General features: G+C 50.3%; 3 protein-coding genes across 3 annotated transcripts in view; all 3 read right to left on the minus strand.

The window, feature by feature from the left end:
- Positions 1-4,422: 4,422 nt before the first annotated feature.
- On the minus strand, positions 4,423-45,440 carry UBOX5 (U-box domain containing 5). Its single transcript, XM_060247196.1, has 5 exons — positions 45,315-45,440; positions 20,321-20,427; positions 15,134-16,316; positions 11,098-11,241; positions 4,423-4,866 (listed from the first exon to the last, which is right to left on the minus strand). The coding sequence occupies exons 2-5, from the start codon at positions 20,372-20,374 to the stop codon at positions 4,658-4,660; spliced, it is 1,590 nt and encodes a 529-aa protein (XP_060103179.1). The 5' UTR covers positions 20,375-20,427; positions 45,315-45,440; the 3' UTR covers positions 4,423-4,657.
- Positions 25,924-45,396, minus strand: FASTKD5 (FAST kinase domains 5). The gene is made up of 2 exons (XM_060247195.1): positions 45,315-45,396; positions 25,924-29,127 (listed from the first exon to the last, which is right to left on the minus strand). Exon 2 carries the CDS (start codon positions 29,090-29,092, stop codon positions 26,618-26,620), a length of 2,475 nt encoding a protein of 824 aa, XP_060103178.1. The 5' UTR covers positions 29,093-29,127; positions 45,315-45,396; the 3' UTR covers positions 25,924-26,617.
- A 19,452-nt stretch (positions 45,441-64,892) lies between the features above and the next one.
- Positions 64,893-70,369, minus strand: part of LZTS3 (leucine zipper tumor suppressor family member 3) — a 17,155-nt gene continuing 11,678 nt past the window's right edge. The window contains 6 exon segments of the mRNA XM_060247192.1: positions 64,893-65,189; positions 65,192-65,568; positions 65,571-65,613; positions 67,780-67,958; positions 67,961-68,173; positions 68,176-68,611. Coding sequence (XP_060103175.1) covers positions 64,893-65,189; positions 65,192-65,568; positions 65,571-65,613; positions 67,780-67,958; positions 67,961-68,173; positions 68,176-68,611 — 1,545 coding nt within the window.

Consider the following 70,369-nt stretch of genomic DNA (forward strand, 5'->3'; position numbering starts at 1 on the left):
TTAATTCTTGAAAATAACCTGTGCCTCGGCTAGCCCAAATCTGGGACATGCTACTGCCTTCGCTGGTTTGGGATCAACGCTCTGAGACATCAGAAACCTACAGTGGCACAGTATTTCTTCAACAAATGCCAGAGGTAGTAAGTGCCAATCAAGTCGTCACGGTGGAATCTTCCGGTTGCTTTTTTTTATCCTCCTCCTCAGCCCTATCCTGCACTTTTGGCTTCTGAGCTGTTCCGTCGGCTGATTCCATTAAGCGATTCCACGCCGGCTGCGTGAAGCCTCCCCGGCTCGCAAAACAAGTCATTAACCTTCGCCGCCTTGAAAGAGCGTAATTGCATTTTAATCGGATACGCCCGCATTATCATTCCAGACACAGAGTGGTTGGAGGGTGGCTAATTCCTGCTAATGTAATTTTAAGATACAGTAATCCAGAGAGAGGCACGGCCTCTGAGCAGTCTTGTTCAATTTGGAGATGACATTTTGGGGTGGTGGCAGCCTGGGGGTTACACAAAAAACAAAGTTCTCAGTTTTCACTTTGTGATTTGACTGATCCCAGTAGAAGCCAGGAGTATCATGCTTGGCAACATTAAACCCCTCTGAGTCTTCAAAGATAGGCAGGCCTCAGGCGGAAATTGGTCTAGAAGGTAAACAAGCCCATTCCATCTCTAGGATTTCCTCTGTGCCCTGTTGTTGGCCTGCTAGAGGAGTGGGATGGACTAGATGGATCACTGGCCTGATCCAGCAAGGTCTTCTGATATTCAGGAGAAGGCCTCGCCCTCCATGCCCTATTGTTGGCCCTACAGAGGAACTGGTTGGCCCCTGTGTGAGACAGGAGCATAGAATTGGAAGGGACCTCTAGGGTCATCTAGTCCAACCCCCTGCACGATGCAGGAAACTCACAAACATCTCCCCCTAAATTCACAGGATCTTCATTGCTGTCAGACGGCCATCTAGCCTCTGTTTAAAAACCTCCAAGGAAGGAGAGCCCACCACCTCCCAAGAAAGCCTGTTCCACTGAGGAATCGCTCTAACGGTCAGGAAGTTCTTCCTAATGTTGAGCCGGAAACTCATTTCAACCCATTGGTTCTGGTCCTACCTTCCTGGGCCACAGAAAACAATTCCACACCATCCTCTATATGACAGCCCTTCAAGTACTTAAAGATGGCGATTATATTACCTCTCAGCCGCCTCCTCAGGATAATGGACGCTCATTGTTCTAACCCAGCAAGGCTCTTCTGATGTTCTTCTCAGGGGAAGGCCTCAGCCTCTCTGCCCTGTTGTTGGCCCTCCAGAGGAACTGGTTGGCCACTGTGTGAGAAAGGATAATGGACGAGATGGACCCTCATTGGCCTGACCCAGCAGGGTTCTTCTGATAGTCTAATGAAGGCCTCAGCATTCTACCCTGTTGTTGGCCCTCCAGAGGAGCTGGCTGCCCATTGTGTGAAACAGGATGTAGAATATGACAAACTGTAAGTCTGATCCAGCAAGGCTCTTATGTTCCAAGCCATGAATGGCAGCAGGTTCCTACTGTATAACCTTCTTCCTATAATATATGTTTCCTTCTCTATTTCCATATGGGTCTTGCGTGAATCAATCCTGAAGGCCTGATGCAGAAGTGGACCTCTTTATGGTACTTGGTTGGGTTTTGCCACTGTGTGACACAGTGTATTGGACTGGATGGGCCATTGGCCTGATCCAATATGGCTTCTCTTATGTTCTTATCACAGTAGCAGAATCCAGGGCCAGTGGCTATTAGCCACAAGGTATAGATGGAACTTTCTGTCTGGGGTCCGTGATGCTCTGTATTCTTGGTCCTTGGGGGGCAGCAGTGGGAGGGCTTCTAGTGTCCTGGGCCCACTGGTAGACCTCCTGATGGCCCCTGGTTTTTGGCCACTGTGTGGCACAGTGTTGGACTGGATGGGCCACCGGCCTGACCAGCATGGCTTCTAAACATATGAAGCTGCCTTCTACTGAATCAGACCCTCAGTCCATCAAAGTCAGTATTGTCTACACAGACTGGCAGCAGCTCTCCAGGGTCTGAAGCTGAGGTTTTTCATGCCTATTCGCCTGGGCCCTTTTTAGTTGGAGATGTTGGGGATTGAACCTGGGACCTCCTGCTTACCTAGCAGATGCTCTACCACTGAGCCACCCTCCCTCCCTCCCCACCCTCCCTTCTCTTATGTTTTTAGCAGCAACATACTTTTTCCTGCTCCAAAAACAGAAATAAAACAAATCCACAGCCTGGGAAAGCCCGCAAAGATCAGCAGTTTCTGACCGTAACTTTATTAAGGCTTAAATTTTCATCAGCTGGACGGGAGGCAAGCCGAGCCCCGCCCACCCCCACGCTCCCGAGTCGCACAACAGGAACCGAGAGGGATGACACGTATTGTGCGTACGTAATACGTTGACTTGCCCCCCTCCAGATACACACGTAGACTGCACAACTGCACTGTTCAAGGATAGCTGCACCACTACCTTCACCCAGGTAGTCCCCTCGATCTTCAGAACTGGCAACCTGTGTACTTGGTTCTGGAGCGCATTTATTATTGATTTGGGGGTTTTTTTTGCACGGCTGGAGAAAATAAACAGTAGATGAACGACCGCTTCCACTACGTTTTCTCCTTCGTCCTCTTCCTTCCTTTCCAATAACCAACAAAGGTCTCTTTTTATCATTTAGATCAGGGGTGTCAAACATCTGGCATGGGGGTTGAATAAGACCCTGGGGGGGTTCCTATCAGGCCCCTGAGCAACTGGCTGTCATTTGCCTCTTTCTCCCTCTCTCTTGCTCCCTTCTGCATAACAGTTTGCTTTGCAAGGCTCCCTCAGTTGCAGAGGAACTATTTTCTCCATTGGTTGAGGCTCCTCGGGGAGGAAGGGGGAGGAATAGCTTGCTTTGCCAGGCTCTCTCAATCGCACAGCAGAGATACTGAGCCAAGTCTCTCATCCTTCTATTGGCTGAGGCTCCTCCCCCCAGTCCCCTGGGGAAGGAAGGAAAGAGCCAGAGCTTCCTTTGCCCAGTTCCCTGGATCCCATGGGAGAGATACAAAGAAAGCACCTTTAAGACCGACAAGTACTAACGTTTTAAGCATGTTTTAAGTTTTTTAGAAAATATATTTGTGTTTGAGTCCCTTATAAAGCTTGTATCTCTGGAAGCTAATCTTAAATAGGTACACATATGACCCAGTCCGACATGGCCTGGCCCAACAAGGTCTCACTTATATCAGATTTGTCCCTCATAATAAATGAGTTTGACACCCCTGCTCTAAGTGGCTGAGGCTCCTCCCTTGGGGAGGGGGGGGAGGCAGAGCTTGCTTTGCCAGGCTCTCTCAGTTGCACAGCAGAGCTATGGAGCCAAGCCTCTCTTCCTTCTATTGGCTGAGGCTCCTCCCTTGGGGAGGGAGGGGGAGGCAGAGCTTGCTTTGCCAGGCTCTCTCAGTTGCACAGCAGAGCTACGGAGCCAAGCCTCTCTTCCTTCTATTGGCTGAGGCTCCTCCCTTGGGGAGGGGGGAAGGAGGCAGAGCTTGCTTTGCCATGCTCTCTCAGTTGCACAGCAGAGCTATGGAGCCAAGCCTCTCTTCCTTCTATTGGCTGAGGCTCCTCCCCTGGGGAAGGGGAGAGGCAGAGCTTGCTTTGCCAGGCTCTCTCTGTTGCACAGCAGAGCTATGGAGCCAAGCCTCTCTTCCTTCTATTGGCTGAGGCTCCTCCCTTGGGGAGGGGGGGGAGGCAGAGCTTGCTTTGCCAGGCTCTCTCAGTTGCACAGCAGAGCTATGGAGCCAAGCCTCTCTTCCTTCTATTGGCTGAGGCTCCTCCCTTGGGGAGGGGGGGAGGCAGAGCTTGCTTGCACAGTTGCACAGCAGAGCTATGGAGCCAAGCCTCTCTTCCTTCTATTGGCTGAGGCTCCTCCCTTGGGGAGGGGGGAAGGAGGCAAAGCTTGCTTTGCCAGGCTCTCTCAGTTGCACAGCAGAGCTACAGAGCCAAGCCTCTCTTCCTCCTCCCCCTCCTCATCCCAATCCAATATCATAAATCCAATATCATCATCCCCTGGGGAAGGAAGGAGAGAGCCAGAGCTTCCTTTGCCCAGTTCCCTGGATCCCATGGGAGAGATAGCAAGAAAGCACCTTTAAGACCAACGAGTGCTAACGTTTTAAGCATGTTTTAAGATTTTAAAAAAAACCCTTTTAATTGTGTTTGTCAGCGTCCCTTATAAAGTTTATATTTCTGCTATCTAATCTTAAATAGGAACACACATGGCTCAGCCTGATACGGTCCGGCCCGACAAGGTCTCATTTTTGTCAGACCCGTCCCTCACAACAAAATGAGTTTGGCACCCCTGATTTAGATGGTACGGAAGCCGCTCTGAAAGATGGCCAAATGACAGGGTGTATATACATGGATGTCAGTTTTGCACACAAATGCTTTTTCTTTTACGATTAAAGGAAGCGTATGGCTTTATTATCCTTGGATCGCTTTAGCTCCAGCAAAACGCTACGGCCCCATCTATGCATTTTCATGCAACGTCCTCTTCAGAAACGCTCCTTTCCGCAAGGAAGGTCTCGGCTGGCCCAACTCGGTGAGAGGGCTGGGGAGGGAAGAACCGGCTGCTTCGGGGCTCTCCTTCGGCAGCTCGCGAGGTTCCGAACCCCCGTCCCGAAGAGAGTTAGAAGTGAACCCTCATGATGTCGTGCGTGGCAACCGACCTTTTGCAATTCGTACAGAGTATCGAGAGAGACTTCTGTTTTTCGGCCAAGCAGGAACGGCAGACGAGGTGGCTGCAAGGGAGCTGATAAATAGGTTCTGGCTTGAAGTAGGAGGAGAAGGTCTTGCAGCAGGAGGAACAGCCGTGGAGAGCCCCGTTTCTGTTGTGCTCTTGAGCTGGAGGGGAGAGAAAGAAACAGGCATCAGCATCCACAGCATGGGAAGGGGGCCTTGGCTTGGTGGGAGAGCCTCTGCTTGGCACGCAGAAGGTCCCTGGTTCAAGCCCTGGCATCTCCAGTTAAAAGGACCAGGCAGGAGGTGATGGGAAAGACCTCTGCCTGACACCATGGAGACTAATGGAGAAGGGCTGTGGCTCAGTGGTAGAGCATCCACTTGGCACGCAGAAGGTCCCAGGTTCAAGCCCTGGCATCTCCAAGTAAAAAAAGATCAGGGGATGTGAAAGACCTCTGCCAGATCCAAGCCAGGGCAGTTTTCCCTCCCCCCAAAAATACATCAGTAGTAACCCTGCAAATCATATAACTGGTCTACAAATCACTTTCTCTCAGCCCAATGTATTCTGCGATGCTATCATCAGAACTGGAGATGTGATCTCGGATATATCCGAAAATAAACCTTATAGGTTTATATATTTTATTGAAGTTTGTTCTGGTTATATATATTTTATTGAAGTTTTGAAACATGGGAGGGGTGAAGGAATACAGAAGTGGGAAGGGAAAAGGGGTGAAAGTAAAATAGAATCAATATCATTTTTCCCCACATCATTAGATTACGTAAAAATACTCTTAGTCTTAACAAGTTTATAGTCTATAAAAAGGTAAAGGTAGTCCCCTATGCAAGCGCCAGTCGTTTCTGACTCTGGGGTGACGATGCTTTCACAATGTTTTCACGGCAGACTTTTTGCGGGGTGGTTTGCCATTGCCTTCCCCAGTCATCTACACTTTCCCCCCAGCAAGCTGGGGACTCATTTTACTGACCTCGGAAGGATGGAAGGCTGAGTCAACCTCAAGCCGGCTACCTGAACCCAGCTTCCGCTGGGATCTAGTATATATATATATATGAATATATATATATGAAGCTGCCTTCTACTGAATCAGACCCTCGGTCCAGCAAAGTCAGTCTTGCCTACTCAGACTGGCAGCGGCTCTCCAAGGTCTCAAGTTGAGGTTTTTCCCGCCTCCTTGCCTGGACCCTTTTTAGTTGGAGATGCCGGAGATTGAACCTGGGACCTTCTGCTTACCAAGCAGATACTCTACCACTGAGTTTAGTTTAGTTTTTAGTTCAGTTTATCTATGATTTATATCCCGCCCTTCCCACCAAGGTGGCTCAGGGCGGCTCACAACACATAAAATCTAACATTAAAATATTAAATTAAGCGTTTTACACAGTTAAAATTAAGCATTTTACACAGTTAAAAATATTAAAACATAGCAGAAATCTAATGGAACTACACTCAATTTCCTATGCCGGTTAGTTATAGGCCAGCCGGAACAGGGTTGTCTTACAGGCCCTGCAGAACTGAGCCACCGTCCCTCCCAAACTCAGGTCGTGAGCAGAGAGTTCAGACTGCATTACTGCAGCTTTACCACTCTACGCCACAGGGCTCTTTATAGCCTATAGGTTATGCTAAATAATTTGCTATTATAAATTCAATAGCATCAAAATGAGGAATCCATTGGAAAGTGCAACAGGTTTTTTTCAGGTATTTTCTGGATCCAGAGACATACTAGAGCCAGGGTGTCAAACTATTCGCTATAAAGGACAGATCTGACATAAACGAGACTTTGTCGGGCTGGGCCATACATTTCATAAAATGCAATGACAGATGGCAGACATACAAACTTTGCAAAGGACACAAACACAATTAAAGATTTTTTTTCTAAAAAGCAAGCTGTGACACACAAGGAAGCAGGAGAAAGGCAGAAGGAAGCAGGTGACAGCCAAAAATTGCCTGATAGGAGCCCTCTGGGGGCCCAATCTGGCTCACAGGCTGCACCGTTTGACACACCTGCCGGAATCTCAGTGAAGAAGACTGCAGACTTATACCCCGCCCTTCTCTCTGAATCAGAGACTCAGAGCGGCTTACAATCTCCTATATCTTCTCCCCCCCACAACAAGACACCCTGTGAGGTGGGTGGGGCTGAGAGGACTCTCCCAGAAGCTGCCCTTGCAAGGACAACTCCTATGAGAGCTATGGCTGACCCAAGGCCATCCCAGCAGGTGCAAGTGGAGGAGTGGGGAATGAAACCCGGTTCTCCCAGATAAGAGTCTGCACACTTCACCACTACACCAAACTGGCTCTGGGAGGGAGGGAGGCAGAGAGGGAGGGAGGAAGGAAAATGGAGGGGAGGGAGGGAGAAGATGACTGTAAATTTATACCCCGCCCTTCTCAAACTGGAGAGCCAGTTTGGTGTAATGGTTAAGTGCACGAACTCTTATCTGGGAGAACAGGGTTTGATTCCCCACTCCTCCATTTACACCTGCTGGAATGGCCTTGGGTCAGCCATAGCTCTGGCAGAGGTTGTCCTTGAAAGGGCAGCTGCTGTTAGAGCCCTCTCCAGCCCCACCCACCTCACAGGGTGTCTGTTGTGGGGGAGGAAGGTAAAGGAGATTGTGAGCCGCTTTGAGACTCTTCGGAGTGGAGGGCGAGATATAAATCCAGTATCATCTTCTCTCTGAATCAGAGATTCAGAGCGGCTTACAATCTCCTATATCTTCTCCCCCCACAACAGATACCCTGTGAGGTGGGGTGCTGAGAGAGCTCTTACAGCAGCTGCCTTTCAAGGACAGCTCCTACAAGAGCCATGGCTGACCCAAGGCCATTCCAGCAGCTGCAAGTGGAGGAGTGGGGAATCAAACCCGGTTCTCCCAGATAAGTGAGTACTGGTATCCCGATCTGAAATATTCCCAGAAGTATTCGGGAATATTCAGGGTCAGGATATTAGAGTGCCAAATTGAGAGGGCTTTTTTTTCTTCTTTCTGCAGGTTTCCCAGGGAACAGGAGTGAGGTGGGAGGGAAGCTGTCTCACAGGTAAATGAGATCTCATGTTAGGAGGCGCTTGCCAGGTTGCCTCTTTTGGGATTCTCTGGTTTGACATTTGTTGTGCTGGCCCTGGCTTCTGCGGTTTCCCATTGGGGCTGGTCTCCTTTCCCTCACTTCAGCTGGCCTAGTTCAGATGCTCTGGTTTGACATTGAATGCGCGGAGCTTCCCACATCGGCTCGCGGTTCTGCTGGGATTCTCTGGTTTGACATTAGATCTGTTGGCCTTGTTAGGTTGGGTTTTTTTTGTTTGTTTTTTTGCACACTGGGAGGCTTTGGGCCAGCAGTTGCTTACTCTTGTGAGTTTGACTATACTTTGCCCTGCAGTCAGGAAGGAATCCACCCTGAGCCCATCATGGGAAAGGGCGAAATATAAATCTACTAAAATCAAATAAATATGCCCCTCTCCCCCTCTTAGGAAACAATGGAGGATGGTTGAGGGCACCTTGCTCAAGGCACAGTGGAATCAGACCCCTTGGTCCAATTCACTTGCAACTTGGGGGTTCTTTGGTGGATGGGGAGCATCAGCTCCGCTGTTATTTCGGTGTCATTTGCTCCAAAAAAACCTGCCCTCCAGCCTCCTGGAAAAACTCCCCACAGAGAAGAACGGACCCAAATCATTTCAGAATCCTGGGGGAAAGACCAAATTTGAATACTGAACCACTAGTGAAGACCCAATCCAGAATACCAATAACTACACCCTCTGTTAAAACTGGGTCTGGAAAACAATTTTTTTCCCATGGAGAAAAAAAAACATCGAAGAAGAAGAAGACTGCAGATATACTATACGCTGCTTTTCTCTCTGAATCAGAGACTCAGAGCGGCTTACAATTTCCTATGTCTTCTCCCCCCACAACAGGCACCCTGTGAGGTGGGTGGGGCTGAGAGGACTCTAGAAGAAGGAGGATTGCAGATTTATAACCTGCCTTTCTCTCTGAATCAGAAACTCAGAGCGGCTTACAATTTCCTATGTCTTCTCCCCCCACAACAGACACCCTGTGAGGTGGGTGGGGCTGAGAGGACTCTAGAAGAAGAAGAAGGAGGACTGCAGATTTATAACCTGCCCTTCTCTCTGAATCAGAGACTCAGAGCGGCTTACAATCTCCTATGTCTTCTCCCCCCACAACAGACACCCCTTGAGGTGGGTGGGGCTGAGAGGACTCTAGAAGGAGGACTGCAAATTTATACCCTGCCCTTCTCTCTGAATCAGAGACTCAGAGTGACTTACAATCTCCTATGTCTTCTCCCCCCACAACAAACACCCTGTGAGGTGGGTGGGGCTGAGAGGACTCAAGAAAAAGAAGAATTGCGGATTTATACCCCACTTCTCTCTGAATCAGAGACTCAGAGCAGTTTACAATCTCCTATGTCTTCTCCCCCCACAACAGACACCCTGTGAGGTGGGTGGGGCTGAGAGGGCTCTCACAGCGGCTGCCCTTTCAAGGACAACTCCTGCGAGAGCTCTGGCTGACCCAAGGCCATTCCAGCAAGCGCAAGTGGAGGAGTGGGGAATCAAACCCGGTTCTCCCAGAGAAGAGTCCGCACACTTAACCACTACACCAAACTGGCTCTCTTGAGACTGCGAATCAATGCTCCCTCTAAGCTGTGGAGTCTCTTGAGTAAAAATTCTACTTTGTGAGCTGCTGGCATTAAAAGCGGTGAGCTGCTGCATAAATTTGCTCTGGGGCCCTTTTTCCTGAGCGAAGACAAAAAACATCTGAGCCAGAAGCCAAACCCCACCCCCGCCCCCCACTGCGAGCGAGCTCACGCTTATTCGGCTTAGAGGGAATGTGGCCCTGCTTTGGGTGTGCCAACATTCTATGGGATGAAATCCCAAATGACCCATTTTTGGCATGTCTGGACTGCATCCTTCTGAACCACTCCGCTAATAGCGGCATGTCCCTCTGATGGAAGAATACGGCGGCCACAGGGCTCCTGGTGACAGAGGGATCCGAAGAAGGGATCCGAAGCCCTGCTTAGCAGAAGCCCCACCCGGGCCCGTCCCCCTTCTCAAAACTCTTGGAGCGTGCTGGAAAACGGGTTGGCAGGCACCATGGCACCCACAGGTACAGCACCGGAGACCCTCACATTGTCTATCACAGGCCTCAGAGATGTGAATCACAGGCCCAGGGCCTTTTTTGTAGCAGGAATTCCATTGCATACGGGACCACACACCCGTGATGTAGCCAATCCTCCTGGAGCTTACAGTAGGTCATGTACTAAAAGCCCTGCAAACTCTTGGAGGATTGGCTACATCAGGGGGGGCGTGGCCTAATATGCAAAGAAGAAGATGATATTAGATTTATATCCCGCCCTCCACTCCGAAGTCTCAGAGCAGCTTACAATCTCCTTTGTCTTCCTCCCCACCGCAGCAGACACCCTGTGAGGAGGGTGGGACTGAGAGGGCTCTCACAGTAGCTGCCCTTTCAAGGGCAGACCCTGCGAGAACTATGGCTGACCCAAGGCAATTCCACCAGGAGCAATTGGAAGAGTGGGGAATCCAACCCGGTTCTCCCAGATAAGAGAGCTCTGGCTGACCCAAGGCCATTCCAGCAGGTGCAAGTGGAGGAGTGGGGAATCAAACCCGGTTATCCCAGATAAGAGAGCTCTGGCTGACCCAAGGCAATTCCACCAGGAGCAATTGGAAGAGTGGGGAATCCAACCCGGTTCTCCCAGATAAGAGAGCTCTGGCTGACCCAAGGCCATTCCAGCAGGTGCAAGTGGAGGAGTGGGGAATCAAACCCGGTTATCCCAGATAAGAGAGCTCTGGCTGACCCAAGGCAATTCCACCAGGAGCAATTGGAAGAGTGGGGAATCAAACTCAGTTCTCACAGATAAGAGAGCTCTGGTTGACCCAAGGCCATTCCAGCAGCAGCAAGTGGAGGAGTGGGGAATCAAACCCGGTTCTCTCAGAAAAGAGTCCGCACACTTCACCACGGCACCAAGCTGGCTCTCTGACAACGTGCTATAAAGTTCCTGCTATAAAAAATGTGGCTCCCACATTTTTGTCTTAGCTCAGGAAAAATGGCTCCAGAGCAAATTCGGAGTTCCTGCTCTCTGATCTAGCTCTAAAAAAAAGCCCTGCACAGGCCTAATAGATCCATTTAAGCCAGCCTGAGCAGCATTCCCTAACTGTTGATAGTTCAGTTGGGTGCGACCGATGAGAAGTAGGCCGTTCCTGGGAGGGAGGGAGGGAGGGAGGGAGGGAGGGAGGAAGGAAGGAAGGAAGGAAGGAAGGAAGGAAGGAAGGAAGGAAGGAAGGAAGGAAGGAAGGAAGGAAGGAAGGAAGGAAGGAAGGAAGGAAGGAAGGAAGGAAGGAAGGAAGGAAGGAAGGAAGGCCTTACCATATCCACTGATGGGGTTCAAGGGGCCGCTGGCAGCACTACGTGGAGCTAGCTGGCTTTTCGTCAGGCTAGCCGTGAACAACGGCATGGAGCTCAAGGCGCTGTCCAAGCTCACAGAGAGCCTCTGCTCATGAGAAACGGGATCTGCAAAGAAAAGCACACAGCCTAAAAAGAGACATTGCAGCTAAATGAACTGAGAGGGCAGCCTAACACGTACTGCTGGATTGGGCTGACACGCCATCACACTAGTTTAGAAAGTCAACGTCTGCTTTCCTTCCCCGACTAATTTTTTTCTAGTTTCACTGCGACTGCAGATTGAATGAAGATGATGAAGAAGAAGATTGTAGATTTATACCCCGCCCTTCTCTCTGAATCAGAGACTCCGAGTGGCTTACAATCTCCTATACCTTCTCTCCCCACAACAGACACCCTGTGAGGTGGGTGGGGCCGAAGAAGGCTCTCACAGCAGCTGCCCTTTCAAGGACCCTCTCCCAGAGCTCTGGCTGACCCAAGGCCATTCTGGCAGTTGCAAGTGGAGGTGTGTGGAATCGAACCCGGTTCTCCCAGACAGGAGTCTGCGCACTTAACCACTACACCTAACTGGCTCTCTCCACGGAGTACTCGTTTTCCTGTGACAGACTCAGGGTCTTTCTAATACCGCTGCCAGTTTCTAATTATTTTCATGATTTATTCGTTATTTTCCAGTTTTCTGTGTTGTTGTATAAGTTTCTAATGATGGGCAGAGAGAGACCGCTGGGTAGTTCCCAAGACGGGTAAGAGGATGACGGCTTCCTCTTCAGCAGGGGTCCCCAATGTGGGTGCTGTGGTGCCTGCTGACACCTTTTCTGGCATCCGTCTTTAGGGAAAGCCCTGAATACCTCTCCCACACACACATGCAGTGACGTCTGCTCCATGCCCAAAAGAGGACAAAAACCCCTCCAGGATCCCTGGCTGAGAGCCTCAATACATGGACGTTAGATGTTTGAGAGCTGTGAGACAGGAGGGAGGGAGGGAAGAGGGAAGGAAGGAGGGAGGGAGGGAGGGAAGGAAGGAAGGAAGCAGGGAAGGAAGGGAAGGAAGAAGGAAAGGAAGGAAGGAGGGACGAAGGGAAGGAGGGACGAAGGAAAGGAAAGGAAAGGAAGCAGGGAAGGAAGCAGGGAAGGAAGCAGGGAAGGGAAGAAAGGAAGGAGGAAAGGAAGGAGGAGAGGAAGGAAGGAGCTATGGAGGGAAGGAAGGAGGGAGGGAGGGACAGACGAAAGGAAGGAGGGATGAAGGGAAGGAGGTATGGAGGGAGGGACAGTTGGACGGAAGGAAAGAAGGAGGGACAGAGGGAAGGAAGGAAAAATAGATGAGAGAGAGGTGGAACTAAAGCAACTTTAGAGCCAGTTTGGTATGGTGGTTAAACGCACAGACTCTTATCTGGGAGAACTGGGTTTGATTCCCCACTCCTCCACTTGCAGCTGCTGGCATGGCCTTGGGTCAGCCACAGCTCTATGTAGCAGTTGTGCTTGAAAGGGCAGCCTCTGTGAGAGTTCTCTCAGCCCCACCCTCCTCACAGGGTGTCTGTTGTGTGGTGGGGGGGGAGGTAAGGGAGATTGTGACCTCTCTGAGATTCAGAGTAGAGGGCGGGATATAAATCCAATATCATCATCATCTTCAATATCTTTTAACTTTAAATGCATTCTCCAGGCCACTGGCTGACTTGGCTTGGAAAAGCGATGTGATGAGTCAAATGCCTTCTCCAAGCGAGCTGACGGGGCAGTGGGGACTTTGAGAGCCACACGATATGTGTGGAAGAGCCACATGTGGCTCCTGAGCCACAGTTTGGGCCCCCCTGTTAGAGACCAAGAAGATCCTGGGGGTGTGAGAGTCACAGCTCCCTCCCTCAGAGACACGCAGAGAGCAGCCTCTTAGAGGAACGACAAAGAACACACGCCTTGACGAAATTGCAACAGCACATACATATGGATTCAGCGACTATCTCTGAAAGACGCACGATCGTCATCTTTCAGAGCAGTTCTAAAAATGAACCCAAATAAAGAATAAATTGGAAATGTGTTCTGCTCAGAATTCAAATCATTTTGGCAAAGGTCAGGGTGACATCAGCATCACAGGGCAGAAGAAGATGATGATGATATTGGATGTATATCCCACCCTCAACTCCGAATCTCAGAGTCTCAGAGCGGTTCACAATCTCCTTCCTCCCCCACAACAGACACCCTGTGAGGTAGATGAAGATATTGGATTTATATCCCGCCCTCCACTCCGAAGAGTCTCAGAGCGGCTCACAATCTCCTTTCCCTTCCCCCCCCCACAACAGACACCCTGTGAGGTAGATGAAGATATTGGATTTATATCCTGCCCTCCACTCCGAAGAGTCTCAGAGCGGCTCACAATCTCCTTTACCTTCCTCCCCCACAACAGACACCCTGTGAGGTAGATGAAGATATTGGATTTATATCCCGCCCTCCACTCTGAAGAGTCTCAGAGGGGCTCACAATCTCCTTTCCCTTCCTCCCCCACAACAGACACCCTGTGAGGTAGATGAAGATATTGGATTTATATCCTGCCCTCCACTCCGAAGAGTCTCAGAGCGGCTCACAATCTCCTTTCCCTCCCCCCCCCACAACAGACGCCCTGTGAGGTAGATGAAGATATAGGATTTATATCCCGCCCTTCACTCCGAAGAGTCTCAGAGTGGCTCACAATCTCCTTTACCTTCCTCCCCCACAACAGACACCCTGTGAGGTAGATGAAGATATTGGATTTATATCCCGCCCTTCACTCCGAAGAGTCTCAGAGTGGCTCACAATCTCCTTTCCCTTCCTCCCCCACAACAGACACCCTGTGAGGTAGATGAAGATATTGGATTTATATCCCGCCCTCCACTCTGAAGAGTCTCAGAGGGGCTCACAATCTCCTTTCCCTTCCTCCCCCACAACAGACACCCTGTGAGGTAGATGAAGATATTGGATTTATATCCCGCCCTCCACTCTGAAGAGTCTCAGAGCGGCTCACAATCTCCTTTCCCTCCCCCCCACCACAACAGACACCCTGTGAGGTAGATGAAGATATTGGATTTATATCCCGCCCTTCACTCCGAAGAGTCTCAGAGTGGCTCACAATCTCCTTTACCTTCCTCCCCCACAACAGACACCCTGTGAGGTGCGTGGGGCTGAGAGGGCTCTCACAGCAGCTGCCCTTTCAAGGACAACCTCTGCCAGAGCTATGGCTGACCCAAGGCCATTCCAGCAGGTATAAATGGAGGAGTGGGGAATCAAATCCGGTTCTCCCAGATAAGAGCCCACACACTTAACCGCTACACCAAACTGGTGAGGAAAGAGGTCAGGAAACAAAAGCCCGTTAGCCCACCCTATCAAGGTCACGGTCCCCCTCTTTTCTCTGCAACGACAGCTTGCGGCTGGCTTTTGAATGGGCTTTCGGGAAGCTAAAATCTGAACCCGAATCTAGATGCTGTCTGATGCAGAGTGAACTGCAGGTGAAATATAGCGATAGACAGCTTTTTTTGAGCAGGAACACAGTTCCGGCTGGCTGGTGCCAGGGGGTGTGGCCTAATATGCAAATGTTCCTGCTGGGCTTTTTCTACAAAAAAAGCACTGCGTGAAACAATGACATCAGGGGGTGCGGCCTAATACGCAAATGATTCCCTGCTGGGCTTTTTCCACAAAGAAAGCCCTGGAGAACGGTTACTAAGAATGTTTTAAACAAATATACCGAAGCCCAAATTGGTGAAAGAGACACCAAATAGATAAATGTAGCGAAATGAGGGGCAAGGGAAGGATCCCAAGGGCAGCGAGTCCCGTAAGACGAAGGCTCAAAATGCTACATTCAAACCATCACACAGTGACAAAAGTCAAGCCCTCCCCTGACAGGGACGCGCTCTACAAGGCGCCATGCAGCCAATAATCCGGAGGAAACTTAGAACGAGGGACGACGCGCTTCAAAGCAAAACGGCGGCGTCGCTACCGGCCGCGGCTCAGTGGCACGGATCAAGAGAACAGAGCCGCGGGGCTACCTGTCGAGCAGTCCATCTGGGAGGCGTTCCCCTCGCACTCCATTCTCATTTTTTTCGTGTGGGACTCGGAGGCAGACGTGGCGACCGGGTCCTTGGGCACCAAGCGGGAAGGGTCCAGGTAGCCGTGGCGACCCAGGTTCCGCTCCAGCAGGTCCATTTTCCTTTTCAGAGAAGACCTGGCCACGGAAGAGGCGACGACGGCCCCTGAGGCCTGAGCCCTCCCGAGCAAGTTGGTGCCGGGGATGCTGTGCTGGAGGAGGAAGTGGTCGATCCGGGCTTTCAGGGAGAGGTGGGGAAGAGGCTGGGAGTGCTGGCTGAAAGCTACCCCCGTGAAGGGGTCGCTGGGCACCCGGCCCCAGGAAGCCTCGCTCCTGTTGCACTTCTCCAGGGTCTCCTGGTCGATCACTTTGCCCGAGGGCAGTAGCATGGGGAAGGTCATCACCTCCAGGGTGATGGGGTCCAAGAACTCTTCCGGGACGTCCTGCAGGGCCTCCATCAGCTTCTGCTCCTGGCTGTCCGGGTTGTCGAAGGGCACCACGTCACTCTCCATCGGGGATGGGAGGCTGGACGCCTGCCCGCCGAAGCCCGGCGCCGGGGATTCCGAGGCAATGCGGAGCACGTCGAGCACCACATTGTGAGGGCAGTATCTGGACGGCTGGCCCCAGACCTCCAGTTTCTTAATGCAAGGGAGACCGCCCCCTGCCACATGGGTAATGCAGATTTTCAAGTGGGATACGCCGCTCAGGGAGAAGGGGCCTTTGTTCCACAGGTCCAGCGAGGCGGCGCCGGAGAAGGAAGCGAGAGTGTCCGTCGGATGCTGGAAAGGAGGCCGCGGCTTGAAGCCCCGGTGGCCGAAAGTCACTTTGCTTTGGTTCTTCAGCACGGCTTTGCCCACCAACGTGAAGGCCTCTTTGTCCGACGCGGGTTGACCTGAGAACGGAGACTCCGGGCTGTTCCCGGAGGCTTTGCCGGACGAGGCGGAGGTCCAAACGTCCAGCCCCGTGATGTTCTGACAGCTTCCCGAAGAAATGTCGACGTTAATCCGGCAGACTTCTAGGTTGAAGGGGAAAGAGAGCGTCACCTGGACGGGGGGCTTGATGAAATATTCGCAGCGGAACCCGCGGTTTCTCTTGGCGAGGTCTTCCGAGATGAGATTTTCGACTTCGTAACCGTCAGCGGAGATCTGTGAGAAAAAAAGGGTTTTCAAACCAGTCATGGTGTGAACAAAACAGAGAGGTCCACAGCTTCTATAGTAAGCAAACTTGTGCACGACCTGGGCGTTATTGGGCACTTTATTTCAGATCTCTTGTGGGAACTGTACTTCATTATCTAGCTCAGGGGTCCCCAATCCCCAGGCCATGGACCAGTACCGGTCTGTGGCCTGTTAGCCACCGGGCCATGAGTTGTATAATTATTTAATTATATATTACAATATAGTAATAATAAGAAGACGATGACGACATTGGATTTATATCCTGCCCTCCACTCCAGATCTCAGAGTGGCTCACAAGCTCCTTTATCTGCCTCCTCCACAACAGAAACCCTCTGAGAGGCTGAGAGAGCTCTTACACCAGGTGTCCTTTCAAGGACAACTCCTGCGAGAGCTATGGGTGACCCAAGGCCATTCCAACAGCTGCAAGTGGAGGAGTGGGGAATCAAACCCGGTTCTCCCAGATAAGAGCCTGCACACTTTATCACCGCACCAAAATAAAAGTGCAGAATTGTATCATCCCGAAGCCATTCCCCCTCAGCCCCCCCCCCTCCCCTGGTCCATGGATAAATTGTCTTCCACAGAACTGGTCCCTGGTGCCAAAAAGTCTGGGGACCGCTGCTCTAGCTGAATCACATCCTGATTCAGGGGTGTCAATTTTGCTTCTCCCCCCCTCCTTCCTGGAACCGGAAAGTGAGGGGGAGCGAAGCCTCTTCCAGTGCTCTGTTCAAAGAAGGATCAGATGCCGGCTGCATCGAAGCCGGTAGGGCCGAGCCTGTCGCGGTGTGCTCCTCTGATAGCGCTGGAGGGGCGGAGCTTGCTGCACCGCACTGTGGAAGGGAAATGAGGAGGTGGGTGGTGGGGGTGGGGGGGAGGAGGCAGGCAAACTAGGAGTTTGTCATGGACACCAGGAGGGGGAGAGCCCCATTTGGCATTCCCCCTCCCGGTGCCTTAAGCAACTGCCTAGTTTGCCTAGTGGACGAGCCGGCCCTGCCTGTATCTTACATAAGTACATATCTTACATATGGGAGAGATGGTGGCTCAGTGGTAGAGCATCTGCTTGGTAAGCAGAAGGTCTCAGGTTCAATCCCCAGCATCTCCAACTAAAAAGGGTCCAGGCAAATAGGTGTGAAAAACCTCAGCTGGAGACCCTGGAGAGCCACTAAGGGGGAGGGACGGTGGCTCAGTGGTAGAGCATCTGCTGGGTAAGCAGAATGTCCCAGGCTCAATCCCCAGCATCTCCAACCAAAAAGGGTCCAGGCAAACAGGCGTGAAAAACCTCAGCTTGAGACCGTGGAGAGCCATGAATGGGGCTGTGGCTCAGTGGTAGAGCATCTGCTTGGTAAGCAGAAGGTCCCAGGTTCAATCCCCGGCATCTCCAGCTAAAAAGAGTCCAGGCAAAGAGGCGTGAAAAACCTCAGCTGGAGACCCTGTAGAGCCATGAATGGGGCTGTGGCTCAGTGGCAGAGCATCTGCTTGGGAAGCAGGAGGTCCCAGGTTCAATCCTCAGCATCTCCAACTAAAAAGGGTCCAGGCAAATAGGCGTGAAAAACCTCAGCTGGAGACCCTGGAGAGCCGCTGCCAGTCTGAGTAGACAATACTGACTTTGATGGACCCAAGGTCTGATTCAGTATAAGGCAGCTTCATATGTTCATATGCTCCTTACGGCCAACCTTGACCTGGGTGGCCCAGGCTGGCCTGGTCTTATTTTGTGAATTAATCGTCCGCCCTTTCTCATGATGGGCTCAGGGCGGATTACAACACAATAGAACAGTTAAAACCACACAATAAAACAGTTAAGAACCGGTCTCATCAGATCCCCCAGAAGATAAGCAGGCGAAGATCCGCTTAGTGTTTGGCTGGGAGGCAACTGAGGAAGACCAGGGTCGCTATACTGAGGCAGGCAATGGCAAACCGCTACTGTTAGCATGGGGTCACTGTTAGGTGGCCGCTACTTGATTGCACTTGAAACACTGCTACTCGATAGCGCTGTCGTATAGAAGATGATGCGGAAGTGCTTTCTGTTGCCCCAGAAGGTCCGACCAGAACCAATGGGTTGAAATGAAATCAAAGGAGTTTTCAACTAAACATTAGGAAGAACTTCCTGACAGTTAAGAGCAGTTCCTCATATGGACATATGAAGCTGCCTTGTACTGAATCAGACCCTCGGTCCATCAAAGTCAGGATTGTCTACTCAGACTGGCAGCGGCTCTCCAGGGTCTCAAGCTGAGGTTTTTCATACCTATTTGCCTGGATCCTTTTTTGGAGATGCCAGGGATTGAACCTGGGACCTTCTGCTTACCAAGCAGATGCTCTACCACTGAGCCACTGTCCCTCCCCAGTGACACAGGCTTTCTCGGGAGCTGGTGGGCTCTCCTTCTTTGGAAGTTTTTAAGCAGAAGCTAGATGGCCATCTGACAGCAATGCTGATTCTGCGAATTTAGGCAGGTCATGAGAAGGAGGGCGGGAAGGGTTGCATCAGTGCTTAGTTCTTGTCGCCCTTCCTTACACGCACGGGGAAATGTTGATGGTCACTTTGGGGTCAGTCAGCAATTTTTCTCCAGGCCAGCGATCCTGGAGGTTTCTGCCATCTTCTGGGCATGGCGTCAAACAAAGCCGGGACCACGGAGGTTCAACAATCAGGAAATGATCGAAAAAGTACTCTCCGCGTTACAAAACAATATCAAAATAGAATTATAATACTTCCCGTTGCAACGTTGCGTTACAATACAAAGTCCAGTGACAAGTACAGTCCGATGACGAAATGCCGAGAGATGGGGAAAGGACAGTAGCATTCTAATAATGAAATAAATTAGAGAAAGCCTGGAAAACAGTGAATAGTAAGGCCGGAAATAAGGCACCATCAGACTACTGCATTCAAAATCAATAAGGCGGTCCCAGAGGAAGGATCATAAAGATCCGAAACAAGAAAGGACCAGTTTTGTATCATCGCCGGACTGTATTGTACCGGGAGAGAACTGCCACCCCACATCATTACGCTGTTCAAAGGAAGTCCTTCTTCACCCAAAGGGTGATTAACATGTGGAATTCACTGCCACAGGAGGTGGCGGCGGCTACAAGCATAGCCAGCTTCAAGAGGGGGTTAGATAAAAATATGGAGCAGAGGTCCATCAGTGGTTATTAGCCACAGTGTGTGTGTGTATTTTTGGCCACTGTGTGACACAGTGTTGGACTGGATGGGCTTCTCTTACGTTCTTATGTTACTATGTGATCCCCATCAGAAAGAAAAAGAACTCGCTTACATTGCAGTGGCACAGCACCACGAAACGGTTTCAAATTGTAATTATGTTTTATTAGTTTTAACTTGTAAATATGAACGTTGTCAGCTGCCCTGAGCCCGCTCGCGGAGAGGGCGGGATAGAAATTTAAAGTAATAAATAATAAATAAATAAATACTGAAAGAATTTGATATCATCTTATGGACAGTAGTGGAGTTGCGTGCTTCGGATGGTATTTGTCACTGGAATTTCCATCACGCAACGTTGTAATGGAAAGTACTATAACCCAGGGGATGCCAGCGGTAGCTCTCCAGATTTTTTTTTTTTGCCTACAACTCCCATCAGCCCCAGCCAGCACGGCCAATGGCCGGGGCTGATGGGAGTTGTAGGCAAAAAAACATCTGGAGAGCTACCGTTGGCCACCCCTGCTATAACCGAAAGTACTATCAGTCACACTAATGTGCTTGTGTCGACCCTTGGTTTGTGAGCTGCCCTGAGCCTGCCTTTGGCGGGGAGGGCGCCATATAAATTAAATAAATAAAGATTTTGATATTGTTTTGTAACACGGAGAGTACTTTTTCCGTCATTTCCTGATCTTCTGGGCATGGAGCAGGGATCACTAGGGATATATGTGTGGGGGGAGGAGGTAAGTTCCTGCACTGTGCAGAGGGTTGGACTAGATGACCCTGGAGGTCCCCTTCCGACTCTAGGATTCCATTTTTATGCCCGACGAAATACCTTGTTGCAGTGAATTCTCGGCTTGAACTGCGGCAGGCAGACATTGATCACCATCTTTACCGCTTGACTCCGAGATCAGCTCCCCTGTTTCCGATCGGGATCTGAAACTAAACAACAGGCACAAGCAAAAGAGGTTTCAAAATACTGCAGAAAGAGACCGCAAGGAAGAAACTGATCCCACGGCCTCTGCGTTTTAACCTCTAGAGCAGACTGTGGAGCTACAGCAGTGGCAAATAAATCCATTTCTTGTGACTATCTTCAGCGCGAACCATTCTATAGATAGTATATTTGCCGAGTTACTGAGAGGGGCTGAAGAGGTGGAAGAAAGCAGTTCTGCCCAACTTCTTTTTAAAAGACTAATTTGTACCCCCGGCTCCTAAATTAAGAATGTAAGAGAAGCCATGTTGGATCAGGTCAATGGCCCGTCCAGTGCAACATTCTGTGTCACACAGTGGCCAAAAAACCCAGGTGCCATCAGGAGGTCCATCAGTGGGGCCAAGACACTAGAAGCCCTCCCACTGTTGCCCCTCCCAAGCACCAAGAATACAGAGCATCACTTGCCCCAGAGAGTTCCAAAAATATGCTGTGCCTAACAGCCACTGATGGACCATTGCTCCATATGTTGATCCAATCCCCTCCTGAAGCTGCCTATGCTTGTAGCCGCCGCCACTTCCTGTGGCAGTGAATTCCACATGTTAATCACCCTTGTTGGTGAAAAGGCCACTTTTTTAACACTTGGCCTTTTGTGATTCTGCTGGTTTTGTTTTGGTTTTTTTAAATTACCTCTGGTTGGTGTGGGGGTTGGCGAGGGTGTGTGTGGGCTGGGTCACTTTCTTTCTTTCTTTATTTTTATTTATTTAGAATTTATATCCCGCCCTTCCCACGAATGGCTCTTGTTTTTATAGAGTAGATTGTGTGTTCTGTGGCAGGGAAGCTGGCACCTGGGTGAGAGACCCAGAACCAGCAGGCTTGTTGTGGTTGGCCAGCTCTCTCCGTGTTGTTTGGGGCAGGGCTGGAGAGCTGGCATCTGTAGATTGTGTGTTCTGTGGCAGGGAAGCTGGCACCTGGGTGAGAGACCCAGAACCAGCAGGCTTGTTGTGGTTGGCCAGCTCTCCCCGTGTTGTTTGAGGCAGGGCTGGAGAGCTGGCATCTGGGTTTGCTGCAGCCAGGTCTGCAGAGCAGACCTTGAGCAGATTGTGTTTTGTGTGGCAGTGACGTTGGCAACTGGGTTTATATTGCTTCCAGACCTGCAGGGTTCATAGAGTAGATAGAGGGATGTAGTGCATTTGGGTCCTATAGAGATTCTCTGATGTGGTTAGGTTTGGCTTTGGGTGCCCCAGGAATTGGACCCCCTGGTCCAATTTTTTTTTGGCCTTGTGGGTTTTGTGTGGGACAGTGCCCCGAAGCTGCACAGCAGTTTGGGGGTCTCTCCTCAAAACCCCCTGCTCCCCAGAGCCACTTTTCCCACGACAATTACAGTGAGGAAATGGCTAATTGGACTTTCCTCATCATTGTTGGCAATGGGCGTTTTGGGGAGCCCAAAGACAGGGACCCCCTGGCCCAATCTTTTTGGGACTTGGGGGGGTTGGAGGGGAGAGTCCCCTGCAGGTTCCCGGCAAATTTGGGGGCTCTCCCTCAAACCCCCTGCCCCCCAGTAGCCTCTAATTATGCCCTATGTTGCCATTGATTTCAATGGCCCATAGGGTATAATGATGGAATAGGGGCACCCTCTTTGGGTGCCTCTGGAATGGGATCCCCTGGCCCAATCTTTTTGGGACTTGGGGGGGGGAGGGGAGAGTCCCCTGCAGGTCCCCTGCAAATTTGGGGGCTCTCCCTCAAACCCCCTCCCCTCCATGCGGCTTCAAATATACCCTATTTGCCATTGATTTCAATGGCCCATAGAGTATAATAGGGCCGTATATTCGGTAATAGCCGCGCATCTACCGTATATGCGGCTATTCCGAATGCGGTATTCAGGAGTATACGGGGATTCCAAATTCCCCCCCCCCCCCCGTATACTTTTGAATCCGTGTAAAACCAATTTTTTTTTTTTTTTTGCGCATCCCTAGTGGTGGGCTCTCCTTCCTTGGAGGTTTTGAAACAGAGGCTAGATGGCCATCTGACAGCAATGAGGATCCTGCGAATTTAGGGGGAGGGGTTTGTGAGTTTCCGGCATTGTGCAGGGGGTTGGACTAGATGACCCTGGAGGTCCCTTCCAACTCTTAAGATTCTATTAGGAAAAACCTCCTGACCGTTAGAGCGGTTCCTCAGTGGAACAGGCTTCCTCCTTGGGGGGGGGGGGGCTCTCCTTCCTTGGAGGTTTTGAAGCAGAGGCTAGATGGCCCTCTGACATCAATGAAGATCCTGTGAATTTAGGGGGAAGTGTTTGTGAGTTTCCTTGGGAGGTGGTGGGTTCTCCTTCCTTGGAGGTTTTGAAACAGAGGCTAGATGGCCGTCTGACAGCAATGAGGATCCTGTGAATTTAGGGGGAAGTGTTTGTGATTTTCCTGCATTGTGCAGGGGGTTGGACTAGATGACCCTGGAGGTCCCTTCCAACTCTAGGATTCTATTAGGAAGAACCTCCTGACCATTAGAGCGGTTCCTCAGTGGAACAGGCTTCCTCTTTGGGGGGTGGTGGGCTCTCCTTCCTTGGAGGTTTTGAAACAGAGGCTAGATGGCTGTCTGACAGCAATGAAGATCCTGTGAATTTAGGGGGAGGGGTTTGTGAGTTTCCGGCACTGTGCAGGGGGTTGGACTAGATGACCCTGGAGGTCCCTTCCAACTCTAGGATTCTACGAATAAGAGTGCAATCCTAAAGAGAACTACTCAAGACCAGGGGTGGCCAAGCTGCAGCTCGGGGGCTGCGCATGTGACTCTTCCACACATATTGCGTGGCTCTCTAAGCCCCCACTGTCCCATCAGCCAGCTTGTCGAAGGCATTTGTCTCTTTAAATCACTTCCCCCAGCCAAGCCAACCGGCAGTTTGGAGAATGCATTTAAAGTTGCTTTCTTCCCACCTCTCCCTCCCATCTATTTGCCTTCCTTCCTCCTTCCGACGTTCACGTCTTGCGGCTCTCAGACATCGGATGTTTGTTCTACGTGGCTCCGACGTTAAAGAAGTTTGGTCACATCTGCTCCAGCCTGAGCTCATTCATTTCAATTGATTTATATCTATTCCCATTCTTCAAACGTATAGGCCGCCCTGCCGTTGAGTACTCACAGCTCGGGGCGGTGAACAGCATAATAACAAAAAGAGAAGAGAACAACATGATCCAGAGGAGTTAGCCGGGCTAGTCTGTGGCTGTAGAGTCCAGCAGAGCCTTTAAGACTAAACACATTTTATTGTAGCATAAGCTGCCTCTTTCCCAAGGGAGGGGAAGAGAACAATACGGATCAAAATTTGAAAATGGGCTTAGACCAAAGCAATTCTCCTTAGGACTGCGCTGTCATTAAAACAGGGACTGGATCTTACAAGCTACTTGAGTGGAAGCACAGAAATCACAGGCGACTGGATGGAAAGGAAAGCTTGGGGGCTTCTGCTGCCCTGTTTTTAGGGCACCATGGTGGCTGGGGGAAAGCGGAGAGCATGCTGAGGTGCTCAACTGTGAACATAAAAAGAGCCCAGCCGGATCAGGCCAAGAGGCCAACCGGTCCAGCGTCCTGTCTCACAGAGCAGCCAGGCAGTTCCTCTGGAGGGCCAACAACAGGGCAGAGAGGCTGAGACTTTCCCCTGGTAAGAACATAACAACAGCCCTGCTGGATCAAACCAGCGAGGGTCCGTCTAGTCCAGCCTTCTGTCTCACACAAGGGCCAACCAGCTCCTCTGGTGGGCTACAACAGGGCAGAAAGGCTTAGGCCTTCATGAGAACGTCAGAAGAGCCCTGCTGGATGAGACCAGTGAGGGTCCATCTAGTCCAGCATCCTGTCTCACACATTGGCCAACCAGTTCCTATGGAGGGACAGCAACAGGGCAGAGAGGCTGAGGCCTTCATAAGAATATCAGAAGAGCCCTGCTGGATCAGACTAGTGGTCCATCTAGTCCAGCATCCTTTCTCACACAGAGGCCAGCCAGTTCCTCTGGAGGGACAACTACAGCGCAGAGAGGCCGAGGCCTTCCCCGGGAAGAACATCAGAAGAGCCCTGCTGGATGAGACCAGTGAAGATCCATCTAGTCCAGCATCCTTTCTCACACAGAGGCCAGCCAGTTCCTCTGTAGGGCCAACAACAGGGCAGAGAGACCAAGGCCTTCCCCTGAGAAGAACATCAGAAGGGCCCTGCTGGGTCAGACCAGTGAGGGTCCATCTAGTCCAGCCTCCTGTCTCACACATTGGCCAACCAGTTCCTCTGGAGGTCCAGCAACAGGGCAGAGAGGCTGAGACTTTCCCGATAAGAACATTTTGTAGAAAAAGTGCCAGAGCTCATTAACACACATATGCCACACACCCCCAACATCACTCAATTATATCAACACATATGCCACACACCCCCAACATCACTCAATTATATCAACTCAGCATCTGCCTTAAAAGGCTTCTTGAATTGTAACTGTCATCACAAAACCTTATTCCCATCATACTTTTAAAATTGCTTTCTCCACAGCGGCATGAGAAAGATTTCCATCTGTCTGCTTCATATGTTTTGGTTATTTTCCCTTTTTTTTTTTGTGCGTGTGTGTGTGTGTGGGGGGGGGGATATGAGAAAGTTTGCCAAATCAGCAAAATTCTCAAAGAGGGGTTTGAACAATGGAGCCCAGAAGCAGAATTGTGTCTTGGGTGGGATTATGGGACTGCCCTTGTGCCGAACCCGGAAGTTGCAGTTAGTGCAGAATGCCGCGGCCCGGTTGTTATTGGGGCTCCCAAGATGGGAGCACATTCGGCCAGGGCTCCGGACTGTGCACTGGCTGCCAATAATATACCGAGTTCAGTACAAGGTGCTGGTTATTACCTTTAAAGCCCTATATGGCCTAGGACCTGCCTACCTTAGGGACCGTCTCTCCCCACATGTTCCCCAGAGAGTACTGAGATCCGGATCTCAAAATCTGCTTGTTATCCCCGGGCCAAAGGATGCCCACCTGCAATCCACCAGGGACAGGGCCTTCTCCGTAACGGCTCCTTTCTGGTGGAACCAACTGCCGGAAGAGGCGAGAGCCCTGCGGGACTTTGGTCAGTTCCGCAGGGCCTGTAAGACAGCCCTCTTCCGGCTGGCTTATAATTAACTGGCATTGGAAGCTGAGTGTAGTTCTGATAGACCGCCATTATATGTTTTATTATTCTACTGCTTTAACTGTGCAAGATGTTTTAAATTCAAATTATGTTAGATTTTTGTGCATTGTGAGCCGCCCTGAGCCACTTCGGTGGGAAGGGCGGGATAGAAATAAACCTGAACTTGAATTATACCAATATGAACTACCCAATATTGTTTAAACTGCACTTTTAACACTCCATTCTTTGTTGCTCATCTCCCGCAATTGTGCCGCTACCCAGCCAAACACGTTTCCCATTTTACGGACGAGGAGTTCAGAGAGAGAAAGACAATCCCCTCTAGTGACAGGGTGCATTAGCTAGATTCAGGTGGGTAGCTGAAGGAGCAGAACAAAGTTTGAGTCGGGTAGCATATTTAAGTTTTATTCAAAGCATATGCTCTCATGTGCAAGTATACTTCTTCAGATGCATTAGCATCTTCAGTAGTTAACTGAACTTACAGTCTTTTCAGAGAATTTTTAAAAAAAAAAAAAATATTGCAATATCATTTATTATCCCACTCATCTTAGCTGTAATTACTAACTGCTATATAGACTTAATTGTTCTATATGAACCAGGTTGTCATTAAGTCCAGTAGCATCAGAGACCACTACAACCTTTCAAGAGTCAAAGTTCCCTTTGTTTTAACTGTAATCTTTTGGCGGTTCCTTAATGGACTTTCTATTCCTTCCTCTCTATCTTAATGGGATCACCTGTCCTTTCTGTAACATCGACTTAATTGTTTGTCTCTTCTGCAATAAAGAATAATTAAACAGTTGAAGTACATTGCCTCAATCTACTGGATTTTTGAAAAAAAGCAAATAAATGGCTCCTTCTAATGTAACTTTACGCATAAGACAATCACTGTAAGGTTCATTTAACCATGCCCTGGGCATATTATAATTTCTAAGAATGCTGAACAGGGTCCGTAAAGAAATGCTTTAAGTGAACAAAGAACCTGTTCTAAAAGAGTCAACTGTGTTCCCCACCAAACTTGGATAAGACCCAAGAATCAGGAACCTCCCTTTTACCATTTGGGTTCTCAAACCACGGCACCTTACAGTACAGAATCAAATATTTTATGGTGCAAATAGCTCAGTTTTTCTGACCGGCTATGCCGGAGCAACGGAAACCATTCCCAGAAGGGCAGTTCTACCACCGTATAGCCAATCCGACGGAGCTGCCTTCGTTTCAAATGGTGGAGTCCCAGGAGGTGTTTCGAGTGATAGCTATATTGGTTCCTATTGGACACCTGAACAGCTAATTTCGTGCCCCCGAGACGCTGCCCTTTTGGCTGAGGCTCCAGACCTTCACAAGAGGTCTTTGATTTTGTCAACGCATTCAAGAGGGAACCAGTAAGAGGAACTCCATCAGAAAATGCAAAATGAGCCCAACTGGATAGAGATTGTTCCTCCTGTATTGGTGTTTCCTGGATACCCGTTTCATCCTTGCTTCCGCCGTTCGCCACCAGGGATGGGTTCTGAGACCTCCCCTTCAACAGCTGACGCATTAAGTCTTCTGTGAGGGAGACTCCATTCTCTTTTAATTCCGATTTGACCGCTGCAGCTTCTGAATGAAAAGGCAGCGGCTTTCGGTCTGGGTCTAACTGAATCTCCAAATCGGCTGATCGGGTGTGAGGTAAGATCATGTGGTATTTGATGTACTGGGGACCGCCCAACATGTCTTCCAGAAGAGCGTGTGCTTCCTTGGCTTCCGGCTTTGTGGAGATGTCCTTCCTGACAGAATCCCACAACATCTCAGTCACCTCCTGCTTCAGTTGCAGCGCGAGGCGATTGCCCGCGTAGTCGGGGCATTCAATCTCCACCGTGCCATCGAGGGTGAACAAGTCCTTCTTGAGGTCAAGCTTACCGTCTCCGGTTCGTTTGATAAACTTGGGACTCAGAGCGCAATCGATCAAATCTTTCGGGAACCGCTCGGCAAACGCCAGGGCTAGCAAGGAGGTGAGCAGATGCTCGGGGAATTTTTGAAACTCGTGCATCTTTCTGCGCAACTGCTCTTCGAGGCAGGCGTAAAATTCCTCTCCGTTGGGCGGTTCGTAGTTCAGGCATCCAAACGACCACAAGAGCTTGGCAACATCTTTGCTGCGGCAATAAGCCGCCCTGGAAGGCACCGAAGAGGCGACGGCATCCATAATCCATTCGTTACGGTAATGCAAAGCCGAGCAAGCCAGGGCTATGTGCATGACTCCTTGAGTGCCTATGGAAGGGATCCGCGGAGGAACAAGAATCCCAAGCTGCCTCAGAAATTCAGGATGATCGACGTGAGTGTAACGGTACATCTTGAGCACGTTCACCAAGGCATAATCGCTCATCTCTGCCATCCGGGCAGAGATTTTATCTCCAATCTTCCGCATCGTATGTTCTGAAAGACCATGACTGGACTTGAAGAACCCTAAACAAACGGCGCCCACTTCCTCCAGGTTTAAAGCGTTCAAGTACTTCAAGACCAAGGTGTCGAGTTTCTTCATTAAATCCTCTGGGGCTTTGCGGCCCTCCCCTATGATATAGACTAACTGAACGAGCTGGGGCAAGCTGAGTTCCCGCCAGTGCAGATTAACATAGCTCAACGCGATCTCCAGATACCGAGGGACGCTGCGCCCCATGCAACGCCACAGGTCGGCCACCAGCAGGAGGTGATCCAGGCCCACGTCCCAGGCCCGACGGCAGCATTCCGCTTCGTATATCTTCAGCATGGAATGGTTCGGCGGAATGGCCAAGCGAACAAACGCCTTCAAAACCATAAGCAGCTCAGGAAGATCAAAGAGCTGGACGCTTTCAACGGCGCAGTGGCACAACGTGGCGAAGCGGGCGTCGGATTTCAGGCTTTCGCGTCGTCCTGCCGGCAAGCCGCTCAACCGAAAGAAATGCTCGGCAATAACGTGGGGTTTCAGGCTGCTTTTGAGCATAGCGACGTTCTGCAGGATCAGGCTACCTTCCTCTGCAGAAAGCGGCTGCGGGAGCTTGTATCGATCGTAACTCAGCACTTCATATTCGGGCCTTTGCTTCTGGAACGCCCTGGGATCTTCCTTAGGATCTTGAGCTTCGATATCAGCCACTTCCCTGTCACCTTCTGCAGGATCCGGCTTCCTCGGCTGCGTCGTGTTGGCCTGGGGGGGCAGAAACGTGCCGCTTTCCAAATCCAGCAGTGCGTTCTTTGCGCTGGAGAGCCTCCGTGAGCACGTGATGCTGCAGGTATTCTGGACCTGACTGGCACCAATTCTAGCGTAATCGCTTTCAGGCAAGCTGCCGTCCAAGCCGCAAGCCGAGTCCTCATCGGATACGTGTTTGGCCCCAGCATAGGCTGATGGACAAAAAGACACTTTGTATTGTGGAGGTTTCCATAGTCTGAACTTGACGGCAGGTTTAGAACTCCTCTCTGCCTTCTGGAAGCTTCGGTCCTCTTCCGCTTTCCCAACGAATACCGTCTCGCCTGGCACCTTTGCTGTCGTGCAAAACGCAGCCATCCTGCATGACCGACCCGAAAATCTTCGGCATATTATCCTTGTAGGCATGCTCGCAACTACCCGGTCAGAATGGGTCCCCAGTACTGAAAAAAGGGCAGATGAAGAATGAGTGGCGTTTATCTGTCATGATGAGTTTCTCTTTCTCTTTTGTTAAAAAAACCTTTTAACGTCACAGCAAGACATATTCTAAAACGCAACATTTACTCAAAGCTTCGCACAGATTGCAGCTCAGTGACCGAATGCCTGGTGTGCAGGCAGGAGGTCCCAGGTTCTATCCCCACCATCTCTAGCTCAAAAATAAAGCACGGTAAGCAACTGATGGGCAAAGAATTCTGCTGGAGATTCTGGAGTGCGGTTGCCAATCAAAGTCGGCCATACAGACCTTGGTCTGATGCCATAAAAGGCCGTTTCACCTGTTCGTGTGCAAGGAGGTAGAAAACTCAACGGCTAAGTCCTTCCCTTCCTTTGTGCAAGCCATCCTCCGTTCAGCCAAACCATAGAGGAATGCAAGGTGCATTGCTATGTGAGATCAGACACTCATTACAATGGGCACGTCTTACAAAACTAGTAACGCGCTGTACAGAAAGAATGCATGTGTATGCAGAGTCCGTGATTCAATAAAGAACATTAAAGAAGAGCCCTGCTGGATCAGACCGGTAGTCCATCAAGTCCAGCCTCCTGACTCACACTGGGGTCAACCAGTTCCTCTGCAGCAAGGATGTCAAACATGCAGCCTGGAGGCCGAATCGGGCCCCCGGAGGGCTCCTATCAGGCCCCCGAGCAACTGGCTCTTGTCTGCGTCCTTCTCCCTCCCTCTTGCTTCCTTCTGCATCTCAGCTTGCTTTGCAAGACTTGCTCAATCGCACAGGAGCTACAAAGCAAAACCTCTGTTTTCTCCATTGGTTGAGGCTCCTCCCCCTCCTGCTCCCCTGGGAAGGGAGGGAAAGAGGCAGAGCTTCCTTTGTCCAGTTCCCCGGATCCCATGGGAGAGATACAAAGAAAGCACCTTTAAGACCAACAAGTGCTAACGTTTTAAGCATGTTTTAAATTTCTTTTTTAAAAAACCTTTTACTCATGTTTGTCTGTGTCCTTTAAAAGTTTATATCTCTGCTACCTAATCTTAAATAGGTACACACATGGCCCAGCCCAACATAGCCGGCCCAGCAAGGTCTCATTTATGTCAGATCCGGCCCTCATAACAAATGAGTTCGACACCCCAGCTCTGGAGGGCCAAAAATGGGGCTTAGAGCCCGAGGCCTTCCCTGATGTTCCCTCCTGGCAATTCAGTAGTTTTTGCAAGCTATGGTGGGTGCAGGAAAGGAGTTCGATGGTGAATGTAAGAAGAGCCCTGTTGGATCAGACCAGTGGTCCAGCAACACAGCACAGAGGCTAAGGCAGGGAGGGGGGGGTCAAACTGTGGCTCTTTCATGCATATTATGTGGCTCTCAAAATCCCCACTGCTCCGTTGGGTCAGCTTGGAGAAGGCATTTCTTTCTTTAAACCATGTCGCCAAGCCAAGCCAGCCAGAAGCTTGGAGAATGCATTTGAAGTTGAAGTTAAAAACCTAAGAACATAAGAGAAGCCATGTTGGATCAGGCCAATGGCCCATCCAGTCCAACACTCTGTGTCAAATAAGAACATAAGAGAAGCCATGTTGGATCAGGCCAGTGGCCCTTCCAGTCCAACACTCTGTGTCTCATAAGAACATAAGAGAAGCCATGTTGGATCAGGCCAATGGCCCATCCAGTCCAACACCCTGTGTCACATAAGAACATAAGAGAAGCCATGTTGGATCAGGCCAGTGGCCCATTCAGTCCAACACTCTGTGTCTCATAAGAACATAAGAGAAGCCCTGTTGGATCAGGCCAATGGCCCATCCAGTCCAACACTCTGTGACACAGTGGCCAAAAAAATTACATATATATATATAATATATAAGAGAAGCCATGTTGGATCAGGCCAATGGCCCATCCAGTCCAGCACTCTGTGTCATATAAGAACATAAGAGAAGCCATGTTGGATCAGGCCAATGACCCATCCAGTCCAACACTCTGTGTCAAATAAGAATATAAGAGAAGCCATGTTGCATCAGGCCAATGTCCCATCCAGTCCAACACTCTGTGACACAGTGGCCAAAAAAATTATATATATACACACACACACACACACATATATATACACACTGTGGCTAATAGCCACTGATGGACCTCTGCTCCATATTTTTATCTAACCCCCTCTTGAAGCTGTCTATGCTTGTAGCTGCCACCTCCTCCTGTGGCAGTGAATTCCGCATGTTAATCACCTTTTGGGTAAAGAAGCACTTCCTTTTATCTGTTTTAACCCGTGTGCTCAGCAATTTCATTGAATGCAATGTATTGTGAGAAAGGGAGAAAAGGTCTTCTTTCTCAACTTTCTCCATCCCATGCATTATCTTGTAAATCTCTATCATGTCACCCCGCAGTCGACCTTTCTCCAAGCTAAAGGGCCCCAAGCGTTTTAACCTTTTCATAGGGAAAGTGTTCCAGCCCTTTAATCATTCTAGTTGCCCTTTTCTGGACTTTCTCCAATGCTATAATATCCTTTTTGAGGTGCGGCGGTCAGAACTGCACACAGTACTCCAAATGAGACCGCGCCATCGATTTATACAGGGGCATTATGATACTGGCTGATTTGTTCTCAATCCCCTTCCTAATAATTCCCAGCATGGCGTTGGCCTTTTTTATAGCAATCGCAATCTCAAAGTTGCTTTATTTGCAAAATTTATTGCAATCTCAAAGTTGCTTTATTTCCACCCACCCCCTCCCCTCCCCCCCACCTATTTGCCTCCCTCGTAGTTCTCAAACATCTGACATTTATTCTATGTGGCTCTTACATTAAGCAAGTGTGGCCCCCCCTGGGCTAAGGCCTTCCCCAGATGTTGACTTCTGCCTCTGAGATTCAGCGGCTGACTGCCTCCGAATGGTGCGGTTCCCCTCAGTCACTGGGGCCAGTAGCCATCAACAGACTTATCCTCCGTGAATCTAATTTCCTTTTAAACCTGTTATATTCCTGCAGCCATCACTGTGTCCTCAGGCAGTGAATAATTGTTAAAAGTTTGTGCAAATCTGTCATACGAGCTGGGAAAGGGAAGGGGGTAGAGTGTAATTCCTTCTAATGGCAGAAGGCCTAATTGAAGTCCCCACCCCGCAATGAGATTCCCCAAGGGTATTAGGGCCTCCGTTGGATCCAACCTTTGTCACAACGTGAAACTCCCCGACGTGATCAGCTCCCCACTTTCATGGAAGGCTGAGTCAACCTCGAGCTGGTTACCTGAACCCAGCTTCCACCAGGATCAAACTCAGGTCGTGAGCAGAGCTTAGGACTGCAGTACTGCAGCTTTACCACTCTGCGCCACTGTGGCGCTTAAGAGGAAACACTCCCTCCTCTCCCAATTATGTTTTAAAGGCCAGGTAATGAGGTCCTGATGGCAGAAGGATCTCTGTATTTTTCAACCAGCCCCCTGGGAACAGCCCCCACTTCCCAGAAGGGAAGCCGTTAGTGATACTCTTTTGCATTTCCTCCAGCTCCCCAGGAAGAGTCCTTCGTTATCTCAAAATAAGTCAGGCCTGCAGACATGGCTCAGTGGCAAAGCATTTCCTTAGCATGCAGAAGGGCTAAGCTTCCATCCCCATCACCTCTGCTTAAATGGATCAAGATGGTGTGAAAGACCTCTTTCTGGGACCCTGGAGAGCTGATGCCAGCCAGAGAAGATAATACTGACCTTGTCAGATCAAAGTGCTATGGAGGGATGGTGGCTCGATGGTAGAGCATCTGCTTGGCAAGCAGGAGGTCCCAGGTTCAATCCCCGGCATCTCCAACTAAAAAGGGTCCAGGCAAGCAGGCGTGAAAAACCTCAGCTGGAGACCCTGGAGAGCCGCTGCCAGTCTGAGTAGACAAGACTCACTTTGATGCACCGAGGGTCTGATTCAGTAGAAGGCAGCTTCATATGTTCACCATTTCACTTTATGAAATAGCCTAAAAGGTGGCAACAATATATGAAGCAATGCAATTAAGTTCCATGGTGGTCCTTAAAGCAGCCCAAACAACTCACTTCAGCCTGAGCTTGTCAGAACTTGAGCACTAATCAGGGTTAGCCACAGTCAGTAGTTGGATGGGCACCCGCCAAGGAAGACTGGGGTTGCTACCTGGGTGTGCTGTGGCTCAGTGGAAGAGCCTCTGCTTTGCATGCAGAAGTTCCCCGGTTCAATCCCCGGCATCTCCAGCCAAAAGGACCAGGCAGCAGGTGATGGGAAACATCTTAGCATGAGACCCTGGAGACTAATGGAGAAGGGCTGTGGCTCAGTGGAAGAACCTCTGCTTTCCATGCAGAAGGCCCCTGGTTCAATCCCTGGCATCTCCAGTTAAAAAGGACCAGAAACAGGTAATGTGGAAGACCTCTGGCCTGTGACCCTGGAGAGCTGCTGCCAGTCTGAGTAGACAAGACTGACCCTGGGGGACGATGGTCTATGGCAGTTTTGTGTGTATTCAAGCACCTCTGCTCATCTCTTGCCTTGACCACCATGTGGGTGGAGTTGCCACGAGTCAGTTCCAACTCGATGGCACATTATTCATTCAATGGTCCTGAAAGCCTCCTCAAAGCTGCTGAAATTTGCAAAGGTTCCACATGCTTTTAGTCCCTTAACCACGATGCTGCAGCATTTAACCCTACAGTCTAAAGTCCCCACAGATGTCAACAGTGGATCTCTCCACTGCTCTTTTTAAAAAAAATAAAAATAAAAAATCAAGACACTGTCTTGCTTATAAGCTTGAACCTTGCTTTACTACAGACTACTATGAGCACAGAAAAGTTCTTGTCTTGAGTAAAGGAAGGTACTGATCCCTAGGACTCTGAGCAGACAGATGAAACACTGCAGAGGTATTGGCAGCTAGGTGGTTTTCAGAGACTAGGGACAGCGCAACACACAAAGATTATGGACAGCACTAGAAAGGTTCAAGTTTTTAAACAGGTTTATGAATAAGCATAGGTCAACAAAGTGCCTTCAAAAATTTTAAGAAAGATTTTGGATTGTTATAAGCAATTGTAGAATGATGAATTAAAGCTGTAGAAATCCCGCCACCACAAATGATTGGATAAGAACAGAAGAGAAGCCATGTTGGATCAGGCCAATGGCCCATCCAGTCCAACACTCTGTGTCACACAGTGGCCAAAAAAAATTATATATATATATACACACACACATATACACACTGTGGCTGGACCTCTGCTCCATATTTTTATCTAACCCCCTCTTGAAGCTGTCAATGATTGTAGCTGCAACCACCTCCTGTGGCAGTGAATTCCACATGTTAATCACCCTTTGGGTGAAGATCTACTTCCTTTTATCAGTTTAAACCTGACTGCTCAGCAATTTCATCGAATGCCCATGAGTTCTTGTATTGTGAGAAAGGGAGAAAAGGACTTCTTTCTCTACTTTCTCCATCCCATGCATTATCTTGTAAACCTCTATCATGTCACCTCGCAGCCAACGTTTCTCCAAGCTAAAGAGCCCCAAGCGTTTTAACCTTTCTCCATAGGGAAAGTGTTCCAGCCCTTTAATCATTCTAGTTGCCCTTTTCTGGACATTTCCAATGCTATAATATCCTTTTTGAGGTGCGGCGACCAGAACTGCACACAGTATTCCAAATGAGACCGCACCATCAATTTATACAGGGGTATTATAATACTGGCTGATTTGTTCTCAATCCCCTTCCTAATAATTCCCAGCATGGCGTTGGCCTTTTTTATTGCAATCGCACACTGTCTTGACATTTTCAGTGAGTTATCTACCATGACCCCAAGATCTCTCTCTTGGTCAGTCTCTGCCAGTTCACACCCCATCAACTTGTATTTGTTGCTGGGATTCTTGGCCCCAATGTGCATTGCTTTGCACTTGGCCAAGTTGAACCTCATCTGCCACGCTGACGCCCACTCACCCAGCCTCAACAGATCCCTTTGGAGTGCCTCACAATCCTCTCTGGTTCTCACCACCCTGAACAATTTAGTGTCATCTGCAAACTTGGCCACTTCACTGCTCACTCCCAACTCCAAATCATTTATGAACAAGTTAAAGAGCATGGGACCCAGTACCGAGCCCTGCGGCACCCCACTGCTTACTGTCCTCCACTGCGAAGGCTACCCATTTATACTCACTCTCTGCTTCGGTAATTAGCCAGTTTTTGATCCACAAGAGGACCTGTCCTTTTACTCCATGACTCTCAAGCTTACTAAGGAGCCTTTGATGAGGAACGTTATCAAAAGCTTTTTGGAAGTCAAGGTAAACAACATCTATTTGGTTTCCTTTGTCCACATGTTTGTTCACCCCCTCAAAGAAATGTAACAGGTTAGTGAGGCAAGATCTTCCCTTACAGAACCCATGCTGAGTCTTCCTCAATAACCCGTGTTCATCAATGTGCCAACTCATTCTGTCCTTGATAATGCTTTCTACCAACTTTCCCGGTATTGAAGTCAGACTGACTGGCCTGTAATTTCCCGGATCTCCTCTGGAACCCTTTTTAAAGATGGGGGTGCAATTTGCTACCCCATTACTTCATTCAGCTAATCACAGTGATTATAAACATATGGAGCAGAGGTCCATCAATGGCTATCAGCACAAGTTACAGATGGAACATTCTTTCTGGGGCAGTGATGCTCTGCATTCTTGGTGCTTGCGGGGGCAACAGTGGGAGGGCTTCTGGAGTTCTGGACCTGCTGGTGGACCTCCTCATGGCCCCTGGGTTTTGGCCACTGTGTGACACAGAGTGTTGGACTGGATGGGCCACTGGTCTGATCCAACATGGCTTCTCTTACGTTCTTATATCTGGGGAAGTAATGCCCTGTCTTCTTGGTGCTTGGGGGGCAACAGTGGGAGGGCTTCTGGAGTTCTGGCTCTGCTGGTGGACCTCCTCATGGCCCCTGGGTTTTGGCTACTGTGTGACACAAAGTGTTGGACTGGATGGGCGATTGCCCTGATCCAACATGGCTTCTCTTATACCCTTGTTCATGGGACAGAGAGAAACAGCCAACATTACCATTGCCAGTAATACACATGATCCAATCCCCTTGGTAAGACACTATGGGCACAAATTACTTCCCCTTGACTTTGACATCCAATCACACCTACTCTTAAAACATCTTCGTTCCCTTTAAAACATCTGTTTCTTTCCGTCGGACAATCCCCCTTTGTGAGACACACCATATGGAAGTGTAAGGTGGAACACAAATGGATCAAAGCCTTTGTCAACTTGGCTTGGGATCAGGTGCTGAAGAAACTAAAAAAAAGGGTGAAAACTGGAGATGATTTGCAAAGCGCCTGCCTGGTCTGAAAGAGTCTGCCGCTGCCACCTAGTGTTACATATAATCACTACAGAGCGGGTGACCTGAGCGTTTCCGAGCTTAGATTGAAGGTTTGCTCGATTTGCTAATTTTACTATCCTGTCATTGGATCTTATATTTGTACCATTTTACATTCTAAACCACTGCCTACCAGCTATGTGTGGCTCTGCTCACTGTGCCAGATCCCTCATCGGATGAAGTGTGCCTAGAGCACACGAAAGCTGACGTTCTGAATAAAACTAAGTTGGTCTTAAAGGTGCCACTTGACTGCTATTTTGTTCTAGAGCTCTTTTACGTTATTGATTGCTGGAAGGTTAAAACGCTTGGGGCTCTTTAGCTTGGAGAAACGTCGACTGCGGGGTGACATGATAGAGGTTTACAAGATGATGCATGGGATGGAGAAGGTAGAGAAAGAAGTCCTTTTCTCCCATTCTCACTATACAAGAACTCGTGGGCATTCAATGAAATTGCTGAGCAGTTAGGTTAGAACGGATAAAAGGAAGTCTTTCTTCACCCAAAGGGTGATTAACATGTGGAATTCACTGCTACAGGAGGTGGTGGCGGCTACAAGCATAGCCAGCTTCCAGAGGGGGTTAGATAAAAATATGGAGCAGAGGTTCATCAGTGGCTATTAGCCACAGTGTACATATATGTGTGTGTGTGTGTATATATATATATATATATAATTTTTTTTTGCCACTGTGTGACACAGTGCTGGACTAGATGGGCCATTGGCCTGATCCAACATGGCTTCTCTTATGTTCTTATGAAAGCATATCAACATTAAGCACTGGTAAAACGTCGGCAGACTTAAGAACCAATCTCCCCCTTTCGCGTAGTAGTGCATGCATTGGATGGAAATAATTCCGCAAATCATCCTTTTGAGGGCTGTTATGTATGGTGAAATATACAGGAAAGCAGTACAAAAGAGGAAAACAGCAAAGATACTCTGGAATATTGTGGCAAGTCAAAGCATGTAGTATAGAGCAAGGGTGTTGAACTCATTTGTTATGACGGCCAGATCAGACCTAAATGAGAACTTGTTGGGACGAGCCATGTTGGGCCAGGCCGTGTGTGTACCTATTTAAGATTACACAGCAGAAATATAAAGGACATAGACAAACACAATTAAAGATATGTTTAAAAAAAACCCCTTAAAATAAAACATGCTTAAAATATTAGCACTCCTTGGTCTTAAAGGTGCTTGCTTTGTATTTCTCCTGTGGGGTCCAGGGAAATGGCAAAGGAATGTCTGGCTCTTTCCTTCCTTTCCCAGGGGACCAGTAGCAGAGCATCTTTCTGGCATGCCCAAGGTCTTGTCCCTGGCACCCCCAACTAAAAGGGTCAAGTAGAAATGGTCATGTGAAGGTCTTGTCCCTGGCACCTCCAGCTAAAAGGGTCAGGTAGAAATGGTCACGTGAAGGTCTTGTCCCTGGCACCTCTAGCTAGAAGGGTCAGGTAGAAATGGTCACGTGAAGGTCTTGTCCCTGGCACCCCCAACTAAAAGGGTCATGTAGAAATGGTCATGTGAAGGTCTTGTCCCTGGCACCTCCAGCTAAAAGGGTCAGGTAGAAATGGTCATGTGAAGGTCTTGTCCCTGGCACCTCCAGCTAAAAGGATCAAGTAGTATTCTCACAATTTGTATTGCTTAATCTCACAATTTAAAAAAAAATTAAAATTAAAAACCTGTAAATTAAAAATGTCAATTGTTTCAACTTTTATTTCTCCTACAATTCTCTGTTTTTTTTTAAATTTTGGGGGGAGGGGGAGGCACTAATGGGCAGCTCGCCTAGGGCATCAAAAACCCTAGCACGGGCCCTTTTGTGCGCTGTGCCTCACAACTATTACAAAGCCTGTATTGCGCTCCTCTGGAAAGCTGAGGCCAGAACAGCTCACCTACGGGCTGTCTGGTGGGCGCCTATTCAGAAAACGACGGCACTTCAGCTTCTTCGCTTCTGACGCAGGCCTGCATCCAAGCCCCCGCGCTGCTCCTGGGGGGGAGGGTGCAATGCTGCGACACGCCGTCCGCAGGCAGCGAAAAGCAGTGGCCTGCGCCAAAACCCACTGCGACTCAACTTAAGATCCTCACGTGGCACAGAGAGGGCTGCTCTCTGGAAGGGGGGGCGGGGTGGTTCACAAATCTCGCAATGATCGCTCGCAGCATGTGGATGCGATTCTACAGCATAAGCGGGGCTCGCCGACCGAGGACGGAGAGAGCTGCATCAGCCTTCAGTAATGGGCCTGGCCCCACGTTGCAGCGATGCAGCCTTTCCCATCGTCATACTGCGAAAACCCCCAGAGATACATCCCATGCACAGAACCGTGTATCGGGGCTTTTTTTTTTTTTTTTTTTGAGCAGGAACCCACAGGAACACAGTTCTGGCCTGCTTGGTGTCAGGGGGTGATGATGGTATTGGATTTATATGCCACCCTCCACGCCGAATCTCACAATCTCCTTTATCTTCCTCCCCCACAACAGGCACCCTGTGAGACAGCCTTTTCAAGGACAACTCCGCGAGAGCTACGGCTGACCCAAGGCCATTCCAGCAGCTGCAAGTAGAGGAGTGGGGAATCAAACCCGGTTCTCCCAGATAAGAGTCCGCACACTTCACCACTATACCCAACTGGCTCTGGGGTGGGGCTGAGAGAGCTCTCACAGCAGCTTCCCTTTCAAGGACAACTCCTACCAGAGCTACGGCTGACCCAAGGCCATTCCAGCAGCTGCAAGTGGAGGAGTGGGGAATCAAACCCGGTTCTCCCAGATAAGAGTCCGCACACTTCACCACTATACCCAACTGGCTCTGGGGTGGGGCTGAGAGAGCTCTCACAGCAGCTTCCCTTTCAAGGACAACTCCTACCAGAGCTACGGCTGACCCAAGGCCATTCCAGCAGCTGCAAGTGGAGGAGTGGGGAATCAAACCCGGTTCTCCCAGATAAGAGTCCGCACACTTCACCACTACACCACACTGGCTCTGGGTGGGGCTGAGAGAGCTCTCACAGCAGCTTCCCTTTCAAGGACAACTCCTACCAGAGCTATGGCTGACCCAAGGCCATTCCAGCAGGTGCAAGTGGAGGAATGGGGAATCAAACCCGCTTCTCCCAGATAAGAGTCCGCGCACTTCACCACTACGCCAAACTGGCTCTGGGGTACGGCTTAGTATGCAGATGAGTTCCTGCTGGGCTTTTTCTGCAAAAAAAACGCCAGCCATGCATGTTTGCATGCAGCCGCTCCTTTTAAACAGCAGTGCTGATCTGAAGTAGCAGTTCCAGCTTTGCTACTGGCCACACCCTTTGGCTTCCTGCACATAAAGCATTCCAAGGGAAAAAACAGCAGAATGAGCTCCATTCTTTGGAGGCAGGCCGCTTTCTTTGGCTGAACCCTGCCCCTCGCTTAGAACCGGCCTGTGCTGGCCCCAGGGAGCACACATCTGTCCGGAGAGTACGAGAAGCGGATCTGATTTGCAGAGGAGGGCGGAGAATAGGTTCATGTGCAACGCGAGTAGTAAAAATAGCTGCAGTTTGCCATTTGCCAAACAGCTCCCATGGCAGCCATCAGATGTGATATTTCAACTCCATATTCCCTCATTGCCCTAAGCCTGGGGGAGAGGTCTGTGTCTTCTCTCTTCTTTACATGCACTACCTAGTTTATACACGTCTTAGAGTGGTTCCTCAGTGGAACAGGCTTCCTCCTCAGGAGGTGGTGGGCTCTCCTTCCTTGGAGGTTTTTCAACAGCGGCTAGAGGGCCGTCTGACAGCAATGAAGATCCTGTGAATTTAGGGGGAGGGGTTTGTGAGTTTCCTGCATTGTGCAGGGGGTAGGACTAGATGACCCTGGAGGTCCCTTCCAACTCTAGGATTCTATTAGGAAGAAATTCCTGACCGTTAGAGCGGTTCCTCAGTGGAACAGGCTTCCTCCTCAGGAGGTGGTGGTCTCTCCTTCCTTGGAGGTTTTTAAACAGAGGCTAGATGGCCGTCCGACAGCAATGGGGATCCTGTGAATTTAGGGGGAGGGATTTGTGAGTTTCCTGCATTGTGCAGGGGGTTGGTCTAGGTGACCCTGGAGGCCCCTTCCAACTCTAGGATTCTATGATTTATTAAAACCATTAAAAACAAAAAGGTAGTCCCCTGGGCAAGCACCAGTCGTTTTCGACTCTGGGGTGACAACATTTTCATGGCAGACTTTTTTAATGAGATGGTTTGCCACTGCCTTCCCCAGTCATCTACACTTTCCCCCCAGCAAGCTGGGTACTCATTTGACCGACCTCGGAAGGATGGAAGGCTGAGTCGACCTTGAGCCAGCTACCTGAATCCAGCTTTCGCTGGGATCGAACTCAGGATGTGAGCAGAGGGCTCCGACTGCAGTACTGCAGCTTTACCACTCTGCGCCACGGGGCTCTTATTAAAACCACTGGGGGGCGTTAACTGGCTTTGCAGCAGTAACGAACCATCTGCGTATCGTTTCAGATTATATCTGAAGGTCGCGTTGTTACGATTCACCCCACATTTTTTTTTTTTGCATTTCACAGCCACCGCGATCCTGCTCTTTTTCTTTTAGTGCTTGCCGCCCCAAAACCCTGACCACTGAGAACGCCTTGCCCTGGATCTAAGTGTACTCTGTAAAAGCTTATGATGCATGAAAATTTTAATATGGGAGTGTCATGGTTACAACTCTCCACTAGGACCTGGGATACAAAGGTCCAAAGCCTCATTCTGCCATGGAAGACAGAGAGGTGCCTTGAGCCAGTCATACAGTCTCAACATAGCTTACCCCACAGGTGCCCTGACCTGGAGAGACCAGACTAGCCCAATCTTGTCACATCTCCGAAGCTAAGGAGGGTCATACCTACCAGGAATACCAGGGTCTTGACAGAGAGGCAGGCAATGACAAAAACACCTCTGAAACATTTCTTGCCTTGAAAACAAGTCTAGCTTGCCACCTACTGGTAAAGATAAAGGTAGTCTCCTGTGCAAGCACCAGTCGCGAGAGCCAGTTTGGTGTAGTGGTTAAATGTGCGGACTCTTATCTGGGAGAACCGGGTTTGATTCCCCACTCCTCCACTTGCACCTGCTGGAATGGCCTTGGGTCAGCCGTAGCTCTGGCAGAGGTTGTCCTTGAAAGGGCAGCTGCTGTGAGAGCTCTCTCAGCCTCGTCCACCTCACAGGGTGTCTGTTGTGGGGGAGGAAGGGAAGGTGATTGTAAGAAAGCCAGTTTGGCGTAGTGGTTAAGTGCACAGACTCTTATCTGGGAGAACCGGGTTTGATTCCCCACTCCGCCACTTGCAGCTGTTGGAATGGTCTTGGGTCAGCCATAGCTCTGGCAGAAGTTGTCCTTGAAAGGGTAGCTACTGTGAGAGCCCTCTCCAACCCCACCCACCTCACAGGTTGTCTGTTGTGGGGGGAGAAGGTATGGGGATTGTAAGGCGCTCTGAGTCTCTGATTCAGTGAGAAGGGCGGGGTATAAATCTGCAATTCTTCTTCTTTTTACAGGGTGGTTTGCCATTGCCTTCCCCAGTCATCTACCCTTCCCCCCCCCACAAGCTGGGTACTCCTTTTACCAACCTTGGAAGGCTGGAAGGCTGAGTGAACCTTGAGCCATTAAAAACAAAAAGGTAGTCCCCTGGGCAAGCACCAGTCGTTTTCGACTCTGGGGTGACATTGCTTTCACCACATTTTCATGGCAGACTTTTTTAATGAGGTGGTTTGCCACTGCCTTCCCCAGTCATCTACACTTTCCCCCCAGCAAGCTGGGTACTCATTTGACCGACCTCGGAAGGATGGAAGGCTGAGTCGACCTTGAGCCAGCTACCTGAACCCAGCTTCCACCGGGATCAAACTCAGGTCGTGAGCAGAGAGCTTCGACTGCAGTACTGCAGCTTTACCACTCTGTGGCACCACGGGCGACTTCACCTTATGCACCTAGGGGTGCATAACACTAAAAGAGCTAGAACTTGTGGCTGCCAGTCCATCTTAAGATCTCCTGGCTATACTGCATGCACTGCCATACGATAAATTATTAACTATCTCACAGCTTTGATTAAAGTTCAGCAGCACTTTATCTCAAGTCGGATAAAGGGACTTTTGACTCTCAGCAGCCTACGCCCCGAAACTCTTGTTGGTCTCTGAAGCACTACTGGAGTCGAAACTGCTTTACTGCAAACCAACACAATTAGCCTCTGAAACCACCTTGTGACGTTCCTGGTTCTGAATAATATAATTTTCCCTTCAGTGTTTCACATCGATAGCCACCTTGCCGGACCTTGTCACGGCAGAGGCAGGATACAAATGTTGCAAACAAGTTAAAAAGGCTCCACCAGCCGCAGGAGATGAAAGAAAATAAGGCCAAGGCTGAGAGTGCAAAAATCAGATAAAAATATATTTCAGAGGAAAAGGAAAGGTCCCCTGTGCAAGCACCAGTCGTTTCCGACTCTGGGGTGATGTTGCTTTCACAATGTTTTCATGGCAGACTTTTGACGAGAGTGGTTTGCCCCTGCCTTCCCGAGTCATCTACTCTTTCCCCGCAGCGAGCTGGGTACTCCTTTTACCAACCTCGGAAGGATGGAAGGCTGAGTCAACCTCGAGCCAGTTACCTGAAAACTCAGCTTCCGCCGGGGATTGAACTCGGGTCGTGAGCAGAGCTTAGGACTGCAGTACTGCAGTTTTAACACTCTGCACCACAGGGCTCTTAAGTGTGTGTGTGTGTGTGTGTGTGTATAGGACAAAAGGAGATTGAGGAAGAATCGCACTGCTACAGCACCAACCCTAAATCAGACTTTTCCCTGCAGCCACTGTGGCCGGACCTGCCTGTCCCGCATTGGTCTTGTCAGCCACCAGCGAGCCTGCAGCAGACGTGGACTATTGCACCCTTCTTAGAAGCCATGTTGGATCAGGCCAATGGTCCATCCAGTCCAACACTCTGTATCACACAGTGGCCAATAAATAAATAAATAAATATATACACACACACACACTCTCTCACTCTCACTCACTCTGTGGCTAACAGCCGCTGATGGACCTCTGCTCCCTGTTTTTATCCAATCCCCTCTTGAAGCTGGCTATGCTTGTAGCCGCCGCCGCCTCCTGTGGAGGGGAATTCCACATGTTAATCACCCTTTGGGTGAAGAAGCCTACTCTGAAATTGGAGATGACAGAGCCCAAGAGTATTGAAACCAGGTTCAGCTTTGGATTTGCTTAGCCAGCCTCTCTCTGCTGCAGTCTGGGAATTCACAGCTGGGGAAACATAGAGTTTCCTGCACGGTGCGGATGGAGAAGAGCCGTCAGGTTGTGACTGATTTGCCGTGACCCCCAGAGCTTTGGTTGTAGCCACCAGAGTAGGAAAATTCAGAGAAGGAAGTTGAATTCAGAGTAGACCCATTCAGCATTGCTCTCTGAATGCCCCAAGGCTCCCGTCATTATATCAAGCCCAGAGAAGTCCAAGAGTGCTGGGAAAAATCCCTGTTGGCTCCAGCAGACGACTGAACACACCCTGCAAAGGCCAGGCACGTGACAGGAAGCCAGCTGCCCTGGCACTGGGGCAAACACAGCTGTCAGTGAACGGAGGGGGTGGGGCTTTTATCTAGCAGGAAGGCAGTTCGGGGTGGCTTGGTGTCGGGGGTGTGGCCTAATATGCAAATGAGGCCCTGCTGGGCTTTTTCTGCAAAAAAGCCTCGTGTGAAACAAAGGTGCCACCAGAGGGTGTGGCCTAATATGCAGATAAGTCCCTGCTGGGCTTTTTCTGCTAAAAGGCCTCATGGGAATCAAAGGTGCCATCAGAGCGTGTGGCCTAATTTGCAGATGAGTCCCTGCTGGGCTTTTTCTGCAAAAAGGCCTTGTGTGAATCAAAGGTGCCATCAGAGGGTGTGGCCTAATATGCAGATGAGTCCCTGCTGGGCTTTTTCTGCAAAAAGGCCTTGTGTGAAACAAAGGTGCCATCAGAGGGTGTGGCCTAATATGCAGATAAGTCTCTGCTGGGCTTTTTCTGCAAAAGAGGCCTTGTGTGAATCAAAGGTGCCATCAGAGGGTGTGGCCTAATATGCAGATGAGTCCCTGCTGGGCTTTTTCTGCAAAAAGGCCTTGTGTGAAACAAAGGTGCCATCAGAGGGTGTGGCCTAATATGCAGATAAGTCTCTGCTGGGCTTTTTCTGCAAAAAGGCCTTGTGTGAATCAAAGGTGCCATCAGAGGGTGTGGCCTAATATGCAGATGAGTCCCTGCTGGGCTTTTTCTGCAAAAAGGCCTTGTGTGAAAAGGTGCCATCAGAGGGTGTGGCCTAATATGCAGATAAGTCTCTGCTGGGTTTTTTCTTCCAAAAATTCCTGGGGAGAATATAAAATCACACCCGGCTGTAGCTGGATGGGGCGCCCGGGGATGCATGCACACGGGCTGCAAACGCCTCCGCCTCCCCTGGAGAGTAGCGTTTTCCCGCTGCAGCCGCCCCAGCAGGGAGCTGGTCGTTGCCAAGTGGAGTCGGGGCAGCGCACCCGGCCCGGGGGTTGCACGGCCGACGCATGCGCCTAGGGGCGGAATTCTCCCAGGGAGCTGCTTTGCCCCCGCTGCGGCCAATCCTCCTGGACCTCACAAAACAGAACCTTGCAAGCTCCAGGAGGATTGGCTACACGGGGGGGGCGTGGCCTAACATGCAAAGGAGCTGCTGCCAGCATTCACCCCCGCGTGCGCCCAAGGGGCGTGGCGAGGGGCGGGGCCAGGGGCGTGGCGACCGTCGGTCTCGGGAGAAGTCAAGGGCGTCAGAGGGGGCCTGTTGTGACGTCGCGAATGGGGGCGGGGCCGACCGCTGCGACGCTCCTGAGGGGCTCCGGACACCCCCCCGCCCCCTCCGGGAAGGCCCGCCCAGCGGGCCCCTCTTCCCTCACCGAAGGCCCAGCCGCCCTCACTCACTCACTCACCGGGAGCCGCTCCGTCACACCGCCGTCCTTCCGCCGCCCGGACTCGCCGTCCCTCACAAGCCTCCTCTCTTTTTTTTCCCCTCACGGCGCTGCTTCCGGTCACGCGGCACCGCCCACTTTGGTGTCGTACTTCCGGGGAGGGGAAAAAAAAACACGTCGCGAGGTTACGGAAAGCGGTTGGGGTTGGGCCTCGTGGAAAGCGCGCGGCGGAGCGGTTAGTGATGTGCGCATGCGCCGCTGGCCTGGGCGAAGCCTGGAGCGCCAGGGGGGCGCGCGCTGCTTGGGTTTGCTGCTCGGTGTGCGCATGCGCTTTCCGGCGAGCCCGGTAGTCGAAGGCATCTGTGCGAGTTTTGCTTGGACGAGGGTGTTCTTTTCACACGAGACGGTGCAAACTGGGGTTGGGCTGCGTTCCGGCGCGATGCCTTTAAAACAAACAAACAAACCCCCAAAACAACCAACTTAGAGTTGCCAATTTGGGGGGTGGAGCCAGGAGGCTTTAGGGGAGGAGCCCCCCCCCCAGGAGGCTTTGGGGGGTGGAGCCAGGAGGCTTTGGGGGAGGAGCCAGGAGGCTTTGGGGGTGGAGCCAGGAGGCTTTAGGGGAGGAGCCAGGAGGCTTTGGGGGGTGGAGCCAGGAGGCTTTGGGGAGGAGCCAGGAGGCTTTGGGGGTGGGGCCAGGAGGCTTTGGGGGAGGAGCCAGGAGGCTTTGGGGGTGGAGCCAGGAGGCTTTGGGGGAGGAGCCAGGAGGCTTTGGGGTGGAGCCAGGAGGCTTTGGGGGTGGAGCCAGAAGCAAGGTTGTGTTTTAAACAATTTTATTAATAACATATGGTTACAATATTTAATTTTGTCCTTACTATCTCTAACCCATATGATATTTTCAATCCCACCTCCCTCCATTACTAGACTTCCGCCGAGGTTATATACTTAAGTTCAATTATAAAGGTACCCCTAACCAATCAAAGATCGATGTCTTTCTTTTCTCCCATTCATATTAAAAAATTGTCCAAGGTCTTTTTACATTCCACTCTCGTTCTATATAGTCTCTAAATTTCTTCCACTCCTTTTTAAACAGATCCAAATCATAGTCTCTTAAAGTTCTTGTTAGCTTGTCCATCTCACTCCACGATAAAACTTTCACAATCCAGTCCCATTTCTCTGGTATTTTTAAGCCAGAAGCAAGGTTGTGACAAGCACAATTTACCCACAAAGGGAGTTCCGGAAATCGCATTTAAAGGGATTGCACACCTTTTTAAATGCCTTCCCTCCGTTTGGAAATAATGGATAGGGGCACCTTCTTTGGGGTCTCATAGAATTGGACCCCCTGGTCCGATCCTTTGGAAACATGGAGGGTGTTTTGAGGAGAGGCATCGGATGTTTTGTTGCAAATTTGGTGCCTCTAGTTCAAAAAACAGCTCCCCTCCCCCCCCCCCAGTTCCATATACCTGGGAATCAATTCACCCTTATATCCTATGGGAATCGGTCTCCATAAGGAATAACAGAGTGTACAGCAGACTTTTCCCTCCCCCCCTCACTTTCTGATGACCCGGAAGTAGGGGGAGAGCCTCCAAACTGGGGGAATCCCCTGCCCCCACCTGGGGAGTGGCAACCCTAAACCACCTGCACATGGAAAGCTAGCAGGTCATGTCTACCTTGACAGGCTGGTTTTCTACACAGATTTGTGTGTGTGTGTGTGTGTTGCATCATGGTGGCTGGAATGTTGCAAGCCCACACACCAGTCTATGAATATCCCTGATGCTCAGAGGGCCAATGAGGTGTAGCAGCAAATGCCTCAGATTAGTATCCGGTTCACAAATGAAGGGCAGAGATCTGAGTTGGAAGGTGGACTTTGGCATATCAGACTACCGGATAGCTTTTTCAAAGTCCCTGAAAACTGGCAGGGCATGTAAAGGAGGAGTCGAACCATTTGCCCTGCTGTGCTAGCTTTTTCAAAAGTACTCATAGATCCAGTGCGGTGTGGAGGTTAAGAGTGTCGGATGACTAGTATCTTGGAGAACCAGGTTTGAATCTTCGCTTGTGCCGTGGACGCTTGCCGGTAGCCACAGTAGACCTTGGGCTAGTCGCAGACTCTCAGCCTCACCTACCTCACGGTTGTGAAAATGAGGGGAGGAGAATGATGTAGGCTGTTTTGGGTCCCCGTTGAGGAGAAAGGCAGGGTCAAAATGAATGAAATTATTAAGTAAACAGCACCCTCCCTTGGATGGTCCAGGAAAGCTCAGTCTCACCAGATCTTGGAAACCTAACCAGGGCCAGCCATGGTTAGAATTTGGATGGGAGACTACCAAGATGGGATGGGAGACTGGCTCTCTACTAAGAGAGCCAGTTTGGTGTAGTGGTGAAGTGTGCGGACTCTTATCTGAGAGAACCGGGTTTGATTCCCCACTCTTCCACTTGCAGCTGCTGGAATGGCCTTGGGTCAGCCATAGCTCTGGCAGAGGTTGTCCTTGAAAGGGCAGCCGCTGTGAGAATTCTCTCAGTCCCACCCACCTCACAGGGTGTCTGTTGTCGGGGAGGAAGATAAAGGAGATTGTGAGCTGCTCTAAGACCTTGAGTGGAGGGCGGAATATAAATCCAATGCCATCGTCGTCTTCAAGGAAGACAGGGGGGCTGCTATGGAGCGATGGGCAATGGCAACACCACCTCTCTTCTCTTGCCTTAAAAACACACACATAGCTTCTGTCAATTGTGACTTTATTGCACCGGATGGTCCCAGAAGGTCAGCGTAGGAGAAAATTCCATTTGACATATTTGACTTCTGTATTCCATATTGAATATATTGTACTCCGCCCTGAGCCCTACAGGGAATGGGCAGAATAAAAATTTACTAAAATAAAATAAAAATAAATAAATATTTAGCACCTGCCAGGTCCTTTTTTTCTGAGCAGGAACGCACAGGAATGCAGTTCTGGCTGGCTTGACCCCAGGAGGTGTGACCTACTATGCAAATGAGTTCCTGCCAGGCTTTCCCTACAAAAATGATGCTGTTGGGGGTGTGGCCTAATATGCAAATGAGTTCCTGCTGTGCTTTCTCTACCCCAAAAGCCCTAAGCACCTCCCAGAAGCCCTCGAGGCAACGGCACGCGATCGATCAAAGGGCGGAAATGTCACAAATTCAACGGCTAGGGTGTCGGATTAAAATCTGGGAGACTTGGGTTCAGATCCTTATTCTACCATGGAAGCTCTCTGGACGACTGGATCAGTCACTCTCTCTAAGCCCAACCTACCTTGCAGGGCTGTTGTGCAGCTAAGGTGGGGATGAAGATAATATTGGATTTATATCCCACCCCCCACAACAGACACCCTGTGAGGTGGGGGGGCTGGAGAGGGCTCTCACAGCAGCTGCCCTTTCAAGGACAGAGTCTCAGAGTGGCTCACAATCTCCTTTATCTTCCTCCCCCACAACAGACACCCTGTGAGGTGGGTGGGGCTGGAAAGGGCTCTCAAAGCAGCTGCCCTTTCAAGGACAACCTCTGCCAGAGCTATGGCTGACCCAAGGCCATTCCAGCAGGTGCAAGTGAAGGAGTGGGGAATCAAACCCGGTTCTCCCAGATAAGAGTCCGCACACTTAACCACTACACCAAACTGGTTCTCTGTGATAGCCATGGCTGACCCAAGGTCATTCCAGCAGGTGCAAGTGGAGGAGTGGGGAATCAAACCCGGTTCTCCCAGATAAGAGTCTGCACACTTGCCACTACACCACACTGGCTCTCCACACAGCTACTCTGAGCTTTAAGGACGGGCAGGATAGCAACGTGTAGGGTTGCCAGTTCTGGGTTGGGATTACGGTTGCCAAGTCTAATTCAAGAAATAACTGGTGACTTTGGGGGTGGAGCCAGGAGACTTTGGGGGTGGAGCCAGGAGCAAGGTTGTGACAGGCACAATTGAACTCCAAAGGGAGTTCTGGCCATCACATTTAAAGAGGCAGCACACTTTTTAAAACGCCTTCCCTCCATTGGAAAGAATGAAGGAGAGGGGCACCTTCTTTGGGGGCTCATAGAATTAGACTCCCTGGTCCCATCTTTTTGAAACTTGGAGGGTGTTCTGAAAAGAGCTGCCAGATGCTACGCTGCATTTCTGGTGCCTTTATCTCAAAGCAGCCACTGTGGCCGGACCTGCCTGTCCCGCATTGGTCTTGTCAGCCACCAGCAAGCCTGCAGCAGACGTGGACTATTGCACCCTTCTTAAATCTTAGTTCGCGAAGCCAAGCCGAGGAGGATCTCAAACTACAGAGCCCCGGATAACCGCAGAACAATTCTCCATTATACCCTAGGGGAATCAGTCTCCATAGGGAATAACAGAGCGCCCAGCAGACATTTCCCACCCCCCACCCCACTTTCTGATGACTCTGAAGCGAGAGCAGGGCCTCCAAACCGGGGGATCTCCTGCCCCCTCCTGGGGATTAAAAAATACAAGAGAGAGAATCACGGAATAGGACGAGAACCCAAAGAAAAACCATGACAAATAACGAATGCAATCCAAAATATACTTGTCATTATTAGCGTATGAAACGTCAAAGCATTTGATTGTCACGCTCCATTTCAAGCATTAATATTATGAGGCAAGTACATGTAATTCGTCAACGAAACGCATCTAAGCACAGTTACGTCCAAACAATCCGTTTAAAGTGCTTGGTGCTACAAAGTGCGTGTAAGTCAAAGTGCCTGTGCCGATTTTTCTTCCAGAAGGAATAGAGCTGAAGAATATATTTTCTTGCAAAAGGAATATATCTGGAGATTCCCCGATGTCCCTCGGGGAGTCTTCAGCTATATTCCTTTTGGAAGAAAAATCGGCGCAGGCACTTTGACTTACACGCACTTTGTAGCACCAAGCACTTTAAACGGATTGTTTTGACGTAACTGTGCTTAGATGCGTTTTGTTGATGAATTACACGCGCTTGCCTCATAATGTTAATGATTGAAATGGAGGGTGACAGTCAAACGCCTTGACGTTTCATATGCTAATAATGACAAGTATATTTTGGATTGCCTTCGTTATTTGTCACGTTTTTTCTTTGGGTTCCCCACCTGGGGATTGGCAACCCTAGTTGGGATAGACCTGGAGATTTCGGGGGCAGTGCCTGGGGTGTGATACTGCAGAATCCATTTCCACCAAGGAAGTGATCTTGGTCATCGGAGGATCGATGGTAATAGTGGGAGATCTCAAGTTGCCACATGGAAGTTGGCAACCTTAGCAATACAGGGCTTTTAATTTTTTTTTTGTAACAGGAATTTGCATATTAGGCCACACCCCTTATGTAGCCAGGCCTTGAATTCAGCAGGAGCTCACAGGAGCACAGCTCCTGAACCTTTCTGAGGGTTCCCCCTCCTTCTCCCCACCTACCTTGTCCACTGAATAGAAGGTGCAGCTGCATAACAATCCCTGGATTAGGAGAGCGGACAGCCAGCCAATCACCAGGGGCTTTTCCACACCCCCGGTAGCCCTCATTAACCCCTGGAGAAGCCCGTGCCACCCTTTCTCCACTTCTTATGTGATTTTGGTGGCGGGTGGCTTGCTGGCCTTTTGACTGTGAGGGGGTGGGGCCAAGGAGAGCCCCAGGTGAGCGAGGCCTGCTTGGACTGGCTGGATCTCTAGCCAGCCCAAGCAGGCCTCGCTTGCCCAGGGCTCTCCTTTCTTGCATCGAGTTGCTTTTGGCTGGTGGTGGGGATATGCTAATAAGTTATCGATGGAGGCCCAGGTAGCTGCCACTGCCAAGTCGGCATTTTTTTATCTGAAGCGGGCAAGGCAGTTGACTCCTTTCCTAGAGCGCCGGGACCTAGCAACAGTGATCCATGCGACGGTCACCTCAAGATTGGACTACTGTAATGCCCTCTACATGGGGCTGCCTTTGTGTCGAACCCGGAAGCTGCAGCTAGTGCAGAATGCAGCGGCCAGGCTGTTATTAGGACTCCCGAAATGGGAGCATATACAGCCGAGGCTGTGCGAACTGCACTGGCTGCCAGTTACATACCGGGTTCGCTACAAAGTGCTGGTCATTACCTTTAAAGCCCTATATGGCTGAGGACCTGCCTACCTGAAGGACCGTCTCTCCCCATACGAGCCCCAAAGAGCACTGAGGTCAGCAGGGAAGAACAAGCTGACTGTCCCTGGGCCAAGGGAGGCAAAATTACAGACCACACGGGCACGGGCTTTCTCCGTGGCAGCCCCCAACCTGTGGAATCAACTCCCGGAGGAGGTGCGGGCCCTGTGGAACTTAGATCAGTTCTGCAGGGCCTGCAAGACCATCCTCTTTAGGCAGGCTTTCTCAGAATGCTGACAGAGGATGACTAAACGGAGGATCCAACAAAGTGATTCTTCAATGATTCTTGCCACTATTTAAATATGTAACAGCGCCCGGAACACCTCTGCTGTTGTTAAACTATAGATTATATATGTTATAGACTATATATGCTGGATTAGTGTTGTTTTAAAAAAATTTTATGCTGTTTTATAATTTTAATGTGTTTTATGTGTTTAATGTGTTTTAGTTATTGTATTTATATCATGTCTTATTGAATGTTGTTAGCCGCCCTGAGCCTGCCCAGGTGGGGAGGGCGGGATACAAATAAAAATTAATAATAATAATAATAATAATAATAAGTTATGCTAAAGAGCTCCACCACCTATTTGTCTATAAAACGACCCCTGTGTGCAGCCAATCCTCGAAGAGCTTACAGGGCCTATGGTAAGCCCTTGGAAGACCGGCTACAATCAGGGGCGCGAGGCCTAATATGCAAAAGGAGTTCCTGCTACAAAAGCAAAGCCTCGCATACAAAAAATGATTTCTAGACGTTGCAGGGAGCGAAGCTTATGCCAACCGTTGTCCTAATCAAACCGACAGCAAGCGGCTCGTGTAGATTCTCCACGCCCTGCTCTGTGTTGCGTCTGTTCAGAAAGGACCGTGACGAAAGGCCGCGGAAATGTCTCGACAGGAGCTGCTAATTGAAGCGGTTGTTCAGCAGAGACCTTAATAGGGCTTTCATCGTGTCCAAAACGGACGCCTCTGATATCATTAGCTTCCGTGTCCCTCTCTGGAGGCAGGTCTCCGCTGCTGCAAACAGCCTTTCTGTTCGATGAGCCCTGCCACACGAGGAGAACCCGGCAGAGCAGCTGGACCACACTGCTGTGCTTTTGGGAAGCTGCCTCCTAACACTTGGAAGATTTCTACCATGCGAGTCCTATCGCGGTTTGCTAGAAGCCTCCTACTGCTATTTGCATCCGCTTGCACCGGGCAATCCCCCTTGCGAGAGCCAGTTTGGCACAGTGGTGAAGTGCGTGGATGCTTATCTGGGAGAACCGGGTTTGATTCCCCACTCCTCCCCTTGCACCTGCTGGAATGGCCTTGGGTCAGCCAGAGCTCTCTTATCTGGGAGAACCGGCTTTGATTTCACGCTCCTCCACTTGCACCTGCTGGAATGGCCTTGGGTCAGCCAGAGCTCTCTTATCTGGGAGAACCGGCTTTGATTTCACGCTCCTCCACTTGCACCTGCTGGAATGGCCTTGGGTCAGCCAGAGCTCTCTTATCTGGGAGAACCGGCTTTGATTTCACACTCCTCCACTTGCAGCTGCTGGAATGGCCTTGGGTCAGCCAGAGCTCTCTTATCTGGGAGAACCGGGTTGGATTCCCCACTCCTCCACTTGCAGCTGCTGGAATGGCCTTGGGTCAGCCAGAGCTCTCTTATCTGGGAGAACCGGGTTTGATTCCCCACTCCTCCACTTGCACCTGCTGGAATGGCCTTGGGTCAGCCATCGCTCTCTTATCTGGGAGAACCGGGTTTGGTTCCCCACTCCTCCACTTGCACCTGCTGGAATGGCCTTGGGCCAGCCATAGATCTCTTATCTGGGAGAACCGGGTTTGATTCCCCACTCCTCCCCTTGCAGCTGCTGAAATGGCCTTGGGTCAGCCAGAGCTCTCTTATATGGGAGAACCAGGTTTGATTCCCCACTCCTCCCCTTGCACCTGCTGGCATGGCCTTGGGTCAGCCAGAGCTCTGGCAGAGGTTGTCCTTAAAAGGGCAGCTTCTTTCCAAGCTCTCTCAGACCCATTCACCTCACAGGGTGTCTGTTGTGGGGGGGGAGAAGATATAGGAGATTGTAAGCTGCGCAGAGACTCTGATTCAGAGAAAAGGGTGAGGTATAAATCTGCAGTCGTCTTCTTCTTGAGTCTTAGAGAGCGAGTTTGATGTAGTGGTTAAGAGCAAGGAATCTAATGTGGGAGGACCAGGTTTGATTCCCCACTCCTCCACATGCACCTGCTGGTATGACCTTGGGTCATAGAATCCTAGAGTTGGAAGGGACCTCCAGGGTCATCTAGTCCAACCCCTGCACAATGCAGGAAACTCACAAATATCTCCCCCTAAATCCACAGGGTCAGCATTGCTATCAGATGGCCATCAAGCTATATATAGGTAAAGGTGCAAACACCAGTTATTTTTTATTCTGGGGTGACGTTGCTTTCACAACATTTTCACGGCAGACTTTTTTACGGGGTGGTTTGCCATTGCCTTCCCCAGTCATCTACGCTTTCCCCCCAGCAAGCTGGGGACTCCTTTTACCAACCTCGGAAGGATGGAAGGCTGAGTCAACCTGGAGCCGGCTACCTGAACCAGCTTCCACTGGAATCGAACTCAGGTCGTGAGCCGAGGGCTCCGACTGCAGTACTGAAGCTTTACCACTCTGCGCCAGGGGACTCTTGTGTGTATGTGTGTGTATATATACATACACACACACATACATATATACACATATATACATATATACACATACACACATCTCTAGTTAGATATTATATATGTACACTCATCAAAAACCACTCAAAGGCAGTATTTTTTTCTCTATGTAAATTAATATTTAAAGTTGATTGAAATAGACCGTGAGTGGGTGGCGTATGTGAAACTGTGTGATAGGATTTTAGCATTTAGAAAAAATTGCTCACATTTCTGTCATTCCAAGAAAACCCTTCAAAAATCCAACAGCGAGATGGAGTTGATGGAACAACAGAACTGAAAGGATGATGTACGCCAAGCAACCGTTTTGAAAAGCTGGCTTTTAACACTATTTTGCCTGTGCGCTTTGATGTCTCCTTGGCAAGAAATTTCAGACACGTTAAGACACCCTGCCCCCCCCTCCCCCGCGCCCCTGTTGAAGGTGAGCAGAAGGTTGAACAGGTTGCCCTTCTGGCTGGAATCCACAGCAAGATCAGATTCCACAAGAGATGGAGGTGTTCAAAAACAAAACCAAAGTTCATAGGGTTGCCAGCCTCCGGGTGGAGCCTGGAGATCTCCTGCTTTTACAACTCATCTCCAGCTGGCAGAGATCAGCTCCCCTGGAGACGAGGGCTGCTCGGAAGGGCGGGCTCTGGGGCCTTGTCCCATGCTGAGGCCCCTCCCCTCCCCAAACGCCGCCCTCTCCTGGCTCCATCCCCAAAGTCTCCAGGTATTTTCCAACACAGACCTGGCAGCTCGAATTGAGGCAGTTTTATAGGGCTGCCCAGTCCAATTCAAGAAACATCTGGGGACTTTGGGGGTGGAGCCAGGAGACATTGGGGGTGGAGCCAGGAGCAAGAGTGTGGCAATCGTAACTGATCCCCACGGTTCGTTCCAGCTGTCACATTTCAAGGGACCCGCGTGCACCTTTTCTTCACAGGGTTAAGGATATAAGAGATAAGGCTCCCGTTACCATTTGGTGGATCTGTAACTGGTTGACAGGTTGAACCCAAGAGTGCTTGCGAACGGTTCGTCGTTCTAGTGGCTTTAGCCCAGTTTTTCAGCCTGTCAAGGCCATCCTGTATCCTGTCTTCTACTGTATTTGCGACCCCTCCCAATTGAGCATCATCGGCCAATTTAATAAGCGTTCCCTGTTCCTTCATCCAGTTTATAAAGATGTTGAACAAAACGGGTCCCAGGACACATCCCTGAGGCACTCCACTTGTCGCTCCTCTCCAAGAGGATGAGGAACCATTCACGAGCACTCTTTGGGGGTGACCTGTCAACCAGTTACAGAGCCACCTAACGGTAACAGGCGCCTTACCTTACCTCTTATATCCTTAACCGTGTGAAGAAGAGGGAATGTCTGCGCTGGGTGTGAATGCAGGAGCACCCACGGAGTCGTACCAGTGTCAGAGTGTGTGTGCAAAAGGTCTTGGTCAAATCCCCGGTACTACATGTTGGAAAGGCCTTGTCGAGGGGCCTTGTCATTTTTTATGCTTTTGCAGGCTAGAACGCTTTTGTATCTTGAGAAGGCAGCGATGCCTGGAGCTTTCTTCACTCTGGCTTTCCTCTATCCATCGTAAGGATCGCAAGTAACCGTTTATGCCCTGGAAAGAAAAGGTCCCCTGTGCAAGCACCAGTCGTTTCCGACTCTGGGGTGACGTTGCTTTCACAGCATTTTCACGGCAGGCTTTTTACAGGGTGGTTTGCCCCTGCCTTCCCCAGTCATCCACCCTTTCCCCCCAGCGAGCTGGGGACTCCTTTGACCGACCTCGGAAGGATGGAAGGCCGAGTCAACATCGAGCCGGTGACCTGAAAACCCAGCTTCCACCGGGGATCGAACTCAGGTCGTGAGCAGTACTGCAGCTTTAACACTCTGCGCCACAGGGCTCTCTTTATGCCCTGGGATGAGGCCTAAATCTCAAGGAGGTTCCCAGCTTCCCTGTTCCTCTGGTGACAGCTGTTCCGAGGCAGGAACCACCTGCCCGCTGAGCCCCTTTGGGACAAGCGCCTTGCCCTCTTGTCCGAAATATGAAGCAGATGCCGCGTTGGGGAACGATGCTCAGAAAAGCCGCAGGTGGCATATCAAAGAGCCCCCAACGGTTGCAGAGCTAACGCGGGAGGACATCCCACTGTTAAGACAGCGTGTGATTGCAATTAAAAAAGGCCAACGCCATGCTGGGAATTATTAGGAAGGGAATGGAAAACAAATCAGCCAGTATCATAAATCGATGGTGCGGCCTCATTTGGAGTACTGTGTACAATTGTGGTCACCGCACCTCAAAATATATTATAGCATTGGGAAAAGTGCAGAAAAAGGGCAACCAGAATGATTCAAGGGTTGGAACGCTTTTCCTACAAAGAAAGGTTAAAACGCTTGGGGCTCTTTAGCTCGGAGAAACGTCGACTGAGGGTGACATGAGAGAGGTTTACAAGATTACGCATGGGATGGAGAAGGTAGAGAAAGAAGTCCTTTCTCCCTTTCTCACAATACGAGAACTCTTGGACAGTCAATTAAATTGCTGAGCAGTCGGGTTAGAACGGATAAAAGGAAGTCCTTCGTCGCCCAAAGGGTGATTAATATGTGGAACTCGCTGCCACAGGAGGTGGTGGTGGCTGCCAGCACAGACAGCTTCAAGACGGGATTGGATAAGCATATGGAGCAGAGGCCCATCAGTGGCTGTCAGCCACGCATATTGATGGAACTCTGTCTGGGGTAGTGATGCTCCGTCTTCTTGGTGCTTGGGGGAGGGGGGCCGTGGGAGGGCTTCTAGTAGTCCTGGCCCCACTGGTGGACCTCCTGATGGTACTTGGGTTTTTTGGCTACTGTGTGACACAGAGTATTGGACTGGATGGGCCATTGGCCTGATCAAACATGGCTTCTCTTATGTTATGTCTGGGGCACTGTACTTCTTGGTGTTATAGGGGGCAACAGTAGGAGGGCTTCTAGTGTCCAGCCCCACTGTTGGACCTCCTGATGCTTGGTCTTTTGGCCACTGTCTGACACTGTGTTGGACTGGATGGGCCATTGGCCTGATCCAACATGGCTACCCTTATGTTCTTTTGGAGATAGGGCTTCTAGTGTCCTGGCCCCACTGGTGGACCTCCTGATGGCATCTGGGTCTTTTGGCCACTGTGTGACACAGAGTGTTGAACAGGATGGGCCATTGCCCTGATACAACACAGCTTATGTTCTTTTGGAGATAGGGCTTCTAGTGTCCGGCCCCATTGGTGGACTTCCTGATGGTACCTGGTTTTTTGGTCACTATGACAGAGTGTTGGACTGGATGGGCCATTGGCCTTATCCAACATGGCTTCTCTTATGTCTGTGGCACTGTACTTCTTGGTGTAGCGGGCAACAGTGGGAGGGCTTCTAGTGTCCAGCCCCACTGGTGGACCTCCTGATGGTGCCTGGATTTTTGGCCACTGTGTGACCAAAAGGTCTTGGTCTGTGTGACACAGTGTTGGACTGAATGGGCCATTGGCCTGATCCAACATGGCTTCTCTTATGTCCTTATCTCCTTCCAAACATTAATGGCAGGGAAGCCTTGTTGTAGGAATGCAGGCTCGCATACAAAATCTCATGGCTACTGAGGATCAAAGCATGATGGCATCTTCTCCAGGTCCAATTGCATGGATGAAAAGGTCTCTACTTTGTCTTATGGTACATTTGAGATGGGTGGACCAATAGTATGACTCTGTATAAAGCAATTTCTTTTGAGCTATGTGTATGACTTTCATATATCAGTATAGCTAATTCTGAAAAAGACCCCTTTTGAGGACGCCTAAATCTAGAGACTGGAGCCATAAACTGGCAAGACAGATTTGACAAACCTGAGAAAAGCCCTAGGTTTGCAAAATCTTTTTTAAAAATCCAGAGGGTTTTTAAAAAAATCTTCAGGTAACAGAAGGCACGCACATAGTCTTATGAAATTATTGTCCTCAGTGGCTGTTGCTAGGCAACTACAATATTGCAACCCCCTCTTTTTTTCTCTTCTGTATCTCCGTGTTATTTCTTTTCTTATACTTAAAACTAATAAAAACATTTGTACCCCCACAACAATATTGCCAGCCTTCAAGCCTTGGTTTCTGTCAGTAAAAGGCAAATGGTGGGGGGGGGGGTGTTTCAAAGGTGGTTTTGGCCTTCGCAGGATTCCTTGGTGCCAGCCCTGTCAGCAACCACCGGGTGACTTCCTACCACCTGACTGGCATGATTCAGCTCAGCCCAGCTGGTTGCGGTGTAGTGGTTAGTTAGAAATTAGGAACTCTAAACCTGAAAGCAGCATTCCCTAAGGCAGGGGTGTCAAACATACAGCCCACAGGCCAGAACTGGCCCATCTAGGACTCTTAGCCATCCCACAAGCAACTGGTCGTTACTTTTATTGCCAGATGACAGAAGCCGTGCATTATGTCTCTGTATACTGTCCCAGTATTAATGTGGGTGGTGAAAATGAGAGGGTGGGTGTCAGGGAGATACTGTGAAGAAATACTGTAAGAAGGTTAATGTTTCAAATACGTTTGTATTTTGAGCCAAAAATAGTATCATTAATTGGGTTTGCCTGTGTCCTTTATAAAGTTTTTATCTCCCATACCGGACATTACATTTCATGGAACACGTGGTCTAGCCTAACAGAGACATTTCTGTCAGATCCAGCCCTCATAACAAATGAGTTCGACAATTTTGCTCTAAGTGAAATCTGAGATAAACTACTTCTGAAACGGGAGGAAGGGAGGGAGGAAGGAAGGAAAGGGAAGGAAGGGAGGGGGGAGGAAGGAAGGAAGGAGGGAGGGAAGAAGGAAGGAAGGACTTTGACTCAGGAGCAGCTATTGGCAACCAAAAGCTGGAGAAAAAAGGCATTCTGCCCATCCCACCCCTAAATCTTCCACACTCTCCCATCCATTTCTTGGATGGAATAAAAAAAAGAACCTTTCTGTACACACAGTCCCAATCACAGTGGTTATTTTATTACCTGGAAACCGGCATTTCGAAAGAGCATCATACCTGTAGCACCCAGGTCTAGCAGTTTTTCCCATCTCTGAAGTATCTGTTACACTCTGGACTGATCCACATGGCATCTGTGCCCGCTATTTGGGTCTCTCCAGACTGGAATACACTGAGCAGGTGGCAAAACAGGTCTTCCGAACGAATCATTTGTCATGAACCCAAATCGCCACATGGTGTAACGCCACAAACCTTGAACTGCGGCACGTCAAACAGGGCTGGTTTCCGGTTATGACAACTGATGGTGATGAACCAAGTCTGGTGCAGTGTCTGGCTACCTGAGAATCTTGGCTTTCCCTTTTCAAGAACGCCAACGGGACTAGCCCTCGTGGTTGCAAAGAAAAAGATCAACAGTGTGCGGGCAGCATTTGCCGAAATCTCGGGAAACAAGGAAGGCTGATGAACCAGAAAGAAGGGGACAGGTTGCCCTCCCGTGTTAACCAACAGTGTGCATAAACCATTCCCCATTGGCCACGAAGACCTTAAATACCAACGTTTTTGTGGTAGAACACAACCTGTCCCCTGCACCAGGATGGCCCCTAATTTTTGAAACTTTAGACCCGCCCACTTTACAGCAGCGTCGTAAAAACAGAGATATGGTTCCAAACTCTTCCTCGTCAAAGTCCTCCACGTTAGGTCTTTGGTCACATCGTCCAGGAATCGAAGTCAAGGTTCTAAAGTGCCATTTCGACAGAAGGAACTCGTGGATCCTCTGGGGTTATCTTTTTCTTGGCCACTTCAGTCAACAACGCGCCTCAGGAAGCAGTTGTCCCCCCACAAGAATTTCTTCCAGGCCTGTATACCCTCGACAAAGGGTGGTCTTCATGGCCTCGTACAAGTGAACTTCGTTTTCAATCACAAATCAAAGCAACAAGACAACGACATTTTCGAAAGAGCTCAGGTTCCCCCACAAGACTCGGCAACAGGTAGACAAAACATACAGCAAAATGAGACCGCCATCTTGTAACCCTGGGAACGGACACAGTGACCTCAATACCACACAAAGCCAGTGGGGGCTTTTGAGGCCCCCCCCCACATTCCCCAAATTTTATCAGACACTCAGTTCCGGACAAGAAATGTCTGCTCTTACTGTAAAAACCCATTTACTAACAGAGTTTTTCTCTCTCTTTTTTCGTACGAGTGTTTCGCTTTAATAATCATTATGTACATATACAGAACAGTTATTTACATCCAAGTACACTTGTCTCTGTATAACTTAGCAGCATATAAGTAAATGATTTGCTTCCTATGTCCATTAATAAGTACTTCCACATACAGAAAACCTGGCAGTGATTTTCCTACGGTTGGAGGCCTTGCTAGGCCCTACCATTAGATAGATGGAGGTGTGGCTGGCTCAGGTGGTAGATTTCTGGACAACGTCGAAGAACGGCAAATTACAGGTTTCTTAAATTGGTGATTATATTTCGGACGCTGTGCACGAGTGCGAGGGATCAGCATTTACAATTTCCACTTCAGGCACCTTAACATCTCAAGGGCCCTGCGTCCTACTACCGTGGCTACGGAAGGAGATTTGTGGCAAATAAATGGTCATTCTGCCTCACAGGCGTAGGCGCCGAAGAGCACCATCGTCTCTACCACAATCACAGCCAATCTCCTACTCTAGAGTAGGGTTGCCAACTCCATGTTGGCAAATTCCTAGAGATTTGGAGGGTGAAGTCTGGGGAGGGGAGGGTTTGGAGAGGTAACGGACCTCATCAGGATATAGGGCCATAGACTCCACCCCCCAAAGCAGCCATCTTCTCTACAGGAACTGAGTCCCACCCTCAAAGGCAGCCATTTTCTCCACAGGAACTGAGTCCCACCCTCAAAGGCAGCCATTTTCTCCACAGGAACTGAGTCTCACCCTCAAAGGCAGCCATTTTTTCCACAGGAACTGAGTCCCACCCTCAAAGGCAGCCATCTTCTCCACAGGAACTGAGTCCCACCTTCAAAGGCAGCCATCTTCTCCACAGGAACTGACCTGTTGTGTGGAGATCTGTTGTAATTTCTGGATCTTTTCAGGCCCTACTTGGAAGTTTGCAACCTTACTCTAGAGGCGTCAACACATACATTTAAAAATTTCACCCAGGGAAGGCCCTTTCTGGGTGACGAGCGGGAACCATTTGCAGTTTTAACTGATTTGTTGGCAGGACAATCCAAGGGCACGTCCATACTACAAACGGACACTGTCTTGCAACCGGTTTTCTCACTTCTTCCTCTGGGAGGGGTAGTTTTCTGAAAATAGAGAACCAGGGGTGGAATTCTAGCAGGAGCTCCTTTGCACGTTAGACCACACACCCCTGATGTAACCAATCCTCCAAGGCCTTACAAAAAAGAGCCTTGTAAGCTCTTGGAGGATTGGCTACATCAGGAGGGTGTGGCTTAATATACAAAAGAGCTCCTGCTAGAATTCCACCCCTGCAGAGAACTCTGTTCAAAATCACTGGCCCTTTCTCGGCCAAAGCTCAGAGAGAAACACGTCTCCCTCTTGTAACTCGAGAGTAGAGGGTCACTCAAGGAAATCGACGGGTGGTACATCTGGGGAGGGCAAAACGAAACATCTCTTCTCTCAACACATAAATTAACTTAACTGGCACAAGACGGGGTGGGCGACGAGCTGTGGGTCAGAAGGATTTGAGATGGAATGAAGACAGCTCCAGGGAAGATAGGGTGTTGTCAACCGGTGTGGGCATGGAGCCTCCATTTTCCAAGGCAGTCTCTCTGCAAGTGGTGAAGGACAAAGTGTGGGGGGATAGGGCTCTCGCTTCCAGACCTAGCTAAGCTAGAAAGGTCTCTAGGAGCATCCCATCGAACGAATGCTGCTCCTGATGGACCCTTGGTCTAATCTGGCAGGGCTCTGGTGTTTTTATGGGTTTCTTGGTTCATGACTATTCAACTGGGATTATGGGGTGGAATTCTAGCAGGAGCTCTTTTGCCTGTTAGGCCACCTCCCCCCCCCCACCCCAACCCGATGTAGCCAATCCTCCAAGAGCTTACAAGTCTTGGGCACCGGGAAGGGTGGGGGGGGGAGAAGCCCAATTCGGCTTCCCCTCCCTCCTAGTTTGCCTAGTGGGTAAGCCAGCCGTGGATGAGTATGAGAAGCAGGTGCTCCTGAGAGGTTATTTTTTTTTGCAGGAGGAAACCTGTTTTCTGTACGTGCCTACCCAGGTGGGGAACCACAGAGCAATAGCCAGGCCTATTAAACAAGTAGCTATCGCGTCTTTCTCTATTAGCGCTAGCCGTTGTCTCAAGAGAATCAAACGGGGATGGGGGAGAGCCTTTGCTTTGTACTAAGGAGAAGAGCACGCCATTAACGATCTGAGAGAACTTCCGTGGGTCTGCTATTTCACTCCAGACGGAGGCTTCAGAAGGAAATCGTGGGACGTGCTTGGAGATGGGACATCCCACGAAGCCGCTCTCTGTCCTACAACTGTCTCCTTCCCCCTCTCCTCAGTGCATCTGACATTTTGGTTCCCGCTCTCGGCTATATCCAAGGGATGGGGAAAGGGGGAGGTGTACAGACCATCTCAAATCATAAGTCCGTGGAGATATGATCTGAACGTTTCTGGTTTACAGGGTGGGAGGGGAAATTCACACTTCCTGAGTTTTGAGTCCCTATCTCTCCGGAAAGGGGCAGAGCCGCGCTTAAGGGCTATCGAAGTGATGGTTTGCACCCCTAGCGATACTCAAGTCGCATTGCACGTGGTATACATACGAGGATGCAAGCACTGTTCATGCACGCACAAGTGCTTCTAGCGGAACTGGGCCTGGGTATACACAACACCTCAGCCAGTGTACCAGCTTCTCCAGGAGCTCGGCGTCCAAGTGGCTCTGCGGGCCCCCCCAGGCCAGTCAAGGTCTGCTTCAGGTTGGAGACCTCTAGTTCACACTGGGCCACTGCGCTCACCTGCACTGTCTAGCCACAGGCATATGACTCCCATCCTGCTACGCGTACAACATACACGCCGTGAGTGCAGTGCGGGCCAGAATTTCCTTGAAACGAACCGCACTTACCTCTGGGTGGGGCTGACGGTGGTTCAAACGGAGGTCATCTCTGCGAGCTGAGGATTGGCTTTTACACAGGGGTGTTATCTACACTGAAATCTCATTTCAGGTTTACGCCAGTTGAACTGCCATGGCGTCCCCCGCAAAGAATCCTGGGAGTTGTAGTGCGGTGAGGGAGCTGAGAATTCTGCTGGATACCCCCTGGCCTCACTGTATTACGCTTCCCAGGGTTCCTTAGAGAAGTTGGGGAAGAGGACAGCTATTTTAAAAAAAAAACTATCTGGGATATAGACATACATGATAAAGAGGAGGCCATCTTGCTGGTGAACTGTGACGGAGCTTCGATCCCGTTAACCAAGAGGGCTGGAGGGGGGAAAGCACGGCCTTTTTTGTAGCAGGAACTGCTTTGCGTATTAGGCCACATACCCTCCTGATGTAACCAATCCTCCTGGAGCTTACAGGGCTCTTCTTACAGGGCCTACTATAAGCTCTTGGAGGATTGGCTACAACAGGGGGAGCGTGGCCTAATATGCAAAGGCGTACCTGCGACCCAAAAAAGCCCTGGGGAAAAGACTTTTGGGGCTGCCCGCATCACAAGGACAGAGGAAATCGTAGAGACGGCCAATATATAACCAACTACAGTGCCCCCATCAGTGGAACTAGCAAAAAAACCCCAAACCCCTGAAAAAAATCTCTCAAACTGACACCCAATTATCTCTATAATCAGGGCATTTTTTTGTAGCAAGAGCTCCTTTGCACATTAGGCCACACCCCTCTGATGTAGCCAACCCTTCTGGAGCTGACAGTAGGCCCTGTACTAAGAGCCCTGAAAGCTCTTGGAGGATTGGATACAGGGCTTTTTTGTAGCAGGAACTCCTTTGCCTGTTAGGCCACACCCCTCTGATGCAGCCAACCCTCCTGGAGCTTACAGCAGGCGCTGTACGAAGAGCCCTGTACGGAATTCTAGCAGGACCTCCCTTTGCCTATTAGGCCACACATCCCCTGATTCAGCCAACCCTCCTGAAGCTTACAGCAGGCCCTGTACGAAGAGCCCTGTAAGGAATTCTAGCAGGACCTCCTTTGCCTATTAGGCCACACCCCCTGATGTAGCCAATCCTCCTGGAGCTTACAGCAGGCCCTGTATGAAGAGCCCTGTAAGGAATTCTAGCAGGACCTCCTTTGCCTATTAGGCCACACCCCCTGATGTAGCCAATCCTCCTGGAGCTCACAGCAGGCCCTGTACGAAGAGCCCTGTAAGGAATTCTAGCAGGACCTCCTTTGCATATTAGGCCACACCCCCTGATGTAGTCATCCTCCTGGAGCTTACAGCAGGCCCTGTATGAAAAGCCTGTAAGGAATTCTAGCAGGACCTCCTTTGCCTATTAGGCCACACCCCCTGATGTAGCCAACCCCCCTGGAGCTTACAGCAGGCCCTGTACGAAGAGCCCTGTAAGGAATTCTAGCAGGACCTCCTTTGCCTATTAGGCCACACCCCCTGATGTAGCCAATCCTCCTGGAGCTTACAGAAGGTCCTGTGAGAAGAGCCCTGTCAGCTCTTAGAGGGTTGATTGCATCAGGGGGGTATGGCCTAATAGGCAAAGGCCCGCCTAGAACTCAAAAGTGCAGCTGCGTCTTTCTTTCCTTTAAAACGCAAAAACAAAAACAAAACCTGTCGCGCACCAAATTGTGTCGGGTTGACCCAGTGCAAACCATCTTACGCTGCTGGTTTAGAGAACATATTCTCTTTTAAGGAAGATCGCCGGTCGGAGTACATGCACAGTTACGGAGGAGGGAAAGAAAAACGTACTGTTCGAAACACCCGGGGGGGGGGGAGGTGGGAGGGTCTTTCCCTCAGATCTCCGTGGACTCTATCCTCTCCAGGCGGGAGGGAGTCCACGTCTTTTTGTCCTCGGCGTGCGGCGGGGTGGCCGCCTTGCTGCTCATCTCGTTCAGGCGGTGCTCCAGCATCTGGTTCTTCTGGTACATCTCCACGTAGTTCAGCTGCAGCTGCTTCTTGCTGTACTTGATGACCTTCTCCTTCTCCTCCTGCCACGTGCGCCGCTCCTCCTCAAAGTCCACGACCTGCTGCTCCCGCTGCTGCCGCTCGGCCTTCAGCTCGGCCTGCAGCCTCTCCGCCTCCTTCTTCAGGGGCCCCCCAGGCTCTCCTCGGCCTGCCGTTTCATCTTGGCCTCGTCGCTCTCGCAGCCCGGGGTGTCCCTTGCGAGCTTCTCCGGGAGCTCGGCGTCCGGGTGGCCCCGAGGTCCCCCCAGGCTGGTCAAGGTCTGCTTCAGGTCGGAGACCTCCAGTTCGCACTGGGCCAGCTTCTCCCTCAGCACCTGGACCTCGCCCATCTTCCGCTGCAGCTCGCCCTCGCAGAGCTCCAGGCTGACGCTCTTGTTGCTGTAGGAGTCCTTCAGGTTCAGGAGCTGCTCCTCTTTCTCCCGGAGGAAGCTCTTGCCTTCCTTCAGCTGCGTCCGCAGCCCGACGATCTCGTTCAGCTTCTGGGAGACGTCGGCTTGGGAGTCTTCAGCTGCTGCTTCAGCAGAGAGATCTCGCCCGCCTTCTGGCACACCTGGAAGACAAAGGACGCTGGGGAAGAAACAGCTCCGAACGTAAAAATCTCATCTAGGTCACCCTTTTTTTTTTTATCCCTCTCCCCTCCGAGGAATGAAAATTACCTCACGGGGTTGCTGTCCTTGCCAGACAGCAACCCTGGAGAGCCAGTCTGGTGTAGCGGTTAAGTGGGCGGACTCTTATCTGGGAGAACTGGGTTTGATTCCCCACTCCTCCACCTACAGTTGCTGGAATGGTCTTGGGTCAGCCAGAGCTCTCTTATCTGGGAGAACTGGGTTTGATTCCCCACTCCTCCAATTGCAGCTGCTGGAATGGCCTTGGGTCAGCCATAGCTCTCTTATCTGGGAGAACCAGGTTTGATTCCCCACTCCTTCACTTGCAGCTGCTGGAATGGCCTTGGGTCAGCCAGAGCTCTCTTATCTGGGAGAACCAGGTTTGATTCCCTACTCCTCCACTTGCACCTGCTGGAATGGCCTTGGGTCAGCCATAGCTCTTATCTGGGAGAACCGGGTTTGATTCCCCACTCCTCCACTTGCACCTGCTGGAATGGCCTTGGGTCAGCCATAGCTCTCTTATCTGGGAGAACAGGGTTTGATTCCCCACTCCTCCACTTGCACCTGCTGGAATGGCCTTGGGTCAGCCACAGCTCTCTTATCTGGGAGAACTGGGTTTGATTCCCCACTCCTCCACTTGCAGCTGCTGGAATGGCCTTGGGTCAGCCAGAGCTCTCGTAGGAATTGTCCTTGAAAGGGCAGCTGCTGGGAGAGCCCTCTCCAGCCCCACCCACCTCACAGGGTGTCTGTTGTGGGAGGAGTATAGGAGAGTGTAAGCCGTTCTGAGACTCTGATTCAGAGAGAATGGCAGGGTGTAAATCTGTGGTCTGAGAGCCAGTTTGGTGTAGTGGTTAAATATGCGGACTCTTATCTGGGAGAACCGGGTTTGATTCCCCACTCCTCCACTTGCTCCTGCTGGCATGGCCTTGGATGAGCCATAGCTCTGGCAGAGGTTGTCCTTGAAAGGGCAGCTGCTGTGAGAGCCCTCTCAGCCCCACCCACCTCACAAGGTGTCTGTTGTGGAGGGGGTGGGGAGATGATTTAGGAGACTGCAAGTTGCTCTGAGTCTCTGATTCAGAGAGAGAGCGGGGTATCAATCTACAGTTGTCATCTTCTACACCAAACTGGCTCTCATATGTGGTAAAAACATCTACTATGGCCCTAAAGTAAAGAGTCTTTGCTTGGCTTTGTACAAAAGCAAAAAGATCAGGGGTGTCAAACATGCAGCCTGGGGGGCCAAATCAGGCCTTGGAGGGCTCCTATCAGGCCCCCGAGCAACTGGCTATTGTCTGCTTCCTTCTCCCTCTCTCTCGCTTCCTTCTGCATCTCAGCTTGCTTTGCAAGGCCTGCTCAATTGCACAGCAGAGCTACTGAGCCAAGTCTCTCTTCCTTCTATTGGCTGAGGATCCTGGTCCTCTGTGGAAGGAAGTAAAGAGTCAGAGCTTCCTTTGCCCAGTTCCCTGGACCCCATGGGAGAGATACAAAGAAAGCACATTTAAAACCAAAGAGTACTAATGTTTTAAGCATGTTTTAAGTTTTTTTAAAAAAAATCTTTAATTCTGTTTGTGTCCTCCAGGGTCTCAAGCTGAGGTTTTTCTGCTTCCCAAGCAGATGCTCTACCACTGAGCCACCATCCCTCCCTGCTCTCCAGGGTCTCAAGCTGAGGTTTTTCACGCCTACTTGGCCTGGACCCTTTTTAGTTGGAGATGCGGGGATTGAACCTGGGACCGTCTGCTTCCCAAGCAGATGCTCAACCACAGAGCCACCATCCCTCCCCTGCTCTCCAGGGTCTCAAGCTGAGGTTTTTCACGCCTACTTGGCCTGGACCCTTTTTAGTTGGAGATGCCGGGGATTGAACCTGGGACCTTCTGCTTCCCAAGCAGATGCTCTACCGCTGAGCCACCATTCCTCCCCTGCTCTCCAGGGTCTCAAGCTGAGGTTTTTCATGCCTACTTGCCTGGACCCTTTTTAGTTGGAGATGCCGGGGATTGAACCTGGGACCTTCTGCTTCCCAAGCAGATGCTCTACCACTGAGCCACCGTCCCTCCCCCCATCTTCAAGAACAAGGGTTGTGCGCAGCCCACGTGGGGCGGACCGCGTTCTGCTCTCACCTCCCACTTGGTTTCCTCGATCTTGGGAAGGAACTCGGCCTGCTCCTTTTTGAACGCCACGAACTTCTTCTCCAGCTCTTCCCGCTGCTGAAGGAGCTGCCCCACGTCGTCCTGGAGCTTCTTCTTCTCTTGCTGGAGCTTGAAGATCTGCAGCTGCAACGCCTGCTGAGCCCTCTGGCCTTCTTGGAGACCTGCTGAAGTTTGTTGGCGTAGTTTTGCCGGAGGTCCTCCATCTCGCGCTCCCAGATCTTCTGCTTCTCCTCGAAGACCTGGTAGATGGCCGCCTCGCTCTTGTCTAGGTTCCGCCTCATCTGGAGAACCTCCTGCTCCTTCTCCCACAGCCGGTCTTCCAGGTCTTGGATGATGTCGTCCGTGGAAGGAGAATGGAAAGGCATCGTTTCACTGAGATGGTTGAGCCGCTGAAGGAGGAAGTGCTCTTGCTGGAAGGACCGCACCGCTGTCTGAGGTAGATATCCCCGTTGTATCCCACGATGCTCTTCTCCGCGTACGTGGTGCCGATGCGGTTGATGTGGCTGGTCGAGGCGCTCATCGGGCCGATGTGCTGGCTGTAGCCCGTGCCGTAGGTGGGCAAGCTCGTCAAGGAGTTGCGGCCGGAATCGGACAGGCCGCCCGCTTGGTTGGTAGTCCTGTTAAGGCCTGGCTTTTCCAGGCCGCTTTTGACAGTGGAAGGGCTATTGCTGTGGGTGTGATTCAAAGTCTTGCGGTTCTCCGTGATCCCGTTGCTCTGGGGCGGGCACAGGTTCTGCATGGAATGGAAGTTTTTCGGAACTACTGGCTTAAAGGCTGAAGGTCTAACTAAGGGCTCGTTGCTCTGGAAGAAGAAGGAGAAGAAAGCAGTGCAGCAAATTAAACCACGTCATGCACATTCCTGAGTGTACAAGGGCGGAGATAAGTGGGCGTGAAGAAGAAGAAGACTGCAGATTTATACCCTGCTCTTCTCTCTGAATCAGAGACTCAGAACAGCTTACAATCCCCTTTATCTCCTCCCCCCACAACAGACACCCTGTGAATTGGGTGGAGCTGAGAGGGCTCTCACAGCAGCTGCCCTTTCAAGGACAGAGTCTCAGAGGGGCTCACAATCTCCTTCATCTTCCTCCCCCACAACAGACACCCTGTGAAGTGGGTGGAGCTGAGAGGGCTCTCACAGCAGCTGCCCTTTCAAGGACAACCTCTGCCAGAGCTATGGCTGACCATTTCAGCAGCTGTAAGTGGAGGAGTGGGGAATCAAACCCAGCTCTCCCAGATAAGAGCCCACACACTAAACCACTACGCCAAACTGGCTCTCTAACTCATGTATTTTGACTTATGCTTACTTATGTTTGGGGAACCGCAGAGCAAGCTTAGCATGGAGAAAGGTCTCAGGTTCGATTCCTGGTGCCTCCAGCTGAAAGGATCAGGTCGTAGGCAATATGAAAGACTTAGCCTATGTCTCTGGAAAGCTGCTGCCAGTCTGAGTAGACAATATTGACTTTGGTGGATTGAGGTATAAGGCAGCTTCGTGTGTTCATATGAATGGTCATAGCTCAAAGGCACACCATCCGCACTGCCATCAGAGAACATCTGGGGTTCTATACCGGGATTGTCACTTCAAAAGGACCTCAGTTGGCAGGGCGACCTTTGAGAATCACTGCCATTCACAGGAGGTTAGGCTAAGTGGATCTAATTGTCTCACTCAATGGAAGGTACCTTCTACCTGAAAGTGCAGCTGGCATACCAGTGGTAGCTGCAAAAAAAAATCATCCCCCCCCTCTTCCACGCACAGAAATCTTCTGTGGGATCTTTTATTTATCCTTTATGTCTTTGCCTGGGTATTAAAATCATAGGAAGAGGCCATCCTGACTGTCCGGTCCCTCAAAGATGTTCATCTGGAGGGTAAACAAGACAGGGCCTTTTTGGTGACAGCCCCAATAATTGTAAGACAGCCTCCCCAACGAGGTGCACCTGGCCCTCTAGCTTCTGCTCATTAGCAGGCAGCACAGAATGGTTTCATTTAGGGCAGCATCTTATTAAAGCAGTCCGAAACGGCGATTTAAAATTTTGGTTTTATGTGCTTTACATATGCCATTTTATGCCTTTCACTTATATTGTAAGCCTCCTGGAGCAACGTAAAGAAGAAAGGCAGTTCACCAATGTTTTCTATAAACAGCTGCCTGAAGTGTATCACATTCTTGTCCAAACGTTCCTCAAGGAAAGTCAGGTGGTGTTCGACTTTCATACATTTTACTGCATGGATATTCTTTTGTGATACTATAGCTATATATCCACAGTTTTCCAATGTATTCCTCTTTTAGAATAGTGTGTCAACAATGTTTTTTGTATCGACATACCCAAATAAGGGACATTGACTGTTTATCTGTTTGGTGTAGTGATTTAAGTGTGCAGACTCTTATCTGGGAGAACCGGGTTTGATTCCCCACTCCTCCACTTGCACCAGCTAGCATGGCCTTGGGTCAGCCAGAGCTCTGGCAGAGGTTGTCCTTGAAAGGGCAGCTGCTGGGAGAGCTTTCTCAGCCCCACCCACCTCACAGGATTCTGTTGTGGGGGAGGAAGGTAAAAGAGATTGTGAGCC

Source organism: Heteronotia binoei, chromosome 9 (assembly GCF_032191835.1).
Source record: "Heteronotia binoei isolate CCM8104 ecotype False Entrance Well chromosome 9, APGP_CSIRO_Hbin_v1, whole genome shotgun sequence".
NCBI lineage: Eukaryota > Metazoa > Chordata > Lepidosauria > Squamata > Gekkonidae > Heteronotia > Heteronotia binoei.

Coding starts and splice junctions, on each gene's coding strand:
- UBOX5 (XM_060247196.1), bottom strand. CDS start 20,374: ATGGTGATCAATGTCTGCCTGCCGCAGTTCAAGCCGAGAATTCACTGC. Junction 16,317..20,320: donor CGAGAATTCACTGCAACAAG/GTATTTCGTCGG, acceptor TTTTTCTCACAG/ATCTCCGCTGACGGTTACGA. Junction 11,242..15,133: donor CCAGATGGACTGCTCGACAG/GTAGCCCCGCGG, acceptor TTTTCTTTGCAG/ATCCCGTTTCTCATGAGCAG.
- FASTKD5 (XM_060247195.1), bottom strand. CDS start 29,092: ATGCCTACAAGGATAATATGCCGAAGATTTTCGGGTCGGTCATGCAGG.